The sequence below is a fragment of the Marmota flaviventris genome, chromosome 7, assembly GCF_047511675.1.
Source record: "Marmota flaviventris isolate mMarFla1 chromosome 7, mMarFla1.hap1, whole genome shotgun sequence".
Classification (NCBI taxonomy): Eukaryota; Metazoa; Chordata; class Mammalia; order Rodentia; family Sciuridae; genus Marmota; species Marmota flaviventris.
Genome location: NC_092504.1, coordinates 50,051,762 through 50,123,850, shown reverse-complemented (window position 1 = coordinate 50,123,850; position 72,089 = coordinate 50,051,762). Strand labels below are relative to the sequence as shown.

Below are 72,089 nucleotides of genomic sequence, written 5' to 3'. Positions count from 1 at the left end.
AGTGAATTATGCTAACTTTATTTAGCTAAAATATTCGTATTTTAGCATCATTTTTGAAGGATACTTACTGGGTTTGCATTTTAAGTTGATTGCTTTTTCTTTTCTTCTCTTCCAAACTTTACATGTGTTTTGCTTTCTTCTAAGGAGAAAAAGCAGACATTCTTATAGCAATTTTGATTAATTATAGTATTTTATATTTACCTTTAGCATCCCCCAAATTAACTATGGTGTGCATAGGCATGATTTTATTTATTTTGGTCAGGGTAAATATTAATCTCTGAGTTACTATTTTTGCATATAATTAATATGAAAATTGATTTATTTATGTGTTATTTGGGCTGCAACTTCCCTCTCTTTTTTCTTTCTTTCTTTCTTTTGAGATATTTTTATATTGTCTCATAGGACATTGGGACATTTTATTTTATTTAAATCATTTTTTTCTTCTTTATTCAAATTTGAATAATTTCTGTTCTTGTTTTTATTTTTGGTAGCATTTTATTCCTATCTAATCTTTTGTAAGTTGGTCCAGTGAATATTTTATTACAGATTAGATGTAGGAACTATAATTAAATCTCTTTTAGTTTCCATTTATTTATTGAGTTTGCTCAAGTGTTCACTTAGTATATAAAACTTTTACTTTGAATGCTTGAACATACACATAGCCCCCAAATTATAATGGTTCTTATGATTTCTCTGCATTAGAATAGTGACAATCTCTAGACATTCAATAGAAATCACAGTTTGATTTTTGAATTTTGATCATTTTTTCTCAGGTTGGTGATGTGTGGTATAATACTCTCTTGCAATGCTGGGCCATGTCAGCAAGTGCCATATTATTACCACGTTTAATAATAGATATTTGTTAACATACTATGTCACTGAGCTATGATGTTTGGTAAGTAAGGTTATTAACCTACGTGCATTTTTTCCTTACTATATTTTTAATTCACTTTCTTTTGGCAGCACATGCTGAGCTTAGAATGTGACAAAAGACTCAAAGGAAATCAAATGTGTCTCTGTAACTCCCTACTCTCTGTTATTTGGCCAAACAAATTCCAAACCATCAGTAGGCATGAAATCCAAGCTCTAATTCATCTTGTCTCTTGTTCTACTGATTGTATTTGGGTTCCACCTCTTATACAACGGTCTGTCAAACATTTCTAGGCAAAAAATGGAGGGCTTTATAGAAATTTTTATTTATGCTTCCTTTCTCATGAAAATTTCAGCTTCATGATATCTTCATAAAATTTTATTGGTGCATGTTAATTATACAGAATATACTATTTCATTATGTCATAGTCATATATGCATGTAACACAATTTGGTCAATTTCACTCCCCAGTACCTCTGCTTGCCCACTCCTCCCCATTCTCCTAGGGTCCCTTTTTTCTACCATAGTGGTGGTCTCCTTTCTGTGTTCATGAGATCCCATCTCCAACATTTTTATTATTCTAGCTTTCACAAACAAGATATAGGATACATGTTTTTCTGTCTGAATTATTTCTCTAAACAAAATGCTGTCCAGTACCATACATTTTCCTGCAAATGAAATAATTCTTTTTACCTATGGCTGTCTAAAATTCCATTGTATATATACAGATACTGCGTTGCCTTTTGTTCAATATCGTAAGCCAATTACCTTCATATACTTTGTCCAGATTCATTTTGTTTATGACACAAGGACATGTCCAATTCATTACTTTGTGACTTTAAAACATTGATATGGATTTCAATAAGTGTCTCCTAAGTATTTTTTGAATATTGTAAGATATTTGGATTTTACAGTTTAAACAAACCTTCTATTAAGCAGAATATTTTGAAAGGCATCCTCAAACATGTCATTGTCATGTCCAACACCAATAAGAAACATGCTATGATCTTTAAGATAAAGTTTGAATGCTTAGTTTATTCACTCTCCTTTAATATTTAAAACTTACTTTCAGTTTTTAGTTTTATGTTACTATTCTCTTACACAAAATATACATTCAAAATATATTAACTAGAAGGCATAGTGATTATTAATTAAGTGTCATAAAGAACTCAAATAAAGAAGAGAGGGATAAGGATTATTAGGAAAGACTGTAGTCTGGTTTTTGTAGGGTGATCAACTAAGGAATTCCTTCCAGTCTGTCTTGAAACAAAAATAAATGTAAAGATAGGTAGGGGTTAATAAAAGAAATATCATATGATAAAGGTACAAAGAACCAAACTTGGGAAAGAGAACTCAAGGGCAACAAATTTTTTTTTTAAATGATACACTGAACTTTGTCAATGTAAAAGTAAATTGAGAACAAAGAGTTAATATTAAAACTATATAGTTTCATGGCTAGTTGAATTTTTGAGACATTTGGGAGAGGAGAAAACCTTAGATAATTCCTTTAGCATGGTAAATTGGCTAAATAGGAAAGCCAAACAAAATAAGAAATATAATACAAAAGTTTTTATTTCCTGGAGTTAAATAAGATTAACCTTCATCATTTTTTTTTCAAGTCTCAAGGGGATTGTCAGTTAAACTTTTGGAGAACCTTGCTTGGAATATAGACGGGAGATATAGTTTAGGGCTTGAATAGACATGTAGAGACACAAATTTGTCCAAGTTGGTGGTATAAACATGAAAAAATGTCCAAGAAATCAACCTTGAGAAAAACATCATCATCTAGTTGGATGCTGAAGTGAGAAGAGTCAGGATATGATCTGGAAAAAAAGTTGTCTTTTCAAGACTAATTTTACAATAGCAGGGAAAGAGTAGATAAGAAAGCAACAATGATGAACATAGGAAATTCTTCTAAGAAGGTCAGCAGACAAGGAGAATCATTATGTGCAACAAACACTCAGTTGAATAATGAGATGTAGATGCAGTACAGTCTGACTCAGAAAAGGTAAAAAAAAAAGAAAAGAAAAGGCTTTAATTTATGAAATAACACTTCAGTGTGAAAATAAGCCCTGTATCAAAGCATCAGCAACAAGCAGGTCAAATGGCAATGACTGAAAACATGTAAGAAAACAAATTTCCCAAGTTCTTTACACACGCCTTTAAACTTCCACTCATGAATCAGGCCCTTCTTTGTGTGCCCATCTGACATTCAGTAAAGCTCAGTCTCCCTGACTTATTTCCTCGTCCCTATTCCTTGAATTATCCCCTAGCCTCAATTAGCCTCTTTTTTTTTTTTTTGAGAGTCTTAAGAACTTTAATGTTTCAAATGTGGAAATAAGTGAAAAAAAATAACAAAAGGAAGCATTGAGTTCTGAGTACCCTGCTCCACTTTCATTTAGGCATTAGAAAGAAATTAATAGACAGTATGTTAAATACATTTAAAATAGAAATGCTATAAATAGCAACTTTAACAGATAAAATGATCTTTATTTTTAAACTTCAAAATTTATGTGTCTGTTACATGTATCTGGATTCTTTGCATAGAATAATCTCAATGTATACGCAAATGACAACTAAAAATCCATTTCATTAGAAAACTCCATCACTGTTGAAATGAGCAGTGTTATGTCTATGCTTTTCTTTTCAGGTTGAGTATTGGCAAAATACTCAACCTGAAAAGAAAAGTATAGAACTTGGACTTGAGCACTGTTACTCCTGCAAAGTGAGCACAGAGAGGTCTAAGAAAGGGAAATTCCATTATCCCCTTTAATAGAGAGGCACACGTGTTTGTGTGTCTCACGTCTCAATGTGAGACTACACACACATTACCAGAAAACAGTACTTTTCCTCTGAGGAAAGGTATCGAAACGTAATTAAAAATTTCAAACAAAAAATAAACAAAATATAGTATAGAGCCTATCATTTGCTCAAAATTTTCTAAGGTTATAAGACAGTCTCACTATAGTAATAGACTCGGTTTTAAAGGTATTTTTATGCTCTTGAGTGTAAGAACTATGTGTGCATCTATGTGTATGTCTATACTTATACACATTCTGCTTATCTCTTTTGTATTAGTTTCTTATTGCTGCTATAACAAATGACCACAATGCGCTATTATAAAACAACACAAAAGTGTTATATTATAGGTCTGAAGGCAGTACTCTAAGTGGGTAGCTGGCTGTCTTTCTCCTAGGGTGAATCTGCTTTCTACCTTTTTCTAGAGGCTGTCTATATTCTTTAACTTATGACCCTAGACCCTGCAATCTCTAGTTCATCATAATATCTCTCCTGCTTTCTTATAATCTCCCTTGTGAATACATTCACTAGCTATATAAGCTAGAAAAATCTCCCCATCTCAAGAGCCTCAAATTAATCATATTTTCAAAGCCCCTTTTGCCATTTTACCTATCATTAGATTCAACATTTAGGGTGTGGACTTTTAGGAAGGTGCATTTTTCTGCCTACCAGATTTAAAAAAGATTGAAAAATAATATATAACAATTTTACACTTGAAGATATGTTTGAAATGCTCAAGTTTTTTTTTTTTCCTAATCAGTTTGAGGTATTAGTCATTAAGCAAAACTATTTTTTAGATTTAAACCTTCCAGAAATTTCCATATAAAATAATATTAAAATAAATGTCACTCAGTAAAGCCTACTTTTTCTTTTTCCAGATGTTTTTTACTAACTGAATGTTTATTTTCAAAATTCATTATGTTAATATTGATAAGAGTCATCTAATTTACAATCCCATTGTCCTGAGATGACTCATTTACTTCTAAGTGTTTTGTAAAGCCCCATTGCACAGTAATTGTAATTTAATGGCAGGATGCCTTGATTAAACCACCGATATCTGAGGAATGTTCTTCTCTTACCTTTCAATTGTTATTATCTGCAGATGTGGTTATTGGCTCAGGAATACTTTAAAGGTGAGAAGAGATTCATTAGGAAACCACAGGTTAAGAGGCTAGTCATAAACTTGCTACTAATATAACTTGAGGTTAGTGATTTTGCATCCCTCTGTATTACCTTTAATGATATCATATATCAGGTAGCTTGGTCCTCAGGCCTTTATTAGAAATTTGATTTCTTTCTGAAAACAAATTTTATACTTTCTATGACATTTTTGCCTCTATATTTTACAGAAGTTTAGTCACGCTTTAGATCATTAGTGCTATTTTGCAAATTTAGTCACACTGTATGATATTCCTTGTACTTACATTTGACTGACTCCAGCTGAAATATTAATATGATTCTCCATTAAGCAGGAAGTCAAATTCTAGGCATTTAAGTTAACCACTTCAAACCTGGAAATGTGAACAAAGCACAAAATAAAGAAAAAAAGATTGAATAGCTTTTAAGAATGAAAAAATGAAATGTACGAAATCGTATGAATTATTATTTTTTAATCAGAATGTTCAGACGGTTAAATTCCACCAATTTTATTATGTTTTATTTGGTCATAAATGAATAAGCAACATAAATTCCATGTTTAAACATTATATATTTTCTTGGAAAAAAACATTACTTTGTGATTTTTATGGGCCTGATTACAAGTCATAAGGAAAAACTGTAGAAACTATGACTATAGTTAATTATTTATTAGTTACACCAAAATTTCTTAGAGCATGTTTCTTATTTTTTTAAGCATAAAAAATAGTAAGGATATGAACTACAGGATATGTTTATTAGATTGATTCAATCATTCCACATCATGTTCATGTATCACAACATGACATTTTACCCCATATATATGTGTACATATATATTTTTTCTATTAATTATATATAAACACATTTAAAACAAATATTAAAAATGAAAGTATGCCCAAATGTTAAACCTTTGCAATTGATTTTCCCATATTTAACAGAATGTCTAATACATATTTGATAATTTTAAATATTAAATGAACAAGTAAAATTATGAAATACTAATATTATATGCAAAAGAGATATCTTTCAATACATTTTAGAAATATAATAAAAGCAGGAAATTGTATTCATTATTAAAGCTTTCCTTAATTTTTTTTTCTTTTACCTTTTCTTTTTTTAAATTTCTGGACAGAATGATTCAGGGCCTCTTTTTAGTATGAAAATTTCTCGAAAAACACTAGTTTCCAATCCTCCATTTACTGGAGTCTGCTTATTGCAGGAATTTAAATTCAGCTGGTCTGAGATGGACCACAAGCGTATGAATTATTTTATTTTATTTTATTTTTTGAGGATGCAGTACTGGGAATTGAACACAGGGGCACTTGACCACTGAGCCTCATCCCCAGCCCTATTTTGTATTCTTTTAGAGACAGGGTCTCATTGAGTTGCTTAGCAGCTCACTTTTGCTGAGATTGCCTTTGAACTCTCAATCCTCTTGCCTCAACAGCCCCAGCCACTGGGATTATAGTAGGTATGTGCCACCATCTGCAGATCAATTATGTTAAATTTTCAGTTATTCTGATGGTTTGCTTAAAAACAGCTATTCTTAGACTTAAAGTACAATAATTAGCAAAACATCAGGCACAAAACTGAAAAAAAAAATTGACATTATAACCAAGCATTACCAAAGGGGTTACACCCTAGATTAGGGAATCAAATTTACTAATGTGGACTCTCATTATCACAGTCTCTTTATATAAATCATTTGGAGACATTTTTTTCCTTATTAAGATCATTATTGATAAAAATGTTTTTGAAATTTTTATGGTTGTTACCTATTAATCATGATATCATAGAAGATGGAGGTATTATAAGAATGTGTGTAGTTTGCAACAATTCATACTCCTTCATCACTTGTATTAATTTCCCTTTGCACTGCAATAACAGATCAATTTCAATAAAAATATAATGTAGAAGTATTAGAAATATTTCAAATATTACAATAATGATATCTTTGAACATTGTAAAGTCAAATGTTTCCTTTGACTGCTATCTTCCTCTGTATTATGACAACAAAGATTTTAGAATGATTCACATTCTCTTCTGTGCTGCTGGTGCTACAATCCACAGCCTCTGGAAGTGTGGATTGGGAAGATAATTTAATGGCTAAAAATTTATGATAGTTTTCTTCACAGTTTATTTAAACTTTTGAGTTTTTGGAACTAAATTTGCTTTCATCAAATATTTGTTCTGAGGCAAAAAATGCTTTTTAGTATAGTAAGATATTGTAAACAGCAGTATTTAATTTTAGAGTTCAATTTGCATTTTGTTGAGATGATAATAAAAAATATTTATTGGTTGGTTATCTTCTTACCACATTTTCACAATGTAAATTACAAATTGGTAAATATAAGTATAGGTTAAATTATCAAATTATTTTGATAAGAAATGTCATGACTAACTTAATCACACACTACAAAATTATCTTCAAATATTTGTTGATATAGTTCACTTTCACATTTCGAGGATATCTTACAAATCTATTACAGTAAATTAATACCATATTTTCTCTGATTCCCAACCATTTTATCTTTGCATTAAATTATTTTTTTAAGTTTCTGGTCCACTTTTTCTCAATAAAACTGTGTGTCTGTCTATTTGCATAAAATCACAATAGAATAAAGTCTTTAAAAATGCTAGGAATGTTTCCAAGGAAATCTGTATCACAATATTGTTCTCAAAATAACAAATATTAAGAGAATAACATTCTCTATAAAGTCTAAATACTAAGGTAAGCTCTGCCTTCAGTTTTTTTAGGATTCTGGAATTCAGCTGAGCACTCTCTTTTCATCTATTTAAATACATTTGGTAAATTAACATGTGATGAGCTCTGTTCACTCCAATGAATTTAAGCACCGTCATTTTAAAAATGATGTTTTTAAGGACCTCTGATATTTATGTCTCTTTCTGTATCTTATAGTTTTATGCAATATTCATTTTATTCTTGATGTGATTTTATTTTTCTGACCACTGCCATGAAAGTCTTGATATTTGCTAACCATTTCTAAAGGAAGTGAGAGGATAGTATCCCTGCCTTTGACACACTCATCTTATCCATACTACTTTCCTATTCTGGTCCCAAGCATATGCACATTCCTCTGTTTCTAAAATTTTCTACCTATGTTTCTTCAGTAGTATTAAGTAGTCTTTAACATGACAGTATTAGACTCTATAATGAAGAAAGATAAATATATCTACATATTTTACTTGATTTGTTATTTTTTTTCACGTGTATGTAGGCATACATTCATGCTATGTGCATTTATGTCAATGAAACCATTCATGTGATTTCTAAATCAATTTTTAAGTCAAGGAACAGCATGACTGAGCCATGATAGCCTAGCATATAAGTTTCATAAATACAGATTTACTTTACGTATAATAAATTATGGCTTGTTTTATGTGTAATACACTAAAAAAATTTAAGGTAAACTGTAGATTATGCTTAAAACACTACTAAATTTCTTCAAATTGTACAGCAAGTTAGAAAGCTTCTTAATGTTTGTAAATAACAGCATCAATAAATATTTTTTTTTATTTTAATCATTTTTCTTATAATAAATTCAAGTCAAATATATATGTATGGTTTCCACTAAACAAGAAAAATAATTACTTAGTTTTCACATTTTACTTTGATTCCATAGGAATTTGAATCTCGTATTGACTCTAAACCTTTCTAGCTTATTAAATTATTTTTCTCCATTGATGATGAGTGATGTTCAAAATAAAACTCATTAACTTTTTATTCAATTTATATGCATATTCTTGTTTTTTTTTTCAAACTTTTCCATTGTCCACTCTCATGCTCAGAATTTGGATACGTAAAACTTTTAAATACATGTAGCATTTATTAATAAATTTTGACAATATGAATTAGATTCTCTAAGTATATCCATTCTCTTATTATTTTCAGTTTACTTGGACCAAAAGTTCAGCACAAAACAGCTTACAAATAAAGAAAAAATGTAATCCAAAATAACAGTAGGTTCAGAGTTAGGTCATCAACCCAATAATAGAATACCATTCCCTGAAAAAGACTACCAGACAATCAGACTCAGCATGTTAATATCTTAATTCAAAGTTTCACAAGTGACTGTGGCAGTCCCATGTGTCACTCAGAAAAAAAAAAAAATCAAAGACCAAAATAATTGCAGTCATATCTATAGCCTCTATTTGTGAAGTGTAAAAAGGGTTTCTTAACAGCTCCAAAATTTCCACTCTTGTCTATTAGCAATGACTATGTTATGTGTCACTGACACTGGCAGGGTGACGTTTTTATCACTAGGCAAAATTCCCTTCTTACTTGGAAAAGACCCAGTGTTCCCTGCATTACATGATATTCTGGCATTGAAATAAAATTTGCACTCTTTATCAAGGGAAAAGGGGGGGAAAAACAGTGTCTTTTGGGAAGACTAAAATCACATCCATCTATCATCTCCAAGTAAATCTTGTCTTCACCCACTCTATGATTTAACTCAGCTATGTCCTTCTCCATGGACATTTGCAAAACTCCACCTATGCAAACTCCGTTGACCTTTTAAAACACAATTGTAATTTTATCATAGTTCTGTTCATAAGAAGTCTTTTATGGGATATTCTTAAGCTACTCATACACTAAATTGAAGGCATGATCACTTCTTGAATCCCTAAAATGATAAAATGAAATGTAAGGGAAAGAAAAGCATATTTTTTTATATCTCTTGCAATATTTAACAGCAAGGTTAAAAGGCATTAAAAGCTGACACATTTTTCTTGTCTCTGTATATCATTTCATTAGTAGACACAACCACATATTTTTCTTTCATATGATTCTTTTCAATTTCCTTTCTTTTCATTGCCTATATTCACGTAATAATTTCAATTTCTATTGCTTTACAATTTTATTGATCTAATTTTTAAATAAGTTCCCTATTCGTAAGTTGGTCTTCTATATTTCGGACTGTGTAATAGCATTCATCTCTTAATTCTTTTTTAACATCATGTGTATCTTTACTCTTCCTTGATTTTACATTGAACATTTATTTATTGTGAGACTGATATTTACAAATGAAGAAAAGGAGTATATGCATCATGTGAAGCCAGATTATTAAACAAATAATCATTTTAAAGTATAATGACAATTATGAGAAGAAAATAATTTTAAAATTTTTCTTTCTGTATACCACCTAAATTACTTTTAAAAAGAGAGAGATTCTGAACCCTTTGTTACATAACTTTTTTATAAAATTATGTTTATAGACACAGCTCTTCAGTTGTTTCTCTCATGGTGCTGCAAAATTTTCTAACATTTCACTAGACCCACTTGGAAAGTTCTCTTGCCTCTCTTCTATTTTCTGTAGATAAATCATATCTCTCTTAATAACTTTTTTTATTGTTATTCAATTTTCAGAAATCATATAGCACAAATAGTCAGTACCCTATGACTGAACAAATAAAATAATGATATTTCATGTTTCATTTATATATATATATTCAATCTTTAATTAACAGTTTGTTAGCTTCCTACACCTAAAATGATATTTTTGTATTATTCTTTATTCCACTACTTATCAAATTCAATGTTGAACTTACAGTACATAGTAATTAAAATATTCTTAAGTTTAAACTTGAAACTTAAAATTATTTGGTAAAAAGACTCAACTAAAAGCTTTATTATCAGTGTTGAGACTGGTGTGCATCAAGCATTAATAATAGGTAGCCTATAAATCACATTTCCCCCACATATGACATAGAAATTTCCTGAGTGTTTGAACAACTTTTGATTCAATTGAATCAAGAAACCTGATAATCATACCTAAACATTGCCCAAAAGTCTTCTGTCAAATTATTTTCCGTATTGTTTGTTCTGTTGTTGTTGATTTTTTTGTATTATAATTTTTCTTCTTCCATGTATCTAGGAATAGTTATGAATTTTGTTTCCAAATATGCATTTGGTCTTTTTCTTTGTAATTATATTGAACTTTGACTTGGACTTTGGATGATAACTATTATGTAATGAATTGTATCATTGCATAGTCATATATTTTTAGTACTATAATAACAAATTTTATATCAATATTCCCATAGTTTTCTGTGGCAATAACTTCCTCAGCTTGTGTGATTTTTTATTTTACTATTTTTCATCTTGGAATGACAATTAACTTTATATATCTAGTATAGTTCTTTAGGCTTTATTTTGTTAGCTGCACAGTGAATTTGGCCTATTACCTAAGTCTCTGTTTTAATGACCATGCCTTTGATTTGATGAGAAAAAACTACTGTTCAACCATATAATTTTTGAAATAACTACATTCTTTCTAAATTCTTCAGACAACTATATTCTTATAATATCTAATACAATTAGTACCACCAACTTGATTGTAATATTCTGCCACACATTTCCTTCATCATTAATAGCCAATTAGGCAGATTTTATCTTCTTACAAGTTTTATTTTTCTTATGTGACAGTCTTGGTAAATAATTTTCTAGTAAAAATCATAAAAGACCCATTTTTCCAAATTTCTCTAAGAGTCGTTTTGTAGACTACACCTGGGTTTTAAAACCAATGTTACATGTTTTTGATATTTGTTAAGGCAACACCCTACACATTTGTGATAACATATTCATATATATTCACAATAATGCTGTGTATCAAACTACTCAAAAGCCTAGAGACATGCAAAAAATAATAAGCACTTTTTTGCTCATTAATTTCAACTGTTTAAAACATCAACAACTCATAATTTCTCACAAGTCTGTGCATTAATTGAGCTATTTCTAGGCTGTTCTCATTTGGACCTAAAAATGCTACTGGATCAAATGGGTGCTGGAACAGTTAGACAGCTGGGCCTAACTGACATTTATCCTTGAGCTCTTTGTACTATGATAAATTTAGGGCAGCAATCCCTGAGATTAAATGTGTAATCTTGAAGATTACTTAAGAGCTCTTTTCATCATTTCTGCCTCACTTTATTACTCAAAGAAAGTAAAAAGACAGTACAACACTAAGAGAAGGGAGATGGAACTATATATTGTGTGGGGAAAGGGTGAAGGCGTATATTATACAAAGATGGAAGGAACTGATTTACTCATGATAATAATAAAGTTGTTCTTGTCCCTGTGTATTTCTGCCCAAATTTTCTTGTGATCTTGTTAATTTCAAACACACACACACACACACACACACACACACACACTTTGGTAAACTGCTTTATTTGATGCACATGCTCAGCATTTTGATCATATGATCAATGTTTCGAAAGTGTTAGCAATTTAGAAGACTATAAATGAATTCATGCCCCCTTTTGCACTCCAGATATTTTTCTTGTTTTTATGTCTCCATCTTTCATTCTCCTGTATTTTTGTTTCTTTAAATCAGTTTTACTACCTGCTTACCTATAGTATTGAATTTTACAAGGGGTAAACCTTGACTTTGCCAATATTCTTATTGCATATTTTATTTTCTATTTCATCGCTTTCTCCACACACTATTAATTATTAATTATCTATTTTCCCACCTTTCTTTGGCCTATTGATATTAATGCTTCATAGAATTTTATCTTTTCTGGAATATATTCAATGCTATAAATATTCTTTTAGGCACTGCTTTATCTTCATATCAAACATTTTGCTTCAGCATATATTCATTACTTTTCACTAAAAATATATCCAAATCTTTAATTGTTAGTTCTTCTTAACCCCTAAGCAATATAGAAATATATGATTATGGACAGGTATTTGCAGATTGTCTAATTATAAATTCATATGTTGTAGGTTTCTTAGTTAATTTGTTAATTTTAATCTGTTGAGCACATACTGAAATATTCCAATCTTTTGGCATTTATTGAAAAATTCTGATGTATGATATGGGGTTTGCATTGGAAAATGTTCCATGTCATTTTTAAGTTTTATTATTGTTAGGTATACTGTGATTAATCAGTTTTACCCATTTTTAATTGAATGAATTAGATTATTTTTGTAAGTAATTCTGGGTATTCTTCTTCAATCATTGGGAGTAAACTTTCCTTTAATAATAGTGAATTTCTCTTTTTATTATTTCAAGTGTTTCTTTTATTTATGTGTTAAAACCAAGCTATTACTTACATTAAAAAATGTACACCTGCTTTGAAAATATAATGCATAAATGATGCTCTTCATTTTCAAAACCCATAAAATGTTATAGCATTGAGTAAACTTACTACATGTAAATTTAGGAAATCAAACAGTTGGTTAGAATATTCAAAGATGGAATGTTAACTTTGGAAAAAATTTAACTGCATTAAAATATTTTGCATTGCTTCCCCGAGGCAGGTGGGAAAAGGTGCTAACCGGAGTAAGTGTAGAAAATTGTTTTTACTGGAAACTACAGGTCAAAAAATGTAAGTAAATATGTCTAACATTGTAGTTGATAAAAATTGTATTAAAAGAATAGGGGTTAGAAACTCAAACTATTGTGTAAATTCTGAATTCAATGAATTTTTAAATGAATGGCAAATATTGGGAGCTAGGATTTTCATTCTTATAGAAATAAATTGCAGAAAGTCAAAGAAGGGATGTGAAGTGTCAGATTAGTAGTCAGGATTCTCTAGAGGAACAGAACCAAGAGGATATATATATATATATATATATATATATATATATATGATTTATAATTTATGATATATAATTATATGTCATATATATAATTATATATCATTATATATCATAAATTATATATCATAAATTATAAATCATATAATTTTATGATTATAAAAATAAAATTTATTAGATTGGCCTGTATGACCAGAAGCTGGATAGTCCCTCAGTGACCATCTGCATGTTGGAGATCTGGAGAAACCAATACCTGCTCAGCCAAGAAGCTGAAGCCTTAGAACAACAGGGATCAATTATATCACCCCTGTCTAGGACCAAACTTCTGGAAACTCCCTGGAAATTCCACTTTGGAATAATAAAGGAGCTGAAGTCTAATGTTCTTAATCAATGGCAGCACCAATCAAAAACCTGTTCAAGAATAGAGTTGCATATGCTGTTGATTCCTTATTCTTCCAAATTTTGTCCTATACAGGCCCCCTAACCTATTAGACTATGCTGCCCACATTTAGGGAGAGTCTCCCCTTTAGTTTGCTGTCCCAAATGCCAACCATTCCTAGAAATATTCTTGTTGACATAGGAGAAGCCTCTTAAATTTTAGGCATCTCTTAATCCAATCAATTTGACAATTCAGATTAACTATCACACAGAGTTAGCTGTGATATTGGAGACACAGTGAAGGTCATGTACAGTTTATTATAGATGCATAGATTAATATATATATATATATATATATATATATATATATATATATATATACACACATTAATACCTCTAGGTGTGTGTGTGTGTGTGTGTGTGTGTGTGTGTGTGTGTGTGAGAGAGAGAGAGAGAGAGAGAGAGAGAGAGAGGGACCTGGTTCTGAATATTTAGCATGCATATAGTATACTTTGTCCAACAATAAAGTTTGAAAATAGTCACATTCTTGTCATAAAAAGTACACTTAGGACCCAGATCTTAGATTCGTTTTTATATTCATGCATAATAATTGTATTTATCTGTGAAGTATAGTGGGATATTTCAATATGCATATAGCATGTACTGACTGATAAAATCAAAGCAATTAGGATTTCCATCTCCTTATCATTTCTTGACTGGTGAAGAAAGAGATGATAGAGGGTGATTGTGTAATAGATGCCAAAACACAGGTGGAAGGAATAAGTTTTGGTGGTCCACAGCAGAGTGAAGTGACTACAGTCCACATCTTGATGGTAACAGCATTCCCCAGTAAAGGGAACTAGAGCCCTTCAAAAAACAGCTAAGTGTAGAACTGGTCCATAGAATACACAAAATGAGCCCTTATGGTGAAATTCAGTAAGGAAACTTGCCCACTCCCCCACAGGGATGTGTTGAAAGGACTTGGGAGCTAAATTGAAAAATGGTCCCAGTGGTGAAATCTGAGGCGATCTGAGAAACAAGAAATATAGTGTTGAATTAGATCTCAAAGTATATACCTGTATTGTTGAATTCATACTGATATAAATAAATGACTTTCTAAGTAAATATAGAAAAGATACAGATCTTCTCCCCAGAATTCCAAATGATTTATGTAGGACTTTCTTCTCACAGAAGCACAGCTTGACTGCTCACTCTTAGGGTATGTGCTGTGCGTGGTGGCTTCTTTCAAAGAGCAAAGTATGCGGTTTAAATAGATTTGCCTTCTGCACAAAATTCATATGGCAGCTGGTTGGGATAAGGGTATATGAATGATTGTTTATGTTAGTTTCTGAAACCTATTTCTCAGAGAGGACAGGCCCTTTTCTTGTTTCTAGAAAGGCTGCTGAAGATCCTTGCTTTTCATCTGCAAGCAATGCTCCTCTCTTCACTTTTTAATCCATGAGTCTCCTACTTTAATAAATTTGCTTATATATTTCACTATCACTTCTTCTTTTCTGAAACTTTTCAACCATATTCTCAACTGTTCTCTTCTTTCTTGTTTCTATGTAGTGGACTCTTATTAATTATTGTGATTTTTCTCCAGAGAGAATATCTTCATTTTCTGATATTCTAACTCCTAAGAAGAGCTGACAGTTAACTTCAGAGGTAAATCCCTTTCCATAAATTGCTGAGGCAACTCAGTTTATACCTGTCTATTGAGTTGAGATTTCAGCAAACTTTTTTTATTTGGAAGAATGTATCTTTCACAAAAACAAATTTGTTTATTTCCAGAATCTCATTTTTTCAACAGCAAATTTCTCAACATCAAATCTGGCCCCAAGACACTTTCTTGATTTTCTACTCATCTCTCTAATACCTCTTCCATTTCATTAACCATTATGTACCAAAGGTATTAGTAGTAAAACTTTCCTGATATTAGTCTTAGGACTCCATTCTTTCTCGTGATACAGATAGATATATAGATAGATAGATGATAGATAGATAGATAGATAGATAGATAGATAGATAGATAGATAAGTAGATAGACCCATCAACTCTTACTTTGTTTTTTTCTTTTTTCTGTCTTATTCCAGATCACCTTCAAAATTATATTCGACATTGGCTGTTGAAACCGATAATAATGTTTTTCCTTTGTGGTTTGGGAAGTTTTTCAGCTCTCGACATGATGAAAATAGCTGATATAAACAACCTAAAGGGGGAAAGATTTAATTTTGGCTCATGGTTTCTGAAGTTTCAGTCCATTGTTGGATGTCAGATGGTAGAAGCTTTGGGGCAAAAGAAAGCTGATTACTACAAAGAGAGGTAGAGAAAGAGAAAGACAGAGATGGATAGAGATGGAGATAGAGATAAAGATTGATGAGAGAGGGCTTGGGGGGAAGAGGTGTCAGGGACACTATATATCCATCCTTCCAGTTTATGCTCCTTGTGAACTATCTTCTGCAAACAGAGCCCACTTCCTAAAGTTTCTGCCACCTCCCATTCAAATAAATATCCCTAAATGGGTTTATGCATTGATGAGGACAGAGCCCTCCTTACCCCATAACTTCCTAAGTGTCCCACCTCTGAATATTGCTGCAATGGGAATCAAATCTGAAACACATGCATCCTTTGGGGATACATAATCTCCAAATCATAATCATCTTTGCATCTAAATGATTTCATCTATAAGATATTCAATATTGTTGAAAGCACTGAATAAAATAGTGTATGGATAACAGTGCACTGCCTAATAAACAGAACACACTTCATAAGCATTATTTACTACTACCACTACTATTACTGCTTCTACTGTTGTAGCCTATTAGTTGTTGTGAAAATGAATAGAAGAAAAACATTTAAAATATAGCAATTTTCATAAATCAATTGAAGTTTAATGAGAAACCTATTATGGGAGGATAGAAATTATTAATCAGAACAAATTGTCAAGAAGATGAACAATTTTGCTGTCTCAATGAGGGTTAAGTATAGAATAGTGTAGGTTAAAGCCTGCAGGAAGAAATTTCAAAAAGGACATAGAGTATGAGTATATTTTTTCACATGTAAATACTCACCAATAGGCATTTATTGCAGTGAGGACTCTCAATATATATGTGCAGAAAATGGCAGATTCTGTAAGTAAGAATGATTCTCTCTCCCCAGCCAACCCAATGCTATCTCAATATATTCAGCTATAATATGGCCACAATGCTAAATTTACAGCCTAATTATGAGCCTAAAAATATGGATGTCTCTTCACCAAAATCAAACTGGTTACCAATATGGTTTAGTGTTGTACCTATGCATAGCAATTACAAATAGTGAACCTCTGATATGGCATCTCTCAACAGTGGACAAGCTGGCCACCTGGTCTATACTATTCCATACTATAATTGTCAACTAATTGTCCTTGCTGGAACAGATGAGTAACTAAATATATCTTTATTTTTTCTTCATCTGCTAAGCCACATCCTTTAGACTTAGCAGATATTTTAATCACCCCTGTAGTCCTCTGCAAAACACTTTTTTAAAATCAAGACACTCATTTTTAAAGTAGCTGTTTGCTCAACCCCTAAGAAAATGTAGCACATGAATCTGAGTATTCCCATGTTTCATCTCCCAGGAATACCTATCTTAATACAATGGTAAAGCACCTATGGGACAATGGAATGGACTTCGGCTAAATCACTAGTTGAGAAGTAATCCCACTGAAGAATAGAATTTATCACAAGAGGTAAAATAGATACTTTTAATCAACAACCAACATATGGTACATTCTATACCATAGTCATAATACCTGTGTCTAAGAAACTGACTCGCATTCCAAAGTAAGAGGAGATAACCCACTATTATAGTTAAGATATGAGATGTCCCACAAAAGCTCATATGTGACAATACAAGAAAGCTAACAATAAAATAAAGATAGCCTTAACCTAATCAGTGCATTCATTCACTGATAAGGATTAACTGGGTGGTAACTGTAGGTAGATAGACTGTGGCTGGAGGATGGGGAGTTATTAGGAGCACACCTTAGGTTTTTATATTTTGCCCCTGTGACCAGAGCTCACTCCCTGCTTCCTGACTGTCATGTCCTGAGCTGCTTTTCTCCTTCATCCTTTTCTGCTATGATATTATGCCTTACCTGAGGTCCAGAGCAATGGAGTTTGCTGTTTATGAACTGAGACTTCTGAAGCCATGAGGCCCAAATAAACTTTTTCCTTCTTTAAAATTGTTCCTGTCAGGTCTTTTGATTTCAGTAGCAAAAAAAAAAAAACTGACTAAAACACTCACCTACAGAATATTAGTATTCTGTCCTCATAACTTCACATTAATCTTATTGGGAGAACTTGGTTACCAAGGGAGTATGCCTTCATCAGAGAAGACAGCTGAAAATTTCATTAAATTAAAGTTGCACCTGCTATCTTGTTATTTTTTGCTCTTTGTTACATTGAAACTGGAAAAAAAAGGAGATTGCTATACTTACTGGAATGCTTTATTCTTATTAGCAAGGGGTTGCTACTACACATTAGGATCAAGAAAGAATATTTCTGAATTCCAAGAGATTTTCTGAGCTTTTAATCATCAATCTTATCTGTAATAGTAAAAGATAAAGGGAAATTACAGCAATCAAGAGTAGACAGAAACATGAAAGATTCAGAGACTTCAATAATAAAATATAGTTTCTCTCTACTAAAGAAGGGGACAACAGTTGAGTTTCTGCCTTGAATCCAATGAAACATGGAAAGGATCATGAAAGATGAAAAGTTATAAATAGCAACTACAGCCTGGCAAGCTTCCAGTAATAAATTTTGTAGTAGTGATCTGTATTGCCTTCTAATTTGTAATTTTTGATTGGTGACTTCCAATGATCTGTACGGATATTCAAATTCAAGAAGTGCCCACCACATTGATACTGGGTTTCTCTCTGTAACTACCTTTGGCCAAATGAAACATTATCCCATGGAATAAAAACAGAGGCTAGGTAAGTAAAAATTGGGGCCCCTCCTCTTAGAAAATTTTCTTCTTTACTCAGTTGCTACAAACATCCAGGGAGAGTTTATTTTTTGTTATGTTGTCATTTCTATCTGTAGACAGAGTATTTACAAATTAGTTCCTCTAATCTGGATCTCTTTTTTGAGCACTGGTTGTATCATCTCAACTGCCTGTTGAAGATAGTTTAATATACCAAAATCAAACTCGTTCTCTTCCTCTGTAACATTCTTTCTCTGTTTCCATCTTCAAATATCCAGTTGCTTATGCCACAAATCTGGCAGGTTTATTTTTATTGTTATTATTTTACCATTTATCTCAACAAACTGCTTTCAAATATTGTCACTTTCCTCCTACCTGAGAAAAGAATGATCAGATCAGAATTATTATGACCATTTCATAGCTGTTTCTGTTTTTCATCTTGTTTTCAGTGTTGGCACCTGTACAAAACACTTTCTACTACCCTCAAAGCAAATTCACAGTAGATTTTTTTTTTCTATTGTATAAATCTGTTATAATAGCGGAGATGGAGAAACAAGCATTACTCAGAAAATTCTCAAGAAGTGAATTGTCAGAAAAAATAGTGAATAAAAAATAACCTTGGCAATAGTAGGTGCAATTTCTAAGTATATTGAGCATGACATAAGCCGAAGAACAATTTTGTTTGCTTTCTTTTGAAAAAAACTTAAGCACTTCATTAAAATACGACTTTCTCTTTTAGAGTTTAAATAATTATTACATTCTGAATATTAGGTAATATTAATATTTCTTTATAATATTAATTTTAAGCTATTTAATTTTTATCAAATCTAATTTTTAATAAAAGTTTTGTAAGATTTAAATATTTTTCACTGGTTGGTTTTATAACAATAACCTACCTTTTTCTCCTTTCTCTTCTTTCTTTCCTTTCCCTTTTCCCTTCCCCCTCACCTCACTTCCCTTCTCTTCCTTTGCTTCTTCCCTCCCTCCCTACCTCACCTCTTGCTTGCCTGTCTGCTTTCCTTCCTTCCTTTTTCCTTCCTCCTTTCCTTCTTTCCCTCTTCAAATCCAACTATACCTATGTAGCTTTTTCATTAAGGCCAATTGTTTTGGAAATATTTGGGGAGGGACATATTTGAATGATGTATACATGGTTCTAACTTATGGTGGTTCAATTGATGATTTTTTTAAAAAAACTTCCTATATATTAACTGGGGTACTAAATGAATTTTTGAGTTATGACAATGAAGAAAATCTGTGTACACAGCATTTTCTTGTGAAGGAAACTAAATCATGCAATATCTTAGAAATTATTAGTTTCAAAATGAAAGATTTTAGAATATAGAATTTAGCTGTGTTTTGCCAACCAAATATGTAATCAAAAACTATAATCTTTCAGAATATTTTAAAGTCCCCAAAACTGAATGTCAGCAAAGATTAGATTGTAAAAAAAAAAACATTTTATCTCAATTAAAATGAGACATGTTTACAATATTAATAAATGGGTCCAAAATAAAAATAATATGACCCTAATAATTAAATCAGACATAATTGTTTATATATTTTTAAATTAGTAAAAATATTAATTAAAATGTATGAAAAAGGTCATTAGTGAGATATGACTATGCATTAATTAGAAAATTGATTTCACTGAAATATATTATACTTTTAAAATCATTTTTGTGCTCTGAAGATATTAATAAAATAGAATATTCTCATTATTAAAAGATAATGTCTGTACTTTTGAATCATACACACTCATAGATCATATAGGATTTTTTTGGTTATTATTTCTTTGCCTAAACTTATGGCTCTGTTGAAAAGTACCTCTATTGTTAAAATATTTTATATATACACTTTTATTTGGAGAGAAATTTGAAATTTGTGCAAGAAAATAGTTATATCAGCTACTGAACTACATGGTATGTAAGTATCATAATAGTTAATTATTGTAATATCTCTATAAGATTAACCATTATATTATTATAATTGATAAAAAATGAAGTAGTGACAAATTAATTTGCCATTGATTATTCACCTAAAAAGTACTAAACATGTCTCACTACTCTATTTATACATGTCCCATATAATATTTTCTTTGGAGACTTTCTATTTCATATATATGAATTTAATTTGTATACTTATGTCATTTTGCACTCTACTTATTGTCAAGTTCTGAACCTTAGTTGCTTTAAAACCACTAAGAGGATAAATAGTAAAATTAAAATGTCGACTTTGTGAGGCAGTGTTCACTTAAACCCATTAAATACTGGTTTGATTTTTATCCTTTTATCAAATATAAAAGCCTTGACATGCTGCATCATGGAGAGAGAGATCATAAAGGCCTTTGTCCTTTTTTGATAATAATACTCCTAAGAGAGTATGGAGAAGTGCCTCATATTATAAATTTTTGGCAGCTAGAATGGTGAATATGTGAAATAAGGATCACACTGTAAGAGAGGGGGTGTGACAAAAGTGAAAACAGATCAAACTCTCAGATAATCTTTTAATATATTTTTGTAATTTATTTAGTGAACATTCATGTAGAAATGTATGTGCTATGTTACATCTAAAATTAATTACAAAGGAGAAATATTTTGAATTTGGTACAATTAGAGTAGATTCAGTAGAAAAAAAATACACCTGTTTTCTATTATTAAATGGCTACTTTTTGAACGATCAAGGATATAAAAAAAGAAATTTTCTACTTATGTCCACTAGAGGGTAATATTGTAACACTGTAACATCTTAAATGAACCTGGGATCAGAAAAAAATAAAAATTAACAGAGGAAGATAGATGTGTCAAACAATTGTATTGTTTTGGAAAGTGAAAGAAGAAAATCACTTTAATGTTATTTAATTGATCCATTTTCCTCATATATTAAAATATTTATAAATTCCTCCATGATATTATTGATAGAATTAAAAAATAAAAATCAGAAAACAGGTATAACTCTACAAACAATTTTTTTATATTGTAGGAACTTATTTTTAGACATTCTGATTGCTCAAGAAAGACAATTGAAATGCCAGATCAAATATAAAAATCTTAAGTTGCATAATAAGTATTTTAGTATGACTGAAAATAAAAAGGAAGAATTTGGTAAGTAAAGTATAAAACTATCTTTCACTCTGGAGATTCATAAAAGCTCTGGAAGCCAAAGAATTTCATTTTCTTACCTGGTGTGTTTGGGTGACACAAGATAATGCATATGGCTTCCCAAAGAATGCTTCCTCCCTGGATGTGAAACTAAGGGCACTGCTTTTGTAAAAGTGTGAATATACCCTTCATCTGCTTTGCATAAGGGTAAACTAATACATGATTCTTTCAAATTTGTATTGCAGAGAAAAATATCTAACATTAAAATTTATAATTAAAATTCATCAATGATATCAATTTTGGTTTGAAATGATACCTGAATATACCATAAATCTCATCAGGATAGTGTAACATAAATGGATCCTGGGATGTAGAATTAAATATAAAACGTTTCTATAGGAAACTAAGCTAATCAAGGCCTCAAAGTATTTTCAGATTAAATAAAGTATCAAGATATTGGCTTATAATAAATAACAAACTACAAATGATAGCAAGATACAATGAGTGAAATTTCAAAGAAACATAAAAAATCTGAATAGAAACAGTTTTCCTTGAAACAAACAAATTAACAGGGTTCAGACTAGATGACACTCATTCTTAGTATGTTCTTATCCAAACAGCAGCTCATCAGATGTGCATTTCTAGAAAAGCCACTCTTTAATCATTTCTAATATGAAATAAAAATATTGTCTTCAGAAGTTACATAGTACATAACATACCTAAAACAGTACAGGAACATAATAAAGGAGTGGAAGTGTTATTATTATTATGTTCATTGAAATAAAAAAGTATGATTGGTAATAAGTTCTTTATATTGCAAATTGTAAAAACTATAAATAACAATCAGAAAAATTTTAAAAAACAAGGAGTTTTTATATAAATAAAATGAACAATAAGCAAAACTGGAACTTAAGAGATGGATTAAACAACTAAATAGAAAAAATGAGTCATGAATTACTACATTTGGAGATTGATTTAAAATTAAAGATGAGTTTAAAGAATTTAGAATTAAGTACAGTGAAAAAATATCAACTTCAAAATAGATTAAAAGAGTTAAAGGATAGAATAAGTTATAATCCATATTCAATGAGAGTTGCCAAATTGGAAAAAAAAAAAAAAAAACATAGATGAAAGGGTAATGAAACTCTGAATTAGCAGGGGAAGAAAAATAGCATGGGAATGAAAATGCTGGCTGACTTCTTTTAATTTTTTTTTTCATTTTTAAAAAGTTTTATTTTTTTTATATATGACAGAAGAATGCATTAAAATTCGTATTGAACATATAGAGCACAATTTTCCATATCTCTGGTTGTATACAAACTAGAGTCACACCATTCATATCTTCATACATATACTTAAGATAATGATGTCCATATCATTCCAGTATCTTTCCTACCCCCATTCCTTCCCTAACCCCCCCTTCCCTTTGCCCTATCTAGAGTTTATCTAATTCTACCATTATCCTCACTGTTATGTTATGAAACAGCATCCTTTAACCAGAGAAAATATTCGGCATTTGGTTTTGGGGGATTGGCTAATTTCACTTATCATTATATTCTCCAACTCCATCCATTTACCTGCAAATTCGTGACTTTATTCTCTTTTAATGCTGAATAACATTCCATAGAGTATATATACTACATTTTCTTTATCCTTTCATCTACTGAAGGGCATCTAAGTTGGTTTCACTGTATAGCTATTGTGAATTGTACGGCTATAAACATTGATGTGGCTGTGTCCCTGTAGTATGCTGTCTTTAAGTCCTTTGGGTATAGACGGGGGAGTGGGATAGCTCTTCTGGGTCTCTTATTTTTCCACGTGAATTTCATGACTGCTTTTTCAATTTCTATGAGGAATGTCACTGGGATTTTGATTGGAATTGTGTTAAATCTGTGTAGCACTTTGGGTAGTATGGTCATTTTGACAATATTAATTCTGCCTTCCATGAACAAGGGAGATCTTTCCATCTTGTAAGGTCTGCTTTAATTTCTTTCTTTAGGTTCTGTAGTTTTCGTTGTAGAGGTCTTTCACCTCTCTCTTTAAGTTGATTCCCAAGTATTTTATTTATTTATATTTTTTGAGGCTATTTTAAATGGGGAGTATTTCCTCGTTTTCCTTTCAGGGGATTTGTCACTGATATACAGAAATGCCTTGATTTATGGGTGTTGATTTTGTACCCTACTATGTTGCTGAATTCATTTACTGGTTCTAGAAGTTTTCTGATGGAATTTTTTGGGTCTTCTAAGTATAGAACTATATCATTGGCAAATAGTGATAGTTTGAGTTCTTCTTTACCTATTCGTATCTCTTTAATTTCTTTCATCTGTCTAATTGCTCTGACTGATTTTCAAGAACTATGTTAAATAGAAGTGTTCAAAGAGGGCATCCCTGTCTTGTTCCAATTTTAGAGTAAATGCTTTCAATTTTCCTCCATTCGTAATTGTGTTGGCCTGAGGCTTAGCATAGACAGCCTTTATGATTTTGAAGTATGTTCCTGTTATCCCTAGTTTTTCTAGTGTTTGAACATGAAGAGGTGCTGAGTTTTGTTGAATGCTTTCTCTGTGTCTATTGAGATGGTCATATGGTTCTTATCATTAAGTCTATTGATGTGATGAAGGACATTTATTGATTTCCGTATGTTGAAACGAACTTGCATCCTTGTGGTGAACCCCATTTGATCATGGTATACTATCTTTTTGATATGTTTCTGTATTCAATTTGCCAGAATTTTATTGAGAATTTTTGCATCTATGTTCATTAGAGATTTTGGTCTGAAGTTTCTCTCTCTCTCTCTCTCTCTCTCTCTCTCTCTCTCTCTCTGTGTGTGTGTGTGTGTCTTTGCCTGGTTTTGGAATCAGAGTAATATTGGCCTTATAGAATAAGTTTGGAAGTGATCCCTCTTTTTTTTCAGCTGTGTATTCATGCAGTCCTGGGCTTTTTTTGGTTGGTAGGCTTCTGATGGTGTCTTCTATATCATCACATAAAATTGTTCTGTTTTGTCACATAAAATTGAGTATATCACCCTGATTTGATTTGGGCAAATCATATGACTGTAGAAATTTGTTGATGCCTTCAACATTTTCTACTTTATTGGTATATAAGTGTTCGAAATAATTTCTAATTATCTTCTGGATTTCTGTAGTGTCTGTTGTGATATTTCCTTTTTTTATCACATATGTTAGTAATTTGAGTTTTCTCTCTCCTTTGTTACCATAGTTAAGAGTCTGCTAATTTTATTTATTTTTTCAAAGAACCAACTTTTTGTTTTGTCAATTTTGTCAATTGTTTTTTTGTTTCAATTTCATTGACTTCAGCTCTGATTTTAATTATTTCCTGTCTTCCACAGCTTTTGGTGTAAATTTGTTCTTCTTTTATTTATTTTTATTAGTTACACATGACAGTTCAATGATCTTGACAATTCATACATTTGAATCAAATGGGGTATAATTTCTCATTTTTCTGATTGTACAGGTTGCAGAATCACATTGGTCATACAGTCATCCATATACATACAGCAATAATGCTTCTTTTTCTAGGGCTTTGACATGTGATATTCAGTCTTTATTTGTTGACTTTTTCTTCTTTTAAGGAATTAAATTCCATCCAATGAACTTTTCTCTTAGTACTGCCTTCATAGTGTCCCAGCGATTTCGATATGTTGTATCTGTGTTCTCATTCACCTTTAATTTTTTTTAATCTCCTTGATGTCTTTTGCAACCCATTGTTCATTCAGTAGCATATTATTTAGTTTCCAGGTGTTGGAGTAGCTTTTATTTTTTGTTTTATCATTGATTTCTAATTTCATTCCATTAGGATTGATAGAATCCAGGGTAGTATCTCTAGTTTTTTATATTTGCTAAGAGTTGCTTCATGGCATAATATGTGTATTTTTTCTTCCAGTGTTGTAAGTTTTAGTTTCAAGTATTGTTTTTAGATATATGTAGGCTTATTGTTTTTAATCTTATGGATAAATTAACTCCTTTATCATTATATATATCATTATAAATTATCCCTCTTCATCTCTGACAACATTTCATTTCTTAAAGATCAGAGTTTCTTATATTGATATAATTATTCTCTTTTACAATTGCCTTTCACATTAATCATTTTAGGTCTTATCCATCTTTCATTTTCAGCTTTTCTGTGTATATAATGTTTGTGTTTTCTTGTAGACAGCACAACATTGGATCATATATAGTTATACTGTCTAACAATTTCTCCCTCATAACTGAGCCTTTGAATCCACTCACATTTAATGATATTACTATATGTTTTGACTAGATTTTTATTTTGCTATTAGTTTTAAAATTTTCATATATTTCCTCCATTCTCTTTTCATACATCATACCATTTCTTTCATAAAAATGCTCTCAATAACAATTTATTCCTTTATTAATATTTTTACTTCTGTTTTAAAGTTATTAACCTCTGTACTAGGAATTACATTTAGAAGTCTTAATTTGTCAAAATAACAACATGCAATGTAACACATGATGAATTATTGTCATATGTATCTCTATGTTATAAATTTAACAAAAATGTATTTTGTTATGGCTTTAAACATTATTATTTCCTTAAAGACTGCAAAAAAGAAAGAAGACAACATATTGTCACAACCCTTTCTTCTGCTCTAGTTTCTGATTTTTCAGATTTTTCCCCCCTATTTGTTTAGTGGTATGCTAGTGATTGGCTTGGGAAGATTCTGTGAAATATTCTTCCCATACATTATGAAGTTGCAGATTGCTCTGCTCACATTTTTTTTCCCCTTTCCTTTTCTATGTTGGTAGATTTGTAGATGGAAGAAGACACATAGAAAGGATTTCTGGGATTTAAAATTGACATTCAACCAAAAACTGTCAAGGGCCTAAACTCTGCCAACAAACATGTGAGCTTACAATAGGAAGTCAACCTCTAGAGGAGAATATAGCCTTGGCCAATGACCAGGTTTCTGCATTGCCTAATGCAGAGAATCCTGGCAGCTTTTTCCTGGAATTTCAGCCAAAAAACAAACAAACAACAACAACAACAACAAAAAAAAAAAAAAAAAAGAAAAGAAAGTAAATATCTTTTGATTTAAATCATTGACATTTATGGTATCATTGATTTCTAATTTTTGCAGTAATAGAACTCATACACAGGTTTCAATCTATTGCAATGCCCTGAATTGTTCTGTCAGGAGCCATCCATGGGCTGTGTGTGTGAGCTATGCTCATTTCAGCGATATGAGGGGACTGGTCTGGTATCCGGCCCTGATTGGGTTGTGCAAAGTAAGTGTGCCTTTCCTCTCTCTCTGTGTCTGATACCACACAGCACCTGAGATTGGTGCAACTTGCCAAGATGTCAATCAATCGACTGATCACAAGACATCACAAAGCAAGACTCCACCTTTCAAAATCCTATCTCTTGCTTTCATTTGGGTGGAATATTCTATCAAATGTCTTTTCCCTAATAAATGCAGTGGTTCTTGGTGTGCTCTCTCTCTCCTCCTCCCTTTTCAGTGCTGCCCAGTGTGGAGCTGACCCTTAAGGTCACAGAGCCCTCCGCCCTCATTCTTAGAAACTCATGTTTGTGGTTTGTGTGGTTTCTTCACTGTTTTCTCAGTTTATTGCTGTCACCAGCTCCATTGAATCCAGCTCATCTTGCCAGCCAGGCTAGCTGAAGGGAGTTCTATTTTTCACACTTTTCCTTTTTAAAAGTTTTTTGACTTTTTAAATGAGTTGAGTAATTTTATGATTTAACTAATCTCCCATTTGAAATTTTCCTCTTCTATTTATTTTGTTATTTCATTACCTGATTTAGGAAATGCAGTGTACATGTATAACTTATCACATTCCACTTTTACTTGTACCAGTGATTTTACAGAAGACACAGAAATATACCTCGATTTTTCGCCTTTTTACTTTTGTATTATTTTGTTATATATTTTATTTTTGCTGCCTTAGTTTAGACTTTTATTATATCTTGGATAGACTTTTATTATATCTTAGAGTGCCTTAGCCTGACTTTTAACCTCTAGACTAGTCTATTCTCATTAGTTCTCTGTTAAGTCAGTATAGTCAACTTCTAAGACACATTCTTATGTCTTTTATCATTTAAAAGGTGCCAGAAGAATGATAAACAAGCTATTTAGCAATTTAGTTCAAAACTTTATGGTCTCCACACCTTTTCCCCAGTTTCATCTTCTATAACTTGCAGTGTTTATGTTTTATATAGTTCCTCTCTCCATGCTAATTTGTGTTTCTAGATTACTCTTCCTCAATTATGTATCTTCCCAAACTTCAGTTCTTTAAACTTTGATTTTTCATTAGCAGTGAGCTAACATTATTTCATCCATGTCAAACCAAACTGTTTTTACTATTATTTACAAAATAGTAAATAAGCTTTAAATAATCTTAAATAGTAAATAATTAAATAGATTTAAGTAAAACTCAACATTTCTTTTGAAGTTAGTCTCTGAGTACATTAGTATGGGCATAACATGAGTCATTAAATTTAAATATTGCATAACATCAACCCAGTCAAAAAGCAAACTAGAAATAAAATTAAAAAGTCAACTTTCAAGAACTATAGCCAACTGTATCTGAAAAATAAAAGACTGCAGTCAAGAGAATTTAAGTGGAAATAATTACAGATGAGACTTGAAAACAATAGTGTAATTTTTTTTTTCAATTAAAAAATATTTGAAGAAAATGGAAACAGGGAGAAATAAGTTCCTAAAGGGAAACCAAAGAATTGGAGATCAAAAGTTATGAAACTTTTGAAATTACGAATCATTATTTAAGGAAGTAAAATATCTCTAATATTAGAGGCATTAATTTGGTGCTTTTTATATAAGGCAGAATAATTTTTTCTGAACTTCTCTAGGGTATCTCTTAATTTCACTACTCAGACTCATTTCTTTGATATGAAATTATTGTTTACAGAAGTCTGGAAACATAGTAACAATTCATAATAATGTGGGAAATATTACCTATAAGTTTGGTTTTGTATACTTGTAATTTCTTTTTAAGAGTGAGAGAATAAATGAAAGGAGTACTTGTCTTTGGTAAGTTGGTAACCTTTCCTAGATCAAAGGTTAGAGAGTGCAGTCTGGATTCACATATATCATGTGGGATCTTGAAAAAACACGATTCGTTTTGTCATTCACTTTCTCTTAAATATTTACTGAAGGATTCTTTACATATGTCCTTGTTGTCAGTTTTGCTCATTCTTAAGTAATTGTCTAAAGTCACTTGAATAACAAACACACTCTGAGCTCTCTAATTACAGGGCCCAGTTCTGTGTACTAATCAATACCTTAAACATGATTTAGATCAAAATCTTTTTCTCTTCTCAGATTAATGCTGACTCCATTGGGGTTGTCTGACATTTGGCTTATCCTCCTTTGTTTTGCAATTAATGATTCCTCAAGGCAGGATCAAAAGAAAACATAGGAGGAACGTGGAAACAAACATTTCTTACTTGATATATGTTAATCTAAAGATTTTTCATTCTTTTTTTAGTCTTGCCACTTGTTTTATTAAAAACTACCATATTTTCCTGTGGATGAATATGTTCTTCCTTGTCAACCCAACTGGTCTTTGATTTTCCAGTGGTTCCCCTGCCAATCTTTGTGTGTCAGAGTCCTTGCTATGTCTGGCATGAGCTTTAGGAAACTTTCAAGATGTTTCCTTAATGTTGACTGTTGGACCACAGGGTCTACTTGTGACCTTGATATTTGCAATACATTAATTTTTAATTGCCTTAGATCGTTGCTGCACCTCTCATCTCCATATAGCTCTGTCTTGCATACACCCATCAGCACAGCAAACATGTGAATGCTCTCTGAGACATGCACAAAGAGTTGCTTTATAAATTTTTTTTAAATCTCTTAAATGACTCCTTAATCGCTTTTAAACCCTGAAAATGAGTTTAACCTAATTATTTATAATTTTACACTGTGGTTTATAATATTACTATAAATATAATAATTAATACAATTAAAATGGAAGAGTAAATATATAGGATGTATGTATATACCTAGACTTCTAGACTTGTGTTAAAATATTCCTAAATTCTTTTAATGTGGAATAATTTCTTGTTGATCTTTGCATTTCTAATAGTGTCTAGAGTAATGTGACTTTCATGTTCCTAACATTCAACAAAATTTCTGAAGAATAGATTCAATGTTTAATTATTACATTTTAAATAATTTATTTTTGATGGAGACATGTCCATAATATCACTTAATTTTCTATATAGCAAAGAAACCATACTATTTATTTCCCATTTTAGGCATTTAATTATTGATTATAGGGAATTTGAAAATTGATTAAACAACAGTAACAATGTCAAATATTGTTGATGTTATAAGATATTATAAGAATAATATGTTTGTGCCAAATATATCTAAATAGTACTACAAGTACTATTTTTTGACTGAATTTTTAAGCTTATTTTTTCCAAATATTAATTTCTGCATTTCAATACATTCATCAAGACATAGTTGCCAGAACTAAGAGAAAGGTACATATAAAATAGTTACAGTTCCTTTGTATTACTAATATTATTATTAATAATGATCATCACAGTGAAGTTGATAGCTATAGAAATCCATAATCTGTATTACTTTATCATCTGCACAGTATTGATAAGCCTATTTTCTATTACTGGACTGAAAATGCAACTCAAATTAGTTCAAGGAAAATAAACACATTTGTATTTATGAAAGTATGGTATATACCCAAACCAGCATTGACAAATTTTTATCCTGAATGGTATATTAAAATAATCATAAAACAAGAAAGGAGCATGTAAAATTTTTAATATAGAATAAAATGTTGTAAAAATCAAGGGAGTGATTTTGATTACAAGTGCACCAAATATAGTCAATGTCACCAAGAAAATAAAAAAGTCAAGGTAAGAGAAGGATGAGCTCCAGAATGCATATCAATAAGGATCATAAATCATTTACAAAGGGAATATTCTGAAAAAAAGTAATAGAGTAGGTTGACTATACTGTAGTGTTGACTAAAATATGACCTGTGGGCCAAATCTGGTACACTATCTGATTTTGTATAACCTACAAATTAAGAATTATTTTTACATTTTGTAAAGTTTGGAGAAAAACCAATTATATTTTATGAAGTGAAAATTATAGAAACTCACATTTCAGTGCAGATGAAGTATTGTTAGCACATGATATCTATGTTCATTGTATTACCTGTGCTACTTTTATACCATGCTGGCAGAATTGCATTGTTAAGATAGAGACCACATTGCCACAAACCTTTAATATTTACTCCTGGGACCTTCTTACTGTAGAGGAAAGATTTTAGAATAGGATTTTATTTATGTTCATTTAGGTTCAGTATGTTAATGCTGTGCAGTCATATGCTCTTAATAAGTGCTTGTTTCTTATTTGATCTTTTCTTTCATTTTTAGGTTTTATATTTACATACAATTATATTTGTTATAAAAATCATTCCTTCATGACATGAAGGGGAAATATTTGTTAAATTTTCCACATCCACCCGTACTATTAGTTACTATATAGTTATTTTCTTATGCAATAAATTTTCTTTTGAAATAAATCAGTCTTTTTAAAAAGTACAATGCACAAATTCATAAAAAACAAAATCTCTCCAAATACATATTATACCCATGTCAAAATTGTATTAAGTCCATTAACAATGAATGCATATGAATAGTAGACTCAATTTGAAGAGAATTTGAAGAAAGGATTGTATTGTTAGAACAGAAAGAAGTACTGAAATAAAAGTTAAAACTTTATTGAAAGTCTAACAGAATCATCAAATCAAAACCTTGGAGTTTCTTTAAATAGAAATTATAGTTGTTTTAGATTTATAAGAAGCAAATTCTAACTTTAGAAGTTTTTAAAATGCTTGAGCCATTGTCAATGTGAACCACAAGTCAAGGTTTCACAAGAAAGCAAGGTGTCACATAAGTGAACTTTTCAGAAAACATTCTGGCATTATATTAAAAGTTGAAACAAAATTCAATTTGGATCCTCCTTTTAGGCAATTTCTCTAAATTGGGCTTCTGAAATGAAGGAAAAACCCCTTCCTGTTTTCTTTGAAACTGTCATTAGTATATTCTGAGGTATAATCTGTCAATTGCTACCATTCAAACCAGTCTTGCAAAGTATACAGGGATTTACACTTATGTACACAATCGAGATTATCAATTATATATATCCTACTGTTAGTACAATCTTTTATTTTTATTTTAATTATGTTTTTATTAGTGCACTATAATTAGAAATAATCATGTGGTTTCTTGTGACATATCCATGAGTGCACAGGACATGATGTATGTCATTTCATTCCCCAGTAATATCCCTTTGAACGAGATTCTCAACAGGTGTCAAATTCTACAGTGGGACAAGTTGGGACACAGTTTTGATTGTCCAAAGAAGATAATACTGTCATCTGGATGATAGAGGACAGGGGTACTGGTATGCATCCAAACATGCACAGGAGCCTCCACAACTAAGTAACTGACCCAAAATGCAAAGTAACCACACTGTGAAACTCTGCTTTGAACATTTAACTATATGGGAATATAAATTTCATACAAAATCTTATATTGGAACAAATTAATTAAAGTGTATTTTATAGAATCCTGAAGTTGTGTGTTTGTGTATGCTTTATTAATATACAATTTATATGCTGAGAAAAACAAGTGCACAATTTGATAAAGCTTTACAATTGTATAAACATGTATAACTATCTCCTTATCAAAATACATAAATTTCTATTATACACAAGAGTCCATGTTCCCACCAACTCAGCCTCTGACATTTTTTTCCACCCTAGTTATCTGTTTTATCATTCCTACATATGAAATATAATGCTATGTATTCTTTTGTGACACTCTTCTCTCACTGTATATAATAGTTTTGGGCAATGTTGTTAGGTTAAGAGAAATTTGTTTCTATTGCTGAACATTATTGCTGAGTACTATTATGTTTTTGCTGATATATAACAAGTATGTTATACATACACTTGTTGTATATTTGTATATTTCCAGTTTTAAATCACTATGAACATTTGTGTATGTTTTGGGGCTTTAAAACATACAAATATATTTCAGTAATCTTATCTCAATATTAAAGAGGGAGTCATTGGATGGATATGCATATGCATATGAGAACTGATAAAATTTCTAAAATTATCAGTTTATAAATAAAGAAAAAATTTATTCTCTCACCAAGATTGTATGAAATTTAAGTTGATAAATATGATTGTTAAAATTTGGTGTTGCCAGTTTTATTAATTGTTTGCAAAATATCATTATAGATATATTTTAACAATTTCCTAATAATGATTTCAAGCAATTCTTCCTGTGCTGCATGGCCACTTATACACATAATGTATGTTTTTTGAGGTGCTTTTCCATTTGATTTCAACCAATCTACTTATATTCTATGTTTCTATTTTTATACACTACCATGAGACAACTTATAATAAAATAAATTACAATTTGCTCATAATAATGTCAAAAACATAACAAACCAAGAAACAAATTTCACAAAGGACTTGCAAGACTTCTCTATATGCAAAACCTTCAGATCCAGGCATGGTGATGCATGCCTGTAATCATAGATACTCTGGAGGATGAGGCAGGAGGATCACTAGCTCAAGGCTAGCCTAGCTTGAACAACTTAGCAAGAGGTTTTTGCCTTAAATAAAAATTATAAAAGATGAAAATGTCTGGAGACTTAACTCAGATAGAGTGGACCAGGGTCAATCCCCAGTACTGAAAACAAAAAGGAAAAGACTTTAGAACAAGGTTGGAGAGATTTGCATGAGACTGACAGAGCTAGAGATAGATGAAGGTGACATAGAAATGAGGATATAGATAGATAAATACATTTTATCTCACATTCCTCTTGGTAACAATGTTTTGCTTACAACATAGATCATGACTTTGTTATATCTTTAGAGTTCATAATCATGGTGTATCTACCAAAAATTAGTTTTTTGCTTTTGAACATGGGCATTTACATTGTAAGTAACAGAATACTACTTTTTAGGTAAGGACAGCTTCACATAGATCTTTTATACATGTGACTGCTTCCTGTTTGAGTTGATATTTCTCTGCTTATTTAGGTTTAAACGAAACCAACTTGAATAACCTTTGGATGTTTAAAGTTTTTGTAGAATCCCCCCCCCCTTCTTCATGGAATTAATTCACATTTAAAAGAAGCTATACTCATTCTCTTAGGATATTCTGGCTGCTAGTTTTATAAGGTCAGTTTAGGGAATCTTGATTAATTTTGCCAGTTGATGGATTTTTTTCAATGATCCTTCATATTCAGGTTTTGTTCTCCTTACATTAACCAGATGTAGGATATTTTTCCTTAATTTCCACTAAATAGGAAAATCAAATTAAAAACAAAAATCAAATAAAACAATTCAGAGAAGCTGGATTCATGTTTAAAGGATATTAATAAAATTTCAAGAGACAGAAGGTCTGTATTTTAGAGAAAAAAGCTAAAAATAGCCCAGATTAGTTTTCTCTACAACCACACATCTTGCCCTACTCTTCCTGTCTCCTGCCCTCTTCACTGCATTTTCTTCTCTGATCACAACTGCATATTCATTTCTTTCCATAACAAATTTATTCATCTCCATCCTTTGATATCTTAAATTCCAATGGCCAAGACATTTGAACTTCATATTCCATAATCAAATATTTTATTAGTTCATTATCTGAAATGAGATAGAGCTATACTTAAAAGCAATTTAAGTTTCAGGTTTTAATACGAATTTTATTTATCAAACAAATATTTGTGTATTAAGTATCTGTATAATGCTACAAAAAATAAAATGATTAGATTTTATTGTTTCCATTCATATTTAAGTGAATGAATCTGTAAATAGATTAATGATGGTATAAATTATTGAAAAAATGAATGATTAGTTATATGATTTTGAAAGTCTTAATAGGGATGAATGCTAAGATAATTAAATCATGTCTTTCCAAAAATTCACTTTGCTTTCTTATTTTTATATTTACCTTTACTTTATTGTGTAGACTTTGTCATTTATATGTCTTTATTTCCCGAGTAAAGTCTTTACTTCCTATTACAGTCTTAGAATTTAGAAATAATTCCAAATAGTCTTAGTCCTCATCAAATCGTTTTTAATAAGAAAAACAGATAATATAACTAACTTATGTAGAACTAGATAAATAGTTGGTAGAAAACTGGACTTGTGACCATATCTCTTTATTTTTAAATTAGTAAAGGTCTGTATTGTAACATATTATTTCTGCTTTCATATTTTACTGATGAGAAAACTATAACCCAGATGTTTTATATTTTCCTAAGATCACAAATATAATTAGTGGTAAGGCAAAAATATTTAATGTGAAATATAAGAATCTGGCCTCTAAATTATAAACCAAGATATCTTATACTACTATGCATTATACTTGGTTGCAGTTAATAATTTGTGTAGAAACACAAAAACAAAAAAATTCAACAAAATTTGATATCAAAATATCTTGAATCTTGCTTATTTTGCATACTGCAATGTTGTTTTATTTTTCCACACCTTTTATTCATTGATCATTGAGGCAATTAAAAGTCTTATAATTTTTCTTGAGAATATAATTCATTGATTTATAAAAGACTAACTATGTAGACTCTCCTCAGAGAATAAGTAAAAGGGCAAGGTATAAGTTCCCTGAATAAAATTTGACCCTTTACCTACATAAATTCAAAAGGACTCATTTTATTACTACATAGTATAATTTTTACACATAGCTTTAAATAACAAGTCTTATTGGTATAAGTGCTATGTTTAAAAATCTTTGGATCTCAATTTACTTAGCTAACAATATTTGATGACTTTCATATATCTACAATTCATTCCTAATACTTTTGATAAACTTACCTGTGCTCTCATAAATTTTATGTTCTGAACCATCTATTTCTCTGCTGTATGGTTCATTTTATTGTTTATTTTATGATATATAGAGCAAAACTTGCAATTTTCTCTCTCCTATTTGGCTGCTATGTCACAAATTACTTTTCATGACATATACAATGTCTTCTAACCTTTGAAAGTTTTGCTTTTGTTGAAAATTTATCATTATTCTCCCAGAAAGTATTTTATGTTTACCCTATCAGATCATTTTAACTGTCACTATGTGCACTTTCTATCCTATTAAATATGAGTCATGGCCTTCTCCACATAGTGATGATGAAATAATTTTAAGCCCATAGTTAATAAACTATGTTTTGGCCATCAGCTTGATCTTAAGTGAATACCAAAAGTTTAGGAAGCTGTTTTGTGAACATATTTGCTCACACAACTTCGTAGCAGTATCAAGAAAATGAAATCGGAAAATAAGAAAGACCAGACATATTATAATCACTCTAATAAGAAACATGATTTTAATTTAAAATATATATATATTTATCACTCTTGCCTATTTATAACTGAAGATTTTTTGAGGGGTACTGGGGATTTAACTCAGGGGCACTCAACCACTGAGCCACATCCCCAGCACTATTTTGTATTTTATTTAGAGACAGGGTCTCACTGAGCTGCTTAGCACCTCACCTGTTGCTGAGCTTGGCTTAAACGTGCAATCCTCCTGTAAGCCTCCTGAGTTGCTGGAATTACAAATGTGTACCATCACACCCAGCTTTAAAACTGAAATTTGTATAAAAATCAAACTATTTGATAAAAGAAAATACAATATTATAAAGCTTGAAATTATATTTTAAACGTTGTCTTAAGAAATCATTTTCATATGCTAATATAAAAAGAAAAGGATCTCTGACCATCCTTGTTCTGTGGAATGCCTGTTGGAAACAAAGCAGAATTGAAGCCAGTGGTTCAAGCCGCAATTTCAGCAGTCCCAGCTCTTGAGGTAGGAGGATCTCATGTTCGAAGCCAGCCTCAGCAAATTGACAAGGCCCTAAGCAATTTAGTGAGACCCTGTCTCAAAATAAAAGACAAAATGGGCTGGGGATGTGGCTTAGTGGTAAAACCCCTCTAGATTCAATCACCAGTAGCCTGCCCACTGTCCCCAAAGAAGCAAAGCAACATTGAAAATTACATGAAATAACAGGAAAGAGCTAATATATTTCCCACTGATAAATGACATCATGATTATTCCTGAACAGATAACAAAACTGGTATAAGACAAAATGAAGAAACTTGAATTACAATATTGAATATTGTATTTCTTTAGCCTACTGCTAAAAGCAGTATTCCATGAAATACCAAAGATCAATGAGCCTTCTAGTACTATCCCACCATTTTCCAAGAAATGACAAACATTCTCTAGTATCTGTGTGGATATTTAAAGGACCTACAACAGCTAGATGATTCTGAAAAGATAATTTTAAAAAAGTGGAAAAACTTAGCTCTCTGCTTTGAATTTACTACCCAATATTGGTGCAAGTTTAAAATGTAAATTAAAGAAATAGAACACAACCTGAATAGATCATCATATATAGGCCATCTGTAAATAGATGTCTACCTATACATGTGAACACACACACACACACACACACACACGTACACACACATGTCGATCCATATCCATCCCAAATTTTTTAAGAAAATATTTCAAGCTTATTCATTTCAGCCTTCCAAAAAAATATGGTATAGCTAAAGTGAATAATCACAAACAGCCTAGATTAGTTTCTCAAACTTTTTATTATCACCTCTTACCATTCATTTTAGACTTTTCTTTTAGAATTATTTAAGACTTTCTTTTTTCCTACTTATCTTTTAACCTCTGAAAAATAAATTTTTATCTTTTTCTGATCATGCCACTAATCAGGAAGCTCAAAGTCTGTAAAAATCCTGAGGTTCTGATGAATTCTGTATTGTTTAGGAACACCATTTTTGCATCTAGAACAGAAGCTTTTGTTCTACGGCAATCAAATAGTGTCCTTCAGTGGAGTCTGTGGGGGTTTTTAAATTCAAAATATCTGATTCAGATGCTTGATATATACTTGAAAGGAAATTGCTAGATTATTACTAACTGTGAAATTCAGAGGGCTTTCACAAGAAATAGCAACAGTTGATTCTGGGTAATGTAAACAAATGGATAAATTACAAATAACAGTAGAGCTGAGGTAGCTCAGCAGAGTTCCTTGAAAAATTAGAATTTCCATGGACAAGAAAGTTTACTGGAACTGTTCGTTGCACAGTTTGCCTCATTATTTGATCAGTGGTTGAACCATTCAGTGTCCACCCTTATGACATTTGCTAGGTGATCTGAACACTGTGAAAATCTCCCAGTCAAGCCAAAATTTGCTACTTGGTCCATTGATAGGAATTTCTAAATTAAAAGTTGTGAGCTGTGATAAATCTGTATATTGTAAAACTCTAGTGAAAAAAAAAAAGTGAAGTAACTCTACACAACAGGCAGAGCTGAAAATCAGAGTGCATTGGGAAGTAGGCTTCTGACCAAGGAATATATCTGTGTATTGATTATTAGGCAGAAGTCAATGACCTTGTGGTATGTTCAGGCCAAATCCCTTATAAGTGATTCAGTTAAGGAAGTCCCTATAGAAACCAAAATGGGTCAAGTATACACCCAACATAAAGATAAATTTCTAGCTTGGGTAGGTGATTCAAATATAGTGAATGTGTTTTACTCAGATCTCTAAAATCAAACAACTTGACTGATGAAATGACAAACAAGGGTGTGCTAAATTCATGTACTAAGAGTGAATTACAACACATTCATTGTGCACCTGTTGGAGGGACTTTAATTAATATCCACATGGAGCAGGGAGAAAGGATACTGCTAATACTAGTACTGCTAATTATACTTCACATAATTATTAACCAGAAAATGACCTAAGAAATTCTTACCTAAGAGTCTTTTAAGCACGTCTCTTTATATTGTGGTCTTTAAATTGCTTATGGTAAAATAACTTGAATTTATGGAATGAAGCTATTTGAAGAACAATGTTACTTGCTTAGGCCCTCCAATGAAGTATTAAAAACTAAGGTGTAAACCAAGTGACTTCCTCTGAGCTAATTTGTGATACATACTTAGCATTCTTCCCTTACTCTAACAACAAAATATGTGTTATTACTGAGAAAAACACCTTGTTTGGTTTTTCATTTTGAAAACTTCATTTCATTAGGAGTCTTTTCCCTAATAGATGTTGCTGCATTTACACTTACTTTTTACTTTTATGCTTTATCTAATCATAACTCATACAGAGCTAATTGGCTTTTAAAATAGAAAGTTATATGGGTTTCTGATTTAAAGCATCTGTATCTTAATTACACACTAAAATAATTCAAATTTTCTCCACATTACTCAAAATGCACAGGGTTTTAAGTGTTTTCAGTTAATGTTTGTAAAGGTGGACAATGTATGTACTTAAATTATTTGTGTTTGATTCTGTTTTCTTGATTTTTTGGCATGTGGATATCCAATTGTTTAAGCATTTTTTTTTTGTTAAAATTACCTTGTACATTGGCCAAAATTAGGTGATTAATGTATTTAGTCTTGAAAAATCTTTAAAACACTGTGAAACAAACTAGATTTAGAGTTTTTTTCATAAGCATGATTTTGTGGAAAAAAAATTCCTTTTAAAATAAATAACTATTCAGATTTTCTTTTCTTTTTTTAAAAATTTTTTATTGTTGGTTGTTCAAAACATTACATAGTTCTTGATATACCATATTTCACACTTTGATTCAAGTGGGTTATGAGCTCCCATTTTTACCCCATATACAGATTGCAGAATCACATCAGTTACACATCCATTGATTTACATATTGCCATACTAGTGTCTGTTGTGTTCTGCTGCCTTTCCTATCCTCTACTATCCCCCCTCCCCTCCCCTCCCATCCCCTCTTCTCTCTCTGCCCCCTCTACTGACATTCATTTGTCCCCCTTGTATTATTATCCCCCTTTCCCCTCACTTCCTCATGTATGTACTTTTGTATAACTCTGAGGGTCTCCTTCCATTTCCATGCAATTTCCCTTCTCTCTCCCTTTCCCTCCCACCTCTCATCCCTGTTTAATGTTAATCTTCTTCTCATGCTCTTCGACCCTACTCTGTTCTTAGTTACTCTCCTTATATCAAAGAAGACATTTGGCATTTGTTTTTTAGGGATTGGCTAGCTTCACTTAGCATAATCTGCTCTAATGCCATCCATTTCCCTGTAAATTCTATGATTTTGTCATTTTTTTAATGCAGAGTAATACTCCATTGTGTATAAATGCCACATTTTTTTATCCATTCATCTATTGAAGGGCATCTAGGTTGGTTCCACAGTCTTGCTATTGTGAATTGTGCTGCTATGAACATCGATGTAGCAGTGTCCCTGTAGAATGCTCTTTTTAGGTCTTTAGGGAATAGACCAAGAAGGGGAATAGCTGGGTCAAATGGTGGCTCCATTCCCAGCTTTCCAAGAAATCTCCATACTGCTTTCCAAATTGGCCGCACCAATTTGCAGTCCCACCAGCAATGTACAAGTGAACCTTTTTCCCCACATCCTCGCCAGCACTTGTTGTTGTTTGACTTCATAATGGCTGCCAATCTAACTGGAGTGAGATGGTATCTTAGGGTGATTTTGATTTGCATTTGTCTGACTGCTAGAGATGGTGAGCATTTTTTCATGTACTTGTTGATTGATTGTATGTCCTCCTCTGAGAAGTGTCTGTTCAGGTCCTTGGCCCATTTGTTGATTGGGTTGTTTGTTCTCTTATTGTCTAATTTTTTGAGTTCTTTGTATACTCTGGATATTAGGGCTCTATCTGAAGTGTGAGGAGTAAAGATTTGTTCCCAGGATATAGGCTCTCTATTTACCTCTCTTACTGTTTCTTTTGCTGAGAAAAAACCTTTTAGTTTGAGTAAGTCCCATTTGTTGATTCTAGTTATTAACTTTTGTGCTATGGGTGTCCTATTGAGGAATTTGGAGCCCGACCCCACAGTATGTAGATCGTAGCCAACTTTTTCTTGTATCAGATGTCGTGTCTCTGATTTGATATCAAGCTCCTTGATCCATTTTGAATTAACTTTTGTGCATGGCGAGAGAAAGGGATTCAGTTTCATTTTGTTGCATGTGGATTTCCAGTTTTCCCAGCACCATTTGTTGAAGATGCTATCCTTCCTCCATTGCATGCTTTTAGCCCCTTTATCAAATATAAGATAGTTGTAGTTTTGTGGATTGGTTTCTGTGTCCTCTATTCTGTACCATTGGTCCACCAGCCTGTTTTGGTACCAGTACCATGCTGTTTTTGTTACTATTGCTCTGTAGTATAGTTTGAAGTCTGGTATCGCTATACCGCCTGATTCACACTTCCTGCTTAGCATTGTTTTTGCTATTCTGGGTCGTTTATTTTTCCATATGAATTTCATGATTGCTTTCTCTATTTCTACAAGAAATGCCGTTGGGATTTTGATTGGCATTGCATTAAACCTATAGAGAACTTTTGGTAATATCGCCATTTTGATGATGTTAGTTCTGCCTATCGATGAACAGGGTATATTTTTCCATCTTCTAAGATCTTCTTCTATTTCTCTCTTTAGGGTTCTGTAGTTTTCATTGTATAAGTCTTTCACCTCTTTTGTTAGGTTGATTCCCAAGTATTTTATTTTTTTTGAAGATATTGTGAATGGAGTGGTTGTCCTCATTTCCATTTCAGAGGATTTGTCGCTGATATACAGGAATGCCTTTGATTTATGCATGTTGATTTTATATCCTGCCACTTTGCTGAATTCATTTATTAGCTCTAATAGTTTCTTTGTAGACCCTTTTGGGTCTGCTAGGTATAGAATCATGTCATCAGCAAATAGTGATAATTTAAGTTCTTCTTTTCCTATTTTGATGCCTTTAATTTCTTTCATCTGTCTAATTGCTCTGGCCAGTGTTTCGAGAACTATGTTGAACAGAAGTGGTGAGAGAGGGCATCCCTGTCTTGTTCCAGATTTTAGAGGGAATGCCTTCAATTTTTCTCCATTCAGAATGATGCTAGCCTGAGGCTTATCATAGATTGCTTTTACAATATTGAGGTATGTTCCTGTTATCCCTAGTTTTTCTAGAGTTTTGAACATAAAGGGATGCTGTACTTTGTCGAATGCTTTTTCTGCATCTATCGAGATGATCATATGGTTCTTATTTTTAAGTCTATTGATGTGGTGAATAACATTTATTGATTTCCGTATATTGAACCAGCCTTGCATCCCAGGGATGAATCCTACCTGATCATGGTGCACAATTTTTTTGATATGTTTTTGTATCCGATTCGCCAGAATTTTATTGAGGATTTTTGCATCTAGGTTCATTAGAGATATTGGTCTGTAGTTTTCTTTCTTTGAAGTGCCTTTGTCTGGTTTAGGTATCAGGGTGATGTTGGCCTCGTAGAATGAATTTGGAAGTTCTCCCTCTTTTTCTATTTCCTGAAGTAGCTTGAAAAGTATTGGTATTAGTTCCTCTTTAAAGGTTTTGTAAAACTCTGCTGTATACCCATCCGGTCCTGGGCTTTTCTTAGTTGGTAGTCTTTTGATGGTTTCTTCTATTTCCTCAATTGATATTGGTCTGTTTAGGTTGTCTATATCCTCCTGACTCAATCTGGGCAGATCATATGACTTAAGAAATTTATCGATGCCTTCACTATCTTCTAATGTATTGGAGTATAAGGATTCAGAATAATTTTTGATTATCTTCTGTATTTCTGAAGTGTCTGTTGTGATATTGCCTTTTTCATCCCGTATGTTAGTAATTTGAATTCTCTCTCTTCTTCTCTTTGCTAACATGGCTAAGGGTCTGTCGATTTTGTTTATTTTTTCAAAGAACCAACTTTTAGTTTTGTCAATTTTTTCAATTGTTTCTTTTGTTTCGATTTCATTAATTTCAGCTCTGATTTTCATTATTTCTTGCCTTCTAATTCTTTTTCTGTTGTTTTCCTCTTCTTTTTCTAGGATTTTGAGATGAAGTATGAGATCATTTATTTGTTGGTTTTTTCTTTTTTTAAGGAATGAACTCCAAGCAATGAATTTTCCTCTTAGAACTGCTTTCAATGTGTCCCATAGATTCCGATATGTTGTGTCTGTGTTTTCATTTATCTCTAAGAATTTTTAAATTTCCTTCTTGATGTCTTCTATAACCCATTGATCATTCAGTAACCTATTGTTCATTCTCCAAGTGATGTATGCTTTTTCCTTCCTTCTTTTATTGTTGATTTTCAGTTTCATTCCATTATGATCAGATAAGATGCATGGTATTATCTCTACTCCTTTATATTGTCTAAGAGTTGCCCTGTGACATAATATGTGATCTATTTTTGAGAAGGATCCATGTGCTGCTGAGAAAAAAGTGTAACTGCTTGATGTTGGGTAGTATATTCTATATATGTCAATTAAGTCTAGGTTATTAATTATGTTATTGAGTTCTATAGTTTCCTTATTCAACTTTTGTTTGGAAGTTCTGTACATTGGTGAGAGAGGTGTGTTGAAGTCTCCCATGATTATTGTATGGTGGTCTATTAGACTCTTGAACTTGAGAAGAGTTTGTTTGATGAACATAGCTGCACCATTGTTAGGGGCATATATATTTATGATAGTTATGTCTTGTTGGTGTATGGTTCCCTTGAGCAGTATGTAGTGTCCCTCTTTATCCCTTTTGATTAACTTGGGCTTGAAATCTATTTTATTTGTTATGAGTATGGACACACCTGCTTGTTTCCGAAGTCCATATGAGTGATATGATTTTTCCCAACCTTTCACCTTCAGCCTATGTATGTCTTTTCCTATCAAATGCATCTCCTGTAGGCAGCATATTGTTGGGTCTTGTTTTGTGATCCATTCTACTAGCCTGTGTCTCTTAATTGGTGAGTTTAAGCCATTAACATTTAGGGTTATTATTGAGATATGGGTTGTTCTTCCAGCCATATGTGTTTATTTATGTTACTAAACATGGTTTGTTTTCCTCTTTGATTATTTTTCCCCCCTTTACTGTCCTACCTCCCACTGTTGGTTTTCATTGTTATTTTCCATTTCCTCTTCCTGTAATGTTTTGCCAAGGATGTTTTGAAGAGATGGTTTTCTATTTGCAAATTCTTTTAACTTTTGTTTATCATGGAAGGTTTTAATTTCATCTTCCATCCTGAAGCTTAATTTTGCTGGAAACACAATTCTTGGTTGGAACCCATTTTCTTTCAGTGTTTGAAATATGTTATTCCAGGATCTTCTAGCTTTCAGAGTCTGTGTTGAAAGATCAGCTGTTATCCTGATTGGCTTACCCCTAAATGTAATCTGCTTCCTTTCTCTTGTAGCTTTTAAAATTCTCTCCTTATTCTGTATGTTGGGCATCTTCATTATAATGTGTCTAGGTGTGGATCTCTTATGATTTTGCACATTCGGCATCCTGTAGGCTTCTAGGATTTGGGATTCTGTCTCATTCTTCAAGTCTGGGAAGTTTTCTCCTATTATTTCATTGAATAGATTGCTCATTCCTTTGGTTTGAAACTCTGTCCCTTCCTGTATCCCAATGACTCTTAAATTTGGTCTCTTGATGTTATCCCATATTTCTTGGATGTTCTGCTCATGGTTTCTTAACAGTCTTGCTGAGCTGTCTATGTTCTTTTCAAGTTGAAATACTTTATCTTCATTGTCTGATGTTCTATCTTCTAAGTGTTCTACTCTGCTGGTAGTATTCTCCATTGAGTTTTTAAGTTGGTTTATTGCTTCCTGCATTTCTAGGATTTCTGTTTGTTTGTTTTTTATAACCTCTATCTCCCTGTATAGTTGATCTTTTGCGTCTTGGATTTGTTTATGTAATTCATTGTTGAAGTGATCTTTCATTGTCTGATTTTGCTGTTTGATGTCTTCCTTGAGACTCCAGATCATCTGAAGCATGTATATCCTGAATTCTTTATCTGAATTCCATCTGCTGCAGCTATTACCTCTTCTAACGTTGAGTTGACCTGCATTGCTTGTGGTCCTTTCTTTCCTTGTCTCTTCATACTGTTCGCGTTCCTTTCTACTTGGTGAAACTGTTGTGCTATTGAATTTTCCCCCTATATATTTATATTGGTCTTGTATAGTTGCAAAGTCTCCCTCGCAGGCGCGGGCAGCGGCTCTGCCCCTCCTCCAATTGGGGCAATGTGCCTACCTCGCCGGCAGGCCGCTGGGCCTGCTCTGCCAGTCGGTAGCAGGTCTGCCTACCTTTCAGGTGCGGGCAGTGGCTCTGTCCCTCTGCGGGCCGCTAGGCTTGTTCTGTTGGTGGTCGCAGTTCTGCCTTCTTTGCAGGCGCAGGCAGCGGCACTGCCCCTCTGCAGGCCTCTGGGGCTGTTCTGCCGGTGGGTGGCAGGCCCGCCTACCTTGCAGGCGCGGGGGGGGGCGGCTCTACCCTTCCTCAGGCCACTGGGCCTGTTCTGTCTGTCGGTTGCAGGTCTGGCCTGTTCTGTTGGTGGTCACAGTTCCGTATACCTTGCAGGCACGGGGGGAGGGGGCGGCTCTGCCTCTCAGCAGGCCGCTGCGCCTGTTCTGCCAGTGGGTCGCAGGCCCGCCTACCTTGCAGGAGTGGTTGACAGCTCTGCCCCTCCGCGGGCCACTGGGCCTTTTCTGTCGGTGGTCACAGTTCCACCTACCTGGCAGGCGCGGGGGGTGGGGGGCGGCTCTGCCCCTCAGCAGGCCGCTGGGCCTGTTCTGTGGGTGGTCACAGTTCCGTCTACCTTGCCGGCGCAGGGGGAGGGGGTGGGTCTGCCTCTCAGCAGGCCGCTGCTCCTCTTCTGCCGGTGGGTCGCAGGCCCGCCTACCTTGCAGGAGTGATTGGAAGCTCTGCCCCTCCGCGGGCCACTGGGCCTTTTCTATGGGTGGTCACAGTTCCACCTACCTGGCAGGCGCGGGGGTTGGGGGGCGGCTCTGCCCCTCAGCAGGCCGCTGGGCCTGTTCTGTGGGTGGTCACAGTTCCGTCTACCTTGCCGGCGCAGGGGGAGGGGGTGGCTCTGCCTCTCAGCAGGCTGCTGCTCCTCTTCTGCAGGTGGGTCGCAGGCCCGCCTACCTTGCAGGAGTGATTGGAAGCTCTGCCCCTCCGCGGGCCACTGGGCCTTTTCTGTGGGTGGTCACAGTTCTGCCTACCTGGCAGGTGCGGGGGGTGGGGGGCGGCTCTGCCCCTCAGTAGGCCGCTGGGCCTGTTCTCCAGATTTTCTTTTCTGTCCGGCAAAATTTTATAATTTGTTCTTGTTGAGGAATTGGTCATTTTATAAATGATTCACAATATTTAGTGAAAATAAATTATTATAGCCCTTATATAAAACAGAATGCAGCTCCCAAAAAAATTAAAAATTAAATTATGACCATTTTAGTCCCACTTATTGGTATGTATACAAAAAGAAATTAAATCATTATTTCAAAAACTCCCCTTTTTTGATTGCAATATTATTTATAATAGATATGGTAGCAACTGAATTGTCTATCCACAAGAATATGGAATTTGTGTGTGTGCATGTACTACATTTCTATGTGTATATTACATTTCTTATTTTATATATATATATATATATATATATATATATATATATATATACATTATATATATATATCACATTTCATATATATATATAAAATCAATGATCATACAGACATACAGATCAAGGAGGAAATGAGATGAGGTAGGTTAAATAGTACAAAGTTTCAAATAAAAAGAACACTGCTGTTTTGAAATTGACTTTGCTCATTTTAACATAGCTAAGCCAGCTGTCTCATTGTCTCCACATAGCTTGTTCTTCACCAATTACTTTCATTTTATGTGTCTATGTATTTTATGATAGTCTTCTTTTAATCCACTGTAATAATATTTACCACTTAAGTATTTTTTATTTTTGCCATTTTTCTACTCTACCTCCTCCCCTAGTTTCTTTTGAGTTAGTTAATATTTTGAGCTATTGAGATAAGTAATGGCAAGTTTTTATATACTTTTTCTACATATTATAGTGTATCTTTATAGCATACCTAAATGTGGTCAAATAATATTATTTAAATAAAATTATATCTAAGCTTTTCAACATTAATTTCATTAACTTTTTCTTAACACTTGTACTTTTTGCATAAATTTTAGTCTGACATGTTATAAAACTCACACTATATTACTGTTATTTGAGTTTAAAAGAAGCAACATTATTTTAGCAATATTAAGTATGATGATAAAAATTCCCTGGCTTATACTTATCCTTCTACCCTGGCTTATACTTATACTTATTTATTCTTTCTGTTGCTCTGAATTCCTCTTCGTGGGTTTAAGCTTCTTTTTGATATATACTTCCTATAATTTGAAGTGTATCTTTCATTATTGCTTGTAATTAGATTTTTCTGGCAACAGTATCTCTCCTTTTGTTTATCTAAATGTGTCTTTATTGCATATTTTTGAACCATTTTTACTGGATATAGATTATAGTTTGTCAAATATTCTTTTTTATTTTTCCCCAGCACTTCAAAGATATCTTTCATTGTCCTGTGGCTTCAATTATCTTTAGAGAAGTAAATCAATATTCTTCCCATTATCCCCTGCTATAATAAATATGTGTGTATATGTATATACATATACACACAAATATACACATATATATGTATATATAACATTTTTTCTTCTGTAAAAAAATTTAAAAAGATGACAGTAAAAATTACCAAATAGTATAGCAGAATTTTTATGCTGATGAAAAAGGGAAATAATTTATTTACAATAATAAATATCTGGAGGAGGAAAAAATGATTCACATATGAATTTAATAGCTTACCGTATGACTCAATAATACACTAGAATTCATTTCATTCATTTTTTAAGCTTGCCTTTCTATTTCTACCTTGTACACTTCATTTGCAGTAGATTTAGCTGTTAATATTTAAAATTCATTCCTTGAAAGATTTGCTGAGCTGAACTTAATGTTAAATAACTTAAATTGTTTTCTTGTAGTGATTGAGTGTTAGAGAAAGCAAATGTGAAAGGTTTCGTGGTCAATTATACCAGGTAATTTGATGCCAAGTTCACAATGCAAAACTATTTTTATACATTACTTAATAACATTTACAAAGCAAATGTCAAATGAACATAGATTCTATCTTGCATTACTTAAATTATTTTATTTAGACTTGATTTTAGGAAACCCATTTCTTACCCAAAGCAGAAATCATTTATATGAGCTCTCTAAAATGTTTGGTGGTATCTGTAATTGTTACAGGATTGTATGCCACTTAAGAGTAAATTGGAAATGTTGTGAAAATTCACTATACATTGTTCTTAAAATAAAAGACATATTTTGTCATCCTTTTTATCATGTTTGCTTTTTAAGGGCCTTTCCATTTAAAAATTATTTCAGTTACATATTACTAGATTATCAATATTCATAACTAACATCAAATTTAATAGAATTCTATATAATAGTCCTATTTATCATTTTTTAAAACCTATCTTTAGTCTATATAATTATTAATTGGGAAATTATGAATTCTTCCTGTGTATGCATGTGTTTTTGTGGTGTTACAGATTGAACTCAGGGCTTCGTGCATTTTCTAGGCAAGCGTCCTACCAATGAACTATACCCTCAACCCTGAGATCTTGTTCATCAATACTAAAGCTATCTTTACCTCATTATGATTTTCTTTTCTTCTAAACCACTTACGTCAATTTTTTTCCTTAATTATCTGTATATGATTCTATTTTTTCATATTTGATGGAGGTTTTAGGTCAAAACAAAATTTATTTCCTGATATAGTGGAAATTTCTTCCTCGTTGAGAAAAATGAAGGTGGGATGGTGATACCCAGGTGGAGGACTATGAGTTCATTCATTAGATTATTTAACAATTATTGGACATCTAACAACTACTGTAGGTTGGACTTAGCAGTTATTGTTCATATATTTATTTTTCTTTTCTATCACATTCATTAATTAATTCAACAAATAATTATCAACAGTGACAAACAGAAGTGTTCTGGAAATTGGGTTTATATATATGTAGATAAACAAATTAAACAAAACCTCCGTTCTTATGGTACATACATGCTGGTGTAAAGACACATACAGATGAATGGATAAATAGGTAACTGGATCATAGACTAGGATAATAATGAGATCTATGAATAAAATTAAGCAGAATAAGGAATTAGAAGAAGGCTTTGATTTTAGTTTAGGTGGTGCCATGGGGGAAAAAACAAACAAACAAACAACAACAACAACAACAAAAAAAAAAAAACAGCTGTTCTGGCTGATCAGAGTTCCAGGCCAATTGCAGCCCTGCAACTCTCCTGTGCCTGTAGTCCATACTGAGAGCAGGTTTAGTGCACACTCCAACCGTCTGTGAGCCAGTCTCTACTAGGTATGACACTTCTGCATCTTGAAAGGAAATTAAATCAAAACTCTTCTTTGGAATAGATGGATTTTCTCTCTTGTTGTGCACTAAAGTGATTCAGTGACTTGTTTGGACTGTTTCTGTATTTCACAAACACAAATTGGATCATTCAGACCTAACAAACAGTTTGGCCAATGTGCCAACTCTTCCTGGTCCCCTCCATCTACAACAGCCTTTAGAGTGATATGTTCCATCAGTGTTTCTCACTATTAACTGCAAGTGGAAATAGGAAAAGGATGCGATAACTTCTGTCCATCTCACAAGGCATACTCTCCCAGGAACACTGGTAACTATAAAATTAAAAGGAAAAAAAAAAGAAAGAGAGAGGGAATTTCATTAAAATAGCAGAAATATCAGTCAGGTTTACTTAGTTGGACTTAGCAGTTAAGTTGATAAAGGAATAAAGAAACGTCAGTTGAATTGACAAAGGAGGAGTAAGAAGGGACAGGAAAAGGAAAAGCATTGCAATGAATCTAACCGAGCTTCACATGTTCATGCATGGCTATGGCATAGTGGGTTCCAGCATCAGTGTATCCACAGGACTTTAATTGGAAAAAAGAAACAGTAAACTGTACATGGAGCACAGGGAGGAGAGTTTGGCGGAAGTGCTAGGGATTCAATTGGAACAGATGAGTTCAGTTCCATGCCTTTATGATAAAGTCAAGGGATATCCTAGTGTTGTAATAACTTATAAGAATAAAAGTTTTTTTTTTTTTTTTTAAACTACAAGGTTAAAAAACAACAATAAAGAATGCCTGAAAGCTTTAGGGAAAGCAGTGATTCTAGTCCACTTTTCCTGGCAACACAATATTACAACAAAGATAGTTTTCATTGTTGGCATCTGGCTTTGGGGTATTTCACTGTTTAGAGCTTACAGTTTATCATATTAGCTCTTAGGGCTAACTTTCCTAAAAAAAATGAGTAAAACTTTAATAAAAACCATTTTCTTTGAAAAAGAGGTGTGTTGAACTGTCTAAACCAAAATGACTGTATTCAGAGGATTTCCATGGATATAATGTGAAGTTAGATGTTTGAATTATAGCATATGAATTAGCAAGTGAGCAAATACTTTTCCAGGACATTAACAGAACTCAAATGCTGTACAGAAGCTGAAAGGTACTTTGTATAGTCCTCTGGATGTCAGCATTTTCCCTCTCAGTGAGACTCCATTTTAAAGAATCCTTGATCAGGTGTAGATTCTAGGACTGGAGAAAAGTCAACTTGTCACCAGTGGAACTCATATAGTCAATAGTGGCCAATTGTATACCTCATCCTCATAAACCTTTTCCCCTGCCTTCTTACTTAGTATAGTAAGCTTAGATTGCAGCAAAATCGTGAGTATAGGCCACCAGCAAGCAGTTTATTGTCCCACATATCAATCACACACATGAAAGAAAGCCAGGATTTAGTACTCTTACTGTTGCCTCCTCCTTATAACAACCTTATGACACAGCCCCTGGCTGCCTTGGATTGAACCAGAATGTGATTTTCCTGATGAAAAAGACTCAAACTGGAAATTTCTGGACAGCCAACTTAATCTTGTGTCCATTATATTTGACATTTTCTTCTTGCCGCTTTCTCCCCTGTATTTCTGAGTATAAATTCCAGAATTACACTTGAAAACACAGTTGGTGCACTGGAGAATCTATCATTTTTAAACCCCTCTGTTCACAGGGGTATGAAGTTATAGAACCTCTATTTAGAGTGCTTTCAAACTCCAGGGAACCATCAGAATTATGAATCTAGCTACACTTAGTGTCATCTATTCTTAAATCTTTTTTCCCAAGCTGTGACTCTTTTTTCTTGATCTCTCAATATAATTTTTGAGCTAGTTAATTTTTTCAACATTTCTGCTGTTCTCTTGAGAATGAGTGCTCAGTAGACAGTACTTCCAAGCAATTCTTCCACTTCCAGATTCTTCAGCCTCTTGATCAGCTGTTGTTAAAACAATAGGCTAGTTTATTCTGATATCAATTCCTTTATTGAAGAAAGAAAAGTATTTATCCTTTCCCTTTTTCTTCTGTTGAAACATGATACCATTAAACTGAGCCACACTCAAATTAAATATTTCACTTGAAATACATAGAGGAGATATAATTTGTTCTTTCTAAAAGAGGAGTTAAAGTAACATTTTTCTTTCTAAGTAAGTTATAGATCCTAAATTCATGAACTCTGAGGGAGCTCAATAAAGATTTATTCAATCAACAAAAAAGGGCTTTTCAAAGGTCTTTCAGATATTTGGAGAAATAGGCAATAAAAATCACAGAAATCTCTGCAGATGAATGATCAGATAACAGAGCAAAAATAATAAAAGTCTGAGATGTGAGCAAGGAGACCTTTATGGCTTTGAGATTATGAATGACAATAGAAAATTATTGTCAAAATCATCTCCATTTTCAAATTTAAATTCCTCCAAAATTCCAATACAATTTCTCTTGAAAATTAAAGTTACAGGACTCTTAGAAATGTTCACAGTAACTGTTTTCTTTATTCAAGTGGAATTTTTTTCAATGTGTTCTCTCATCTGTAAGGAGAGTTATTAGCCAGAGTAACAGTGTTGACTGTATGGCTTATAGTAGCCACATTTTGCTCCACTTGGTCAAACACCAGCTATATTCTTCTTTAACCTCATTTACCTTGGTCACACAAATGTGAATGCACTATAACTTATGCCTCATTATCTTTTGTTTTTCTTCTAATACCCTGTTACTTTCGTTCATGTTCCCTGATTATGTTGACTTAACACATTTTATTGCTAATAACCCAATACAGAATATTTAAAGTATATGTAGCTATGTGATAATACCTTGGGTTAGTCATCTTTTCATTACTGTGACCAAAATAACTGACAAGAACAACTTAGAGGAGGAAAGATTATTTCAGGATCATAGTTTCAGAGGTCTCAGTTCATGGACTGTGAACTCCATTGCTCTGGGCCTGATGAGAGGAAGAATATCACAGCAGAAAGAGAAGGGTAAGGTGGAGGAATGGTGCTCAGCACACACACACACACACACACACACACACGGGGGGGGGGGGAGAGAGAGAGGTCAGGGACAATTTATAAACCCCCAAGGCACACTCCAAGTGAACTATTTCCTCCAGGCACACCCTACCTGCCTATAGTTACCACCTAGTATAGTAAGTCTTTCAAATTTTTAAACTGTTAAATGAATTAATCCCCTTATTAGATTATAGCTTTTAATCATTTTACCTATGAATAATCCTGCATTGTCTCACAACACTAGTTTGTTTGGGGGACACCTTTCATCCAACCATAATGACCTTTATAATTCATTTCAATCCCTACAATAATGACATATTAGGTGTGTTTTCAGTAGAAAATACTTCATCAAAGTTTAGTCAAACCAAAAAGAAAGAATATGGAGGCTCTATTTGAGAAACTGGTAATAGGTTTTCTATACATTTGCAGCAGTTGAGAGGATTACTCAATAAACCAATGCAAATAATTATTTATAGTACTTTTAAAGTTAATTTTTCCATGGTCCTAGATCAAGTATCCTTTCTAATTTAGGACAATAGAAGGGAATCAGTTGATCTATCACCAGAATCACAAATCTGGTTTTGAAGAAGAGGGTTAGGGCTTCATGGGAACCTTATAGCATTATCATTTAATCAATTCAACAAGTACTTAAAGATCTCCCACTTTGAGGAAAATTCTAGTCAACCACATAATTTGAATTTTAGGTAGTCACATGTTAGGCTTTCATATTAGTATTCTATGTAGCCTGTATTCACATCAGCTTATTTAGGTGGACTTTTTCTTTTGAATTTCTCAGGCATCATTTTGTGAGGAATGATAGAAAATATGTACATTTTTTTCTTTTTTATCCCAGATATCAGCCATTACCTGAAAGTTTGTGTCCTGTAAAATTCAACAGTTTAAATCCTAATCCCATGTTGATGGTATTGGAAGAAGGGGCCTTTGGGAGGAAGTGACTGTGTCAGGAACACAGCTCTCATGAATGGGGTTGGTGCTTTTATAAGAATCCACAGAGACACACTTGCCCCTACCATGATGAGAATCCACAGAGAGAAGGCACTATTCATGAGCCAGAAAGCAGGCTTTCAACAGACATCACCCCAGTCAGCAATTTGTGGACTTATAGAACTGCATGAAGTCAATTGCTCGTCTTTATATAAGTTGTTTTAAGATGAACTGGCATACTACTGTTAAGTCTACAATTAGCTTATCATTATCAAGTTGAAACAATTATAAAAATTTACTCTGAACTCTGAACCTAGTGTTGATATTTACACAAAAAATAATGTTTTATGTAAATTATTTTATGTATTTATCATTTTACATGTGTTAATAAAATCCATATGCCATAACAATTTCTATTTTTTTATTTTGTTACATGTGAAAATCAACTACTATATAATTATAGTTAACAGAATTACAAAGTATTTTGTGAAAAATATTTTTGATGTTCTCAATGTGATTACTTCATTTTTACACTGTAGACCTAAGATGATTTTAGAGTAATGTTGATCCAAACCCTCCATTAATTACAGAAATAAAATCTCTTTCCATGATTGGAAACTTCCTTTAATGCCATTTATTCACATGAACTCTAAGGCTAATGTAGTTTTCTAAGAATCACCGCTTACATTAAGCAGAATAATGCAACCTTGTGAAGTTCAATTCAGTTGCCCAGTGAAATAATATGAACGAAGTTATGTATCCTAAACCCATTACTCTCATTGCACTTACTGTAAAGAGTTGACAGAAGTAATAATATAATTGTGGAAAATTATTTCCTTCATTGTGTAGTTTACATCTATTAAAACTAGAAATTGGTGTATAAATATACTGGGAAAAAAAGCAGAATTTTCATTACATGTTCTTCCTAGAAATCATTAGAGGAAGAATATTTGTTTATAATTGATTCAACTCAATAATAAAAAATTAGTTGTATATATAAAAGTATATCACTCCATTTTAAAACATATTGTATTAGTATTTGGAATTTGAGTCCTCTTTTAGCCATTTCAGACTACTGTAACAGAGGGCTGGACAGTTTGCTGCCTCAGGAACTGATGGTAACTGTAGTTGACATTGGACCACAGTCTGGCTTAAGCATTCTTCCTTTTTGCTCTGTGAATTTCCTCCTACCTTTTTCATTTTCATTCTTTCTTTTATTCTGCAGATGATTTAGTCTTACTACACTTCTAGACATCTTAACACTCAGCACTATAGAATTATCAGGAATCATTAAGTCATAAATTAGTAATATCAGGGAACTTCCTAAATAGTTCTTTTCAGTACCCAGCACTTCAACCAAGAATGAAGATTATCATGAGTATTACTCTCTTTTTCAAGGAGAGAGTTAATTATTTATAGTTACTTTATTTGAATATATTTCCAGTTCTTATATTAGTAAATATGGTTTCCACCCTGCTTAAGAAAGATGACTATACATATATGTGCTTCTTCCATATGCTACATATCTCTATATTAAAAAATTTTATTTCAAAATACAATAGATTTATTTCACACAATTTAATAAAATTTTACAATGTTTGCCATAATCAAGAAAATTCTATACCTTTGATCTATTTTTTTCTGTTATTGTTAATCCTGCTTTTATTCTTATAACAAACTTTGATGGATTTTATAATTTGGCAATGTACTAATTCTAAACCTAATTCTTTCCAGATCCTCCTTGCCATATTGCAGTGAGAGATGAGAAGTCTTATGATATTATCTAGTCTTATACTTTAATTCCCTGGTTCAAACTGAATTCTTTCAAGATAATTAAATTTGACCATCATAACATATAAAATTTAACATATTTAACATATTTGAAATCACCAGTTTAGAATTGAAAAGTTCTCAAAATCTTCCTACTCTGAAATTTCAGAACTATCTTGTGTTTTAGTACATCTGGTTATGTTTTTCCTCATCCTGTATGGATAAAGTGTTGACTGATGAATTCCCTATTGTTCAGTCCCCATTACAAGAGTAGTTCCTTCAAAAATTTCCTTCAGTGTTTTCATTGCCTACACTGTAGGCCTGACTTCTATTGTTCAATATAATACGATAGCAATTTTATTCTGTAATTCCTGTAGACTGAACACTGAATTTGTCCTCATAATTCCTATTTCATATTTTACCCTACTTCCAATTACATTGCCTTTTGTATTCAACTCTCACTTGCTTATCCTTTACTTTGGAGCTTTTATTTTGAGAAATAAACAGATAATACTTGGGGCTCTATTTTAATAAAGACAGAAATAAAAGAAAATATGCATGCCTGTTTTTTCATTGTATATTCTTAGCGTTCAAGAGAAGAAACAAGAGATACCTGTTATTCTTTTAGAACATAGTATGTGTTAAGCAAAGTGTCACATATTTTTGATTATTTCCTTCCTAGATCTAGCATGGTCAGAGAAAATATTTTATATACATATCTTATTGGACAGTACCTGTAAAAGACAAATGGAATTCAGTATTCACCTGGAGGTAAGGCTACTATATATGATTTCATATCACTCAATTTTATTCATGTTACTTTAAGTGTTTCTGCCTTATACAATTTGTGGCGAAAATCTGGAAAGTAATGAAAGGGGGATACTTTTTGTTTTAATTTTGTTCAATTGTGTAAGTGTAATATATTCACTGATGAATATATTGAATGTATACATACATTCAATGATGTATGTAATATATAAACAACCCCCATTCTTTGGAAGTAAAACAAATAAGAAATAACTAATGAATTTTTGGAATAAATACTAACTATATCATCTCTGTCTTTATTGCTTAGATAAAAATTTGATAATTTGATAATTTCTTGGGCACTTGGAACAACTAATAATTAAGGTGGGACTTAAGCACAAGTTTCATTGATTCAGATAAGAAGAGATAAAAACAAATGTTCTTCCTGTGGTTGGCTCAAGTTTATCACTAAAATAGTCCAATCTGATTCTTAACATCCTGAGTTACTCTTTAATGCAATACATCATTTCTGATAAAAAATAATTAATTTTTATGATAAAATCATAGGAATTTGAGAGATTTGGGATTAGCATGTGCAGAGACTTGATAAGGAGAAATTTAGAAAAAAATTCACAGAGAAGAACAAACAATCCTAAAACAAACTTAAAGCACTATCAAAACTACTGTAAGATTTCATCTTACTCAGTCAGAATGTAGCTATTATGAACACAAACAACAATAAGTGTTGGTGAGAATGTAGAGAAAAAGATACACTCATACACTGCTGTTGTGACTGCAAATTGGTGCTACCAATATGGAAAGCAGTATGTAGATTTCCTGAAAAATTGGAAATGGAACAACCATTTGAAACAGCTATCGCTCTCTTTGATCTATACTGCAAATTGGTGAAATCAATCTATAAAACAGTATGGAGATTCCTTAGAAAACCTGGAATGGAACCACTATTTGACCAAGCTATCCCACTCCTTGGTCTATACCCAAAGGACTTAAAAATCAGCACACTAGTAATGCAGCCCCATCAATATTCATAGCAGCTCAATTCACAATAGCTAAACTGTGGAATCAACCTAGATGCCCCTCAATAGATGAATGGACAAAGAAACTATGGTATATATACACAATGGGATATTACAGAGCACTAAAGAGCATAAAATTATGCATTTGTATGTTAAAAAAAAAACAAAGAGAGAAAATTATCAAATGAGACCAAAGAAATAAAAGTAAATATGAACAAGGAAAAAAAGAGAAATTTAATAGGCAAAGAAACAAAAGAGACAAGAAATGAGTTTGTGGAACATTCTTTTCCTCTGAACTCTCAAGACTCAGGTTTCTGAATGCATGTTCTACTTGTTTGCATTGAATATCTCAGTCTTCATTCTTCATTTCATTTAGGATTAAACACATGCATATATATACACACATACACACACCTCACTATTAGTTTTAATTTTTTGTCATAATTGCCTTTTCTTTATAAGAAGGGAAAGAAGTGAAGATACGTAATTAAGTAACATTTTTTTTACATAAAAAATAAAGGAGAAATCTTATTACATTTGCTCCATTAATGTATCATTTGTATATCAGACTAAAATTTCAAAATTCATTTTTTTCTAATTTTAACTAAATAGAAAAATCTTTCTTAAGTATAAAATAGATTAGTGGGAATAGAAAATATGTTTAAGTGTATAGGTCTTCTATATCTTATCCAAAATTTCTTTTCTACAAGAAAAGGGAGAAAGTTTAGTCAGAGAAAATATTTTTATATGCACATCTTATTGGATGGTACCTGTAAAGGACAAATAAAATTCAGGATTCATCTGGAGGTAAGGCTACTATATATGATTTCATATCATCCAATTTTACTCATGTTACTTTAAATATTTTTGCCTTGTACAATTTGTGGTGAAAATCTGGAAAGGGATGAAAGGATCCTCCTTATTTAATATTGTTCATATTAAACCCTAAAACAAGTACAATTATTATTTAGCATAAACATGGACTTGTTTGTTTAAGCACCATAATCCTACATTCTCAAAGAGGGTAAATAGACCAATACCCATAGCTCAAGAGGCCAAGAATAGTTTTTTATATTATTAGCCAGAGAAAAAACTTAACTTTTGATCCATTCAGTGTATTACTTAGAAGGATTTTGCATCAATTTGGGGAAAATGTAGTTTCAGACTACAAACTTCTCTGTACAAGGATAACAAATATTAAAGAAAAAGACATCTTCGAAAGGTCTTAAACTGGAATGAGAATGAAGCCCAATAACATTTGGGGAACATAAAACTTCTAGTGTCTACTATGATATAATTTAAAATATCTAGTATTTTATTTTAAATACTAAGTACACAAAAAGGCAGATAATTTGTCATTGTTATACAAAAATTCCTTTGATTTACAGGTGTAAATTTTATGTACTGATACTTTGCTGAGTTCATTTATTAGTTCTAGAAGATTTCTGGTGGAATTTTTTGGCTCTTCTAGGTATAGAATCATATCTTCAGCAAATAGTGCTAATTTGAGTTCTTTTCCTATCCATATCCCTTTAATTTCTTTCATCTGTCTAATTGCCCTGGCTAGTGTTTCAAGAACTATGCTAAATAGAAGTGGTGAAAAGGACATCCCTGTCTTGTTGCACTTTTTAGAGGAAATGATTTCAATCTTTTTTCCATTTATAATAGTGTTGGCCTTAAGAAAACCATCCCATTTATAATAGCTTCAAAAAAATATACTTGGGACTCAACTTAAAGAAAGAGATGAAAGACCTCTATAATGAAAACTCAGAATGTTAAAGATCTTAGAAGATGGAAATATCTACCTTGTTCTTGGATAGACAGAATTAATATTGTCAAAATGACAATACTACCAAAAGCACTATACAGATTTAATGCAATTCCAATCAAAATCCCAATGACATTCCTCATACAAATAGAAAAGGAAGTCATGAAATTCATCTGGAAAAATAAGAGATCCAGAATAGCTAAAGCAATCCTTAGCAAGAAGAGTGAAGTAGGTGGCATCACTATAGCAGATCTTAAAGTATCCTACAGAGCAATAGTAATAAAAACAGCATGGTATTGGTGCCAAAATAGACGTGTAGACCAACGATACAGAATAGAGTACACAGAGGAAAAAAAAAAACATAACTACAGTTATCTTATATTAGAAAAAGGTACCACAACATATATTGGAGAAAATATAGTCTCTTCAATAAATGGTGCTGGGAAAACTAGAAATCCATATGCAACAAAGTGAAATTAAACCCCTATCTCTTACCCTGCACAAAATTTGACTCAAGTGGATCAAAGACCTAGGAATTAAACCAGAGACCCTGTGCCAATTAGAAGGAAAAAAAAAAAAAAAAAACAAATCTTTATCATGTCAGGTTAGGTTCCAAATTCCTTAATAAGACTCCTATAGCAAAATAATTAGTATTAAGAATCAATAAATGGGATGGATTCAAACTAAAAAGCTTTTTCTTACGACAAAAGAAACAATCAGTGAAGTGAATAGGCAGCCTCCATTTTTGAAGCAAACTATTACCATACACACATCAGATAGAGCACTAATATCTAGAATATATAAAAAAACTCAAAAATCTTAACACCAAAAAAAAAAAAAAAAACAATCAATAAATGGGCTAAGGAAATGAAGAGACACTTCTCAGAAGATATACAATTCTCTACAAATATAGGAAAAAATGTTCAACATCTCTGACAATTAAAGAAATGCAAATCAAAACTACATCTCACTCCAGTCAGAATGCCAGCTATTAAGAATACAAATGACAATAAGTGTTGGTGAGAATATAGGGGAAAAGGCACACTCACATATTGCTGGTGGGACTACAAATTGGTGCAGTCAATATGGAAAGCATTATGGCGACTCCTTAGAAAACTGGGAATGGAACCACCATTTGACTGAGCTATCCCCCTCCTCAGTCTGTACCCAAAGGACTTAAAAACAGTATACTATAGGGAAATAGCCACATCAATGTTTATAGCAGCACAATTCACAATAGCTAAACTGTGGAACTAACCTAGATGCCCTTCAGTTGATGAATGAATAAAGAAAATATTGTGTGTGTGTGTATATATATATATATATATATATATATATATATATATACACACACACACACACAATAAAATACTACTCTACATTAAAAGATAATAAAATCATGGCATTTGCAGGTAAATGGATAGAGTTGGGGAATATAATGCTGAGTGAAGTTAGCCAATCCTAAAAAAAACAAATGCAGAATATTGTCTCTGAAACAAGGATGTTGAATTCATAATGGGTTTAGGAGGTGGAGCATGGGAGTATTAGACAAACACTAGATAAGAGCAAAGGGGAGGGAAGGGAATGGAAGAGGCATAGGGGATAAGAAAAACAGTGGAATGAGATGGACATCATTACCTTAAGTACATGTATAAAGACACAAATATTGTGACTCTACATTTTGTACAAGGAGAGATATGAAAAATTGTGCTCTATATATATAATATTAATTTTAATGCATTCTGCTGTCATTTATAACAAATTAGAAATTTTAAAAAGCAGATAAGTAATTAGGAGAAAAATTAGTCAATAAAAACAATCCTGTAATAATGGATATTATTAATATTTTAATATTAGTAGTATATAATATCTAATAGTAATATTAGCAGTAGCAAAGACATTATGTTATTTGATTATTATGTCTGATAAACAAGAGGAAGCCATTAACCTGGGATGGTCTTCATACTTTGGGTTCTTACATAGTGAAGTGTAATCTAATTTAATGTAGAAACAATCCAAAAACTAATTTAGGAGTATAACAGTGAGCCAATTTCTCCCAAATCATAAGCATCCAGATTTCATCCAAGCACCGTGTCCTACTCATTACATCACACATAAATATTTCTGATTCCTCCCTGTAGATGATTAGGTGATTCTTTTTTTACTTTGGCCTACAAAAGTTAACTTCTTATATTGTTGTTCTCATTATAAAAAGGCTCTCAGAAGTTTTCCTGATTCTAATTGCTGCCCAATGATGAATAATTATTTGCTCAAATAAACTGTTAAATTAATTTTCTAAAGTTTTTCTTTTAACACAACTGTATCAAGAATGTTAAAGAATCTAAGTGCTTGATAAGTAGATTTCTAAAAGATTCAACTAGACCTACTACCAATGAAAACTACAATTCTTGCAATATACTGGGTGTGGCTAATCGATTATACATTGCTAATGAATAGATAGTAGATTTATGAGTTAATAAATTTGAAGATATACATAGCAAGAGAACCAGTAAAAAGAATACTTAGAAAAGACTCTGAAAATGAACAAAATATTAGTGAAACCTGGGAAAGTTTTAAGTGACCTCATGTATTTGGGATTGGAAAACTCAATGAGTAAAGAAAAAGAAGCAATTATTACTATGTACCCACTATTTGTGTTCTTATTGTGAACATAACAGTGAAGAATAACAAAAAATGTAAAGATTAATTACAATAAATGAGAGAATAGAAAGAAAACACATGATAATTTAGAAGATAGAGAGGGAAAAAAGATAGAGAAAGATCAGAGAAAATCTCCCTGAGAATGTAAACTATTGGAAAGTCATGGAGCAATTCAATTGAAAATCCCCTGCTCCTTCCCAATATCCTTACGGTACTATGAATCTGTAGCTACAATCTTGATACTAGATGTGTTATTAGATTCAGAATTTTATTTTTTTTTAATTAGTAGATTCAGTAGTGTTGAAGCTAACCAAACATAAATGGCTATATGGTAACACGAAATCAATATTTCATGCTGAGATAAATAAAATTTCTAGTTAGCTATATGTCAGTTCTGGTCAGATTTTGGTACATATGAATTCAGAATAGGATTTTCACAAAAACTTCAGGGAAAAACTTATATCTATACCATCTTGTTAAACACAGCTTGAAACAACTGTTTGATCATTTATAGTATAATACAAGGTAGCCATATTGGGACTGAAAAGAAAAAAAATGAATGTAAGGAAGAGAACAAAAGAAAATGCACAGGTAAATCTAACTCGCCTAGGAAATAAGTATGATATATAGAAGTTAAGGTTCCCCCCAAAATATCTATGTTTTAAACATAATTTAAAATAAATAAGCTGTGAGACCTTGAGTAATTGATTTAAACTATCTAAAACACAGCTTACCTACATGAAAACTGGGTATAATTCTGAGAAGAAAGTCTATCTGAACTTGCAATCATAGCTAAATGTAAATATTCATACAGGACCACAATCCCAAATGGAAGAGTACTTAATTATTTAGAAAATGCTGTTTATTAATTCATTTCCTGCTTACTATTTTTAAATGTCCCAGAATTAGTGAAGTTTCATGTCACCTTGTAGAATTATCTGGTAGAGATACAAACTATTTGAGTCCAGTAAACAAGATAATCTCAAAGTTAATGGTTTATTGTTTTTATGGACCATATTTACCAATTTTATTTTAATGTTGTTTTGTTATAACACCTAAAAATTTTTAGATCTTTCAAATGCTTTTGACAGATTTATTGTGTTATTGATTCCAATATGAGTAAGTTGAGTAAAATCTTTTATACATATTTAAACTTACATTTGTTTGACGGTCAGATTTTTAACCTTTGAAAATTATACTTTAACAATATATAATAGGATTTGTTCCAGAATTAAATGATATAATCTAAAAAAATTGGTAAGCATACAGTACATTGGTATCTTAGATTCATTGATGATTATTACTATTTTTTAAAAAAATGCATTTTATATTTGGTATGTAGCAAATAATATGTTGCACAGATGCATCTGTGAAACATGAATTTAAAGCAAAATACAATTATGTTATACCTTATTAGAGTTCAGCAGAAATGCTTTAAATGTTCTATGGCCTTTGGGGGAAGAATGTTGTGATGTTCTCAGAGAAAAGAAATTCAGGAACTGTACATAATTGTGTTCTTTTAGATATTTCACATAGCATCAACCATGAAAAATGCTATCAAGTTTCAACATTATCTTGAAAGTAAGCACAGTTCACAATAGCAAGACTGTGGAACCAACCTAGATGCCCTTCAATAGACGAATGGATAAAAAAAATGTGGCATTTATACACAATGGAGTATTACTCTGCATTAAAAAATGACAAAATCATAGAATTTACAGGGAAATGGATGGCATTAGAGCAGATTATGCTAAGTGAAGCTAGCCAATCCCTAAAAAACAAATGCCAAATGTCTTCTTTGATATAAGGAGAGTAACTAAGATCAGAGTAGGGACGAAGAGCAGGAGAAGATGATTAACATTTAACAGGGATGAGAGGTGGGAGGGAAAGGGAGAGAGAAGGGAAATTGCATGGTAATGGAAGGAGACCCTCAGGGTTATACAGTGGAGGGGGTAGAGAGAGAGGAGGGGAGGGGAGGGGAGAGGTGGGGAGGGGGGAGGGGGAAGGATGGGAAAGGCAGCGGAGCACAACAGTCACTAGTATGGCAATATGTAAATCAATGGATGTGTAACTGATGTGATTCTGCAATCTGTGTATGGGGTGAAGGTGGGAGTTCATAACCCATTTGAATCAAAGTGTGGAATATGATATGTCAAGAAATTTGTAATGTTTTGAACAACCCACAATAAAAAATTAAAAAAAAAAGAAAGTATTTTGCTATTCATTTATCACTTCAGACAGGAAGTGAGAAAATACTTTTTATTTTTACTTTGTAGACCTTCTTATAAATTTCATAAATGGTACTTTAATTTAACCTATATAATAGAAAAATGTGTAAGATAATATTTTCTTCATTTTATGGGAAGAGACACAAGGCTCAAAGAGTTTTAATCATTTTCTCAATATTATAAAAATCATTTGTTACAGAAGTTGAATTTGAATCATTTGTCAGTGTACACAATTTTTTTAATCAATATTGTAAACAGTTGTTTAGAATGCATAAAATACCCCAAATGTCTTTACTTCTTTGGTCTAATTTGTGTCTGAAAATTGGCAATAATACTTTATCTGAACTGGTATAAAAGTACTCTTGCATCAAAACAGGAACCTTTGTCTCCTTTGATGTAAGTATTCTTCCCTGCTCAGATCAACATCTCCCACCTCAGGAAGACAGATTATAGTGTGCACTTATTATACTGTGCACTATTTCATTTGCATATGTAATGTGTTCTTTCCTTTTATTTTTACTAATTCTGATTAAATTTTACTTAAAAAATTAGATAAATTGTTATAGATTATGTAGATAGAGTCATGGAGTTCCTGGATATCCTACTAAATATTGAGTATCCAGAAAATAATATGTGCTTAAAATTCATTTCTAAGTAAATTTCGAGTCCAATTCTTTCAAAAGAAGTGTTCAAAATAGTAAATTACATAAATACTTTTACATCCTTTCTATTATATATATATATTATATATATATATATATATATATATATATTATATATATATATTATATATATATATAATAGATATATAACATACATATATATATATGTATGTTCCCATGAAATATGTGTATGCATGGGTGTTTTCATTTTATATTTATATTATATTATATTTGTTCTCAATTATTACCCTTTGAATTCTGCTTATGTTTTATATTTTGGCTTTGGGATATTCCTATTGACTAGATAAAATGTCATAAATATTTGGGGATACAAAATAGACAACAGATCAATTAAATACACTATTTCAATCTCTTACTGAACTTGTATTCAAGTAAACTACAGATTTCTAGGCTGAAATACCATTTGCAATGCTATTTCATTTTATTCACTTCTAGTTATCTTATAAATGTCTTTGTTGGGTAATGTCAGAGTTGCCTCTGAGTTAAAAGGTACTTGGCCATAGCCCTCCAATGAGTAAGACATCGGTTCACCTCTTTGGTTTCTTTCTTATGAGCAATTTGTCTTTAGATTTGAAATCGTTATTTAAGTTTTATTGTTTGATAAGCCAGAATTTCTCCTTTTAGGAAACAGTAATTCTAATAAAACATTAATCCAATGAATAATTCTGAGAATTAAGTAAAATTCTGCAGACAAAGCAACTTAAGAATGCTTGAAACTGTGAACCAAAACTAATATGGTTGATATTTTCATACATATTTACCGTCTTCCTTTGTGCCTCCCGTCAGTACTCATAGATAATGAGTCAGGGCTGCTGAATATCAGATGAAAGTATATTTTCATTTCTTTCAAGGTTGTACTCAGCAAATCCTTTATAAAATGTATAATTCAAATCCCAAATGATAAATCATTTGATTTAAAGAATAGCCTTAGTACATACAGCAACATTTCTCTCCTTTCATCTGTAGACAACACCACATGCAAGACACCTCAGAAGATTCATCCTGTTCTAATCCAGTGTGTGACTGAAGACCTAAGTGGCTTTGTTATCATGAGATAACCCTGCAGTTGCCTTTGAATCACTGTGTGCTAATGTAGTTAGTAATTGCCACTGTGAAAATGCAGATAATACTTAGCTACTTTTAAATGTAACCTTATATTGAAGCATACTACAGATCTGTAAATTGGCAATTCTCAAATGAAGACCAAAATCATAAATTTATAGTTTGCAATACAGTTTTAGAGCACTTATTTTAAATTATCACTGCTTTGTTTTCATTGTTGTAGACTGCCAATGACTCAATGTTTTGGGTTTTGTGTCATTATTTAATTTTTAATTTCAAATAATGCTAGCATGGGAAATAAAGTTTCAATGGATTGATGATAAGCACTACATGGGAAATAAAGTTTCAATGGATTGATGATAAGCACTAGAGCATCATACTAAAATGTTTGAGTTCTTTAGTTGGACCTCGTGGCTCAGATCTCCTATTTTCTTGATACTGGCACTATGACTTTGGGCAAGCCCCTTAAACTCTAGAAAGTTTCTTCTTATAAAATGTGGAGTTACTTCATTAAGTTAGTTTCTGTGAATAAATGAGTTACTATGTTGAAATTATACAGAAAGTGCCTAAATGGATAAATGCTCAGTGAATTTTACTGTACTCGTCAAATGAGGTCATGCATTAAACAAAATTATACTATTAGAACTTAATAATTTAGTTTATTAAGCTACAGAAAATTTAGGCTATGGTTTTTATCTGTTTTTTTGTACAGATATGTAGGTTTGAAAATTTCTCTTTCCTAACTGGGCATAGTGGTGTATGTCTGTAATCCTAGGGGCTCCAGAGGCTAAGGAAGGAGGACAGCAAATTCAAAGCTAGCCTTAGCAAAAGTGAGGCACTAAGCAACTCAGTTAGACCCTGTCTATGCATAAAATACAAAATAGAGCTGATAATGTGGCTTGTGGTCGAGTGACCCTGAGTTCAATCCCCAGTAACGCTCCCCCCCCAAAAAAAAAAGCCAGCCTCACAACTTAGCGATATCCTACCTCAGAACAAAAAGTACTAGGGGTGTGTCTCGGTGGTTAAGCACCTCTGTGTTCAATCCCTGGTACAAAAAAAAAAAAAAAAAAAAAGAATGTCTTTTGTCATTTATTTTAAAAGTATATTGATATGCATTCTAGTTATCTAATGAGTTGCTTATTAAAGTCAACTAATAGAATGATCAAAAAATCTGTTAAAGATTTTTAAAACATTTTAAATGTTTTTTAACACATTTACCAATATAAAAGAGAAAATCAAACTCAGGGAAATTAAAATAATAACTATCAGACATTTATTTACTATAGAAAATTATGGTCATAAGTGATATTATAGTAAACTACATGGCACACTGTATTCCAGATATTATATTATACACTTTATGTGGATTTTATCTCATTTAATTGTAATCATAGCATCAAAATATAGTCAACTAATGTTAACATTTTATCAGTGAGGAAACTGAGGCTTGGAGAATTTAAGTAATTTGCCTAAAATCAGGCAGCTAGTAATTCACAATCTGAAATTTAAATTCTCTTGTAGTTTCTCTGGTTCTTAAACTTAAACTGTAATAAAGTATTGTTTCTCTACTCCAGCTTTCCGTTCCCTGTGGGGCTCTTCATTAAACTAAAGAATTATTAACAACATAGTTGTCCTATGCTCCTAGGATGGCAAGACCTACCACATGAAGCACTTAACTCTGTATAGAAATGAAGATATATAGCCACCAGAGAAACAAACATGTTAAAATCATACTGAGGAAAAAGAGCCTCGTAAATATGTGATCTGGATTTCTTAATGGAGATGCAGAAAGCAGATATGAATGCCTGATGGAAAATTATAGGAATGCAATCATAAAAAGAGGTACTGATCCAAGACTTGGTAAATGAAAGGTGTCTGACTTAGAACTATATAAGAACAAGTGAAAAGATTCTTATGTGACTGTACAAACCAGAGGGCATTTGTAATTCAATATTGAGTATTGGAAGCTTTATGGGACACAAATTTATATATTGATTGGTTTCAAACTTCAAGTAGATCGATTTTGTGGTTTACCTATTTTAAATTTTATGATAGGCAAGGCAAAGTCTTTAACCATTTTTGCAGTTATAATCTGCTATTAATGTTTTCTTATATTACTATTATAATTCATTTTATTGTATGTGAAATTCATTTCTGATTTTAATGCTCCAAAAATGAGTTTCTGAGGTCTTGTTACCATCTACAGGAATTGTACTATTGTGAAGAAATAGAGAAGATAACATTCTATATTTTTAAGCATTTAGTATGTGCTGATCACTGGAAATATGGTACTTATTTAGACTCTGAAGTCTCTTCCCCAAAGCAGTTTATATTTAGAGGGGGGATATAAAGATATTTAAGTCAGTACTAAATAAATAATATACATTAAGGCATTGATACTTGATAGGCAAAGATTTGACCTTTTCATTTGAGCAGAAAATTTAAGGGAAAAGATCTGTGACTATTTGTGGGAAACTATTTCAAAAAGAAGAAATAACACCTTCAGAGGTTAAGTTGTGAATTAGACTGACATGCCAAAGTCACAATTAAGACCACGTGGGCTAGACTGTGGTGGATAGTGAGTTGTGATAAAACACAACTGCTCAGAAGGGAGGGGTTTCATTACAGACCATGTGGGTCTTGCGTCCTAGAATAATGAATTTGGCTATTATTCTAACCCATATCTGCATTATTTACATATTAGAAGATCACAAACATTTGGGTGGGTTGCTTCGAATAGAAGTAGGTAAGTAGAAGAATGAGGACTGACTTGGTATTGAGTTCTCAAGAGTTGATGATGACTGGGAATAAGGAGAACTTGAAGATGAAGATGATTAAAAACAACAACAACCTCAAAAACCACAAATTTGACAATGGAGTGATGGAATCTAGAGGAAAATTAGGTCTTGGGCCAAAGAAGGAGAATGAATTATTAATTAAATACAGTTTGACATGAATATATGTTGAAGTGAAGAAGATATGAATAATTGTGATTTGGAAATTTTAAATTTGATTTACCTATTAGACATCACAAAGAGTTGAATAGGAACAGGTGGTTATTTACTCACCACTGGAGTTAAGTCCTGTGGGGAATAAATTTAAGAATTCTGAATCACATGAGTCATGATGTAATGTGATAAACATCTTCACTGATATGTAGTCCAGTTGCCTAAAGGCCTTGCCAGCACAGGAAGGGTTTTACAGAGTAGTCACTTGGAAAAAAAAAAAAAAAAAAAAAAACATTTACAAGAGAAAAAAGTACTCAGTGTTTATTGACGATTTATTTTCTGCCAATCTCTACGCATACTACTACTACTATTATTCAGCTTTCATTGCTACAATGAAAACATGACATGGTCAATTCTTCAGCACATAGGCTTTTGTGGGACATTTAATTATAAGCTATAGTATCTTTTCCCTGATACCCTGTTAGAGTCTGTAAACAAGTCAAAAATAACACCTGGCATTTTGCCAGGGGAATGTTAGAGTTCGTAAACAAGTCTGGATGGTGCCTGGCAAAATGCCAGAGGGTGTGGTTTGAGAAGTAACAAAAGCGAGCCATTAAGTGTGGAGATTCCTTATTGGTTGACTGATGTATCTAGTTTATGCTAATTAGATAAGCTGTGTGGAATGTATAAATACTGCTCCTGTCCTGCAATAAACGGCTCCTACTCCTGCTGTATCAACGTACACAAGTTATTCGTCACCCCCCTGATTATTCTGCTGCAGCCAGCCGGACTGCGGCAATACCCAAAGACTCAGGTCCATATCACAATGCAGAGTTCGTTTAGACCATCTCTGAGAATGCTAATGTCTTAACTGTTTCAGTATTGCTCCAAGTCCAAGTATAAAATCTCTTCCTTGAGTCTTACTTAAAGTAAACTAATCTGTGAATCCCTATAAAAGTAAACATAAATAAATAAACAAATAAATAAATAAACAAAGTTATATACTTGCAAGATATAATGGTGGGACAAGCACAAAATATAATCAAAAAGGAAGGGATAGGAAAATATTAAAGAGGGAATGGATGAATCCAAATTTAAAAAGTTTAGAGTAAAAAGGGTTATTTTAAGTTTATCTTTGGGGAATATATACCCCTTCCCAATTCCTTCTTTTTGCTTTAATAAGTACATTTTAATAGTTTGATGAGCTCTTTCAACTATGCCTTGTCCCTGTGGATTGTATGGGATTCCTGTTATATGAGTAATGCCAAATGTTGAGCAAAATTGTTTAAAAGAGGTAGAAGTATAACCAGGGGCATTATCTGTTTTTAACTGTTTTGGAACACCCACAGTGGCAAAATTTTGTAAGCAATGAGCTATAACATCTTTAGTTTTTTCTCCAGCATGAAGGGAGCCCATCAAAAATCCAGAAGAAGTATCAACTGTAACATGCAAATATTTTAATTTTCCAAATTCTGGCAAGTGTGTGACGTCCATCTGCCAAATATGGTTAGGTATCAACCCTCTAGGATTGACTCCAAGATTAACTTGTGGTAAAAAGGTCACACAATTTTGACATTGTTTTATTATTTGTCTAGCTTGTTCCTTAGTTATTTTAAAGCGCTTTTGTAAAGTATTAGCATTGACATGGAACTTTTTATGAAAATTTATAGCTTCTTGGGCTGGGGATGTGGCTCAAGCGGTAGCGCGCTCGCCTGGCATGCGTGCGGCCCAGGTTCGATCCTCAGCACCACATACAAAGATGTTGTGTCCGCCAATAACTAAAAGAAATAAATGTTTAAAAAATTCAAAAAAAAAATTATAGCTTCTTCTAGTGTAGAGAAAATATGTATGTCATGTGTAATTTTATCTGCTAAATCATTGCCCAAACTAAGGGCTCCAGGCAATCCTGTATGTGCCCTGATATGTCCTATAAAGAATGGATCTTTTCTGTCCCAGATTAGACTTTGTATAGTGGAAAGCAAAGAGAAAACAGTAGAAGAAGGGGAAATCCTACCAGCATCTTCAAGAGATACTATAGCATTAACTACATACTGACTATCAGAAAATAAATTAAATACAGAATCTTTAAACATCAAAAAAGCTTGTAAAACTGCATTAAGCTCTACCTTTTGAGCTGATTGTTTGGGTACTAAAAATGTAAAAGTTTGATCAGGGGTAACTACTGCTGCTGTACCATTATTTGACCCATCAGTGAATATATTTGGAGCATTCATGATAGGTGTTTTTCTTGTCATTTTTGGAAAAATTACAGGATGCGATGACCAAAAAGACAATAAAGGATTAGATGGTAAGTGGTTATCAAATGAAACATTAGATTTGCACATGATTATTGCCCAAGTATTTAACTCATTAGCTAACTCATCAATTTGATTCATAGTATATGGAGTAATAATTTTATTGGGAGAAATTCCAAACACTCCCTTTGCTGCTTTTATTCCTTTGAGTATTAATTGTCCTACAGCCTCAGGATACCTAGTAAGAATAGTGTTAGGAGAATAAGATAAATGTATCCATAATAATGGACCTTCTTGCCAAAATACTCCTGTAGGAATATTTTTTGTTGGTAGTACAATAAATAATAAAGGCAAACTTATATCAATTCTATCCAAATGCATATTTTCCATATATGTTTCAATGATTTTTAATGCCTTTCTTGCTTCAGGCGTTAACATGCGGGGTGAATTTGGATCTGATGGACCTTTTAGGATATCAAATAAAGGTCCCAACTCTCCTGTTGGTATACCTAAATAAGGCCTTATCCAATTTATGTCTCCTAATAACTTTTGAAAGTCATTAAGTGATTTGAGTTGATCTACTTGTATTTGAATTTTTGGTGGACGGACCATGGTTGAGGATAATAGAACTCCTAAATAATTAATTGGAAAATTTAATTGTACTTTATCTATTGCTATCTCTAGATTATAATTTTTTAATAAGTTTGTAAGTGTGGCATAACATTCTAGCAATGTGTTTTTATCTTTGTGTGCTAATAATACATCATCCATATAGTGAAATATTTGTAGTTCAGGATTTTGATTTCTAAGTGGCTGGATTACTTTGTTAACATAAATTTGACACATAGTTGGGCTGTTAGCCATCCCTTGAGGGAGTACTTTCCATTCATATCTCTGATCAGGACCTTCATGATTCAGTGCAGGAATAGTAAATGCAAAACGTGGACTATCCTTAGGATGAATTGGAATTGAAAAAAAAACAATCTTTAATATCTATAACTAAAACATACCAGGTTTTTGGCAAAGCAGACAACTGAGGAATCCCTGATTGAGCAGGTCCCATAATAACCATCTCATTATTAATGGCTCTTAAATCTTGCAATAATCTCCATTTACCAGATTTCTTTTTGATGACAAAAATGGGAGTATTATGGGGAGATACAGAAGGTTGTATATGTCCTTCCGCTAATTGTTGTTTGACCAGGTCATGGGCTGCTTGTATCTTTTCTTTAGTCAGGGGCCACTGAGGAACCCATACTGGTCTTTCTGATTTCCAAGTAATTTTTATTGTCTCAGTGGCCCTTTCTGAAAATCCAACCCATGTCTGTCTGTTCCTTGATCTATTTGTATTGGTGCTGCTATACCTTGTTCTTGTTTTTCTAATCTTTTTCCTTTCCTAAAACCTTGTCTAGTCATAATAGTGGGTGCATTTTGGTTGATGTTATTTGTTAATGTCAAACCTAATTGATCTAGGACATCTCGTCCCCATAAATTTACGGGAAGATGATCCAATGCATATGGCTGTATAGTTCCTTCACATCCTTCAGGATCCTTCCAATCTAATACCATTGCACTTCTATGGGGATTAGTTGCCACTCCTAGGCCTCGAAGCGTTTGAGTGGCTTGTTGTAATGGCCAATGTTTTGGCCATTCTTGACGAAAGATGACGCTAAGGTCTGCACCTGTATCCAGTAGCCCATTAAATTCATGTCCTTGAATATTTAGTTTTAGCATGGGGCGAGAATCTAAATTTAAAGAAAGCATAGCCCAATCTACACCTGTAGAGCCTAATCCCTTGGAACCTCTTTCTAC

General features: G+C 32.4%; 1 pseudogene; it reads left to right on the top strand.

The window, feature by feature from the left end:
* The first annotated feature begins 14,484 nt into the window (after positions 1–14,484).
* On the top strand, positions 14,485–50,764 carry LOC114102084 (STE20-related kinase adapter protein beta-like; annotated as a pseudogene).
* Positions 50,765–72,089: the final 21,325 nt, after the last annotated feature.